At 39.7% G+C, this 72089-nt stretch overlaps 1 non-coding gene across 1 annotated transcript; it reads left to right on the forward strand.

Moving 5' to 3' along the window:
- The first annotated feature begins 40977 nt into the window (after positions 1–40977).
- Positions 40978–41108, forward strand: LOC122447692. The gene has a single exon (XR_006271349.1). It is a non-coding gene; the product is annotated as a small nucleolar RNA SNORA18 (small nucleolar RNA).
- The last annotated feature ends 30981 nt before the right edge of the window (positions 41109–72089 follow it).

A 72089-nucleotide genomic window follows, 5' to 3' on the forward strand; every position in this document is an offset into this window, starting at 1 on the left:
TGAGAGGACCCAAAAGATGTCCATGCTCGAATCCCAGGAACCCGTGAATGTGTTACCACTCAGAGCCGAAGAGATTTTGCAAATGTGATTAAGTGAAAAAACTTTGAGGTGGAGAGATAATCCAAGTGGACCCAATCTTATCTTATCACAGGAGTCTTTAAAATTGGAGATGCTTCCCTAGCTGTGGTTAGAGAGGGATGTCATTATGAAGGAAGAGTCAAAGAAATACAATGTTTCTGGCTCTGAAGATGGGTGAGGGAACAACAGGCCTCTAGAACAGGCATCTCTGGAAAGCAGTGCAGGCCTGCTAACACTCTGATTTTAGCCCAGTGAGACCTGAGTCAGACTTAGGACCTAAAGGACCATAAGCTAATAAATTTGTGTTTTTTAGCCACTAAATTTGTGGCAATTTGTTAATGCTAAGTTGCTTCAGTTGTGTCCGACTCTTTGCGACCCCATTTGTTAATAGGTACGTGCTGAGTTGCTTCTGGAGAAGGCAATGGCAACCCAGTCCAGTACTCTTGCCTGGAAAATCCCATGGGCTGAGGAGCCCGGTAGGCTGCAGTCCATGGGGTTGCGACTCCACTTTCACTTTTCACTTTCATGCATTGGAGAAGGAAATGGCAACCCACTCCAGTACTCTTGCCTAGAGAATCCCAGGGACGGAGAAGCCTGGTGGGCTGCCGTCTATGGGGTCGCACAGAGTTGGACACGACTGAAGTGACTTTGCAGCAGTAGCAGCAAGTCACTTCAGTCGTGTCCAACTCTTGTGACCCTATGAGCTGTAGCCTGCCAGGCTCCTCTGTCCGTGGGATTTCCCAGGGAAGAATACTGGAGTGGGTTGCCATTTCCTTCTCCAGGGGATCTTCTCGAGCCAGGGATCGAACCTGAGTTTCCTGTGGCTTCTGCAAGGCAGGACTCTTCGCTGCTGAGCCACCAGGAAGTCTATTAAGAGGTACAACAGGAAGCATATACACTCACTTTTTAGTTTTTGTTGTTGTTCAGTTGCACAGTTATGTCTGACTCTCTGCAACACCATGGACTAGAGAATACCAGGCTTCTCTGCTCTTCACTGTCCCGGGATTTTGCTCAAACTCAAGTCCACTGAGTTGATGATGTCATCCAACCATCTCATTGTCAGTCACCCCCTTTTCCTCCTGCCCTCAATCTTTCCCAGCATCAGGATCTTTTCCAATAAGTCAGCACTTCACATCAGGTGGCCAAAATTTTGGAGCTTCAGCTTCAGCATCAGTCCTTCCAATGAATATTCAGGATTGATTACCTTTAGGGCTGACTGGTTTGACCTCCTTGCTATCTAAGGGACTCTCAAGAGTCTTTGCTGGTGGTTCAAACCGTAAAGAATCCGCCTATAGTGCAGAATACCTGGATTTGATCCCTGGGTTGGGAAGATCCCCTGGAGAAAGAAATGGCTACCCACTCCAGTATTCTTGCCTGGAGAAAAAATAAAGAAGGCTGGATAGTATAGTCCCCGTAGTTCAGTAGTCTTGTAGTCTGTCAGGATCCTCTGTCCATGGGGTTACAGAGAGTCAGACATGACTAAGGGACTTTCATATGTAGATTTAGTTTTTGAGGACTTTACAAATACTTTGTCTCACATTTAATTTTTTTTCTTGTTTTTGGACTTTTTGTTGGTTTTTGGTGTTTTTCAGAACGGAAACTTGAAGTAAAAATGAGTTCAAAATAATAGAATATGAGAAAATGACAATTTCCAGTATCTAATGGCTTACTGGGCAATCTATGCATAAAAAGGAGCTAAAATTTCTGAATGTGTCTGAGATGAAACAAAGCAAATAAAAACACACCAAGAGAACATCAGTCTCTGATTAGCGGCTGTTCCTCAAGATTGTCAAAGGCAATTTTTCTTAGGATATTTTTAAAGCTTACAATGAGCTCTTTTATAATGTAGCATTACACACAGGCCTCGGCTCCAGAGCCCTGCTCAGACTCTGATCAGCCCAGTGGTCCATGTCCTGTTTCCTTTATTTTACTCTTAGATCCTAGAACAGAGCTCGCTTTCTTCTCTTCTGGGTAACTAACACCATCCAGCCTTCCCGGAAGGTGCTATTTCCCCAACCTGTCTGCAGGGTGGCCCATGTTTCCCGATTCTTGTGCTAAGTCGCTTCAGTTGTGTCCAACTCTTTTCGACCCTATGGACTGTATCCTATGGCTCCTCTGTCCATAGGATTTTTCCAGGCAAGAATACTGGAGTGGGTTGCTATTCCCACTTCTTCACTGCTTCTAAAGATAACACAGGGTCTCAATTCATTCACAGGTTTCTCCCTCTAAATGCTAAAGTGAAACAAACAAGGAGAGACAAAAGCAGCAAATGTGGGAAAGATCTTACAGCCTACAGCTCCTAACTGATTAAAAACATAGCTGCTGAGAAGCAACAGACACACAAATGATATGAAAAATTTAATAACTAGAAAAATAATAAGTGGCTGTGGTGTTTGTGCATGAATATATATTCTATGGGCATACGTGTGTGTGTGTGTGTGTGTGTGTGTGTGTAACATATATAGTAACTCCAGCACTGGACTTCTCTCTTTTTGCTCCATGGTAGGATTGAACAAATTATTCAACGGTAACATTGGAAGAAGCTTCAGGGGTCATTTAATTCAACCCCCACATTTTGCCAAGGGAAGACTGAAAGCCAGACAGAGGGAGATTTGTCTGTCCTTTGACTTCTTTTTCTTTGCTTTTCAATCTTTTCCCATCAGCAGCACATCAGCCGAATGATCAGATGAGATTATTCAGTCTGGGGTCATTCTCTTCCTTATTCTTATTAACCATGACAATCTTTCCTTAATGCCTTTCCCTCCTATCTAATCTTTAACGCTATTAATCCATTTCTTTCCTGATTAGCCTTTGCTTGATTCTTCTTTTATAGATAAACTGAGTCATCAGCAGGCATTTTGCTGGAAGTCAGCCTTGTTCTATGTCCAGTCCATAGAAGTCTGTGACTTTCTATCTTATCCTATCGCCTGCATCAAAGGTTTTTGTTGACCTAACTTTCTTATCATGTCAAGTGTTAATCTTCTTTCAGCAGTAAAGGAATTGCCAAACTAAAGTACTTTGGAAACAGGAATACACTGACCTGTCATTTCAAAGTCATCACACAACCAAAATCCTACCTGACCTATAGACACATCTCTACTGAAAATGTGAAGGCAGAGTCCCACGTCTCCAAAGTATTGGAAATCTGGCAATCCTCAGAAAGAATGCAATGAGAAAATGGCAGGCCCTGCAATTTCACTCTGAGAATTAGCCCAAACTTGGTATGTGTGCATGCTCAGTCATTTCAGTCATGTCCGACTCTTTGCAACCCTATGGACTGCAGCCTGCCAGGCTCCTCTGTCCTTGACATTCTCCAGGCAAGAACACTGGAGTGGATTGCCATGCCTTTCTCCAGGTAATCTTCCTGACCCAGGAATCAAACCGGCGTCTCCTGCATTTCTTGCATTGCAACCGGATTTTTTACTGCAGAGTCAGCAGGGAAGCCCCCAAACTTGGTATAAAAAATAGTAATAGCTAATATTTATCCAGGGCTTATAATATGTTAGTTATTATTCTAGGTGCTTTATGTAGATTATCTGTTTTAATTCTATGAGTTCAGAGAAATTATTTCCTCTATTTCATATATGGGAAAATGTGAGCAGAGAGCAGTTTAGCTATTTGTTCAAACCCCAGAAACAGGAAATGGTGGAGCCAGGATTTAAGAGAGTTGAGTCTAGTCTCCTATAACCTCTCTTATAAGGAGCTAACATGAATCAACCGCCACCCATTCTTTGTATTGGGAAAGAGCATCCTTGAAGGCATGGCCTACATACCAGGGAGATGCCATAGTTTAAGGCTCCAATAAGCATATACAACAGCTTTCAAGGCACCTGAAGTGGCTACATGCTTTTTAGTCTTTTCAAGTCCCAGAGGAAAGTTCCCCAGTGCTCCAGAGATTGCTGGTAAGTCCCATGAGTCAGCAATGCTGTCAGGAAGGACAGCTTCTAAACTACCTTCCCAACCTTAGATGCACTTTCTAGTAAGTTGGTTAGCTCTTGGAAGTTCAGCTCAGAGCTTTAGGTTTAACTTGGATGGGATATAAACTCCTGGATCTGCCCTTGCCTCTCCAGGACTTTGTTGCAGCCTAGAGTCTCATTTTGCAGTGGCTCAGAATTGGAAATCAACCCTGGACACTCACTGGAAGGACTGATACTGAAGCTGAAGCTCCAATACTTTGGCCACCTGATGGGAAGAGCTGACTCACTGGAAAAGACCCTGATGCTGGGAAAGATTGAAGGCAGGAGAAGGGAATGACAGAGGATGAGATGGTTGGATGGCTTCACCGACTCAGTGGACATGAGTTTGAGCAAGCTCTGGGAGATGATGGACAGGGAAACCTGGCATGCTGCAGTTCATGAGGTCACAAAGAGTCAGACATGACTGAGCAACTGAGCAACAGAATTGGAATCAGACCACCTGCCTGAGGTGCTTAGACTGTACACACAGCTTGTAAGGACTGCCAACCAAGAAGTGCAGCTGCAAAGCAAACCTAGTCATCTCCACTGGAAGTCAGTCCCCGAAGGAAACATGAATACTACAGTAGACTCATGCAGACTACCCAAACTACCTTTGGCCAATTAATTTGCTATTTTGGAATGTTCACTAATCAAAGCCAGGGTGGAAGCTTTCGTCCGCTTCTGCACTTCTGAATACCGCCTATTTGGAAATGATTTCTAACCCATTTCTCCAACAGTTGCCTTTCTTACTAGCACCTGATTCATATTTGCAACTTGGACTAAAGCAAAACACATTTTCTTCTTTATCTTACTGAAGAGCACCACTATGCCCCAAGTTATAGAAACCAGAAAGTTGGGAATTAACCTAACTTCTTTGTACCTAACATCAAATCCAGCCATAAGTACAAGCCCTGTAGATTTTCTGAAATGGCCTTTGAATCCATTTCCTGTCCTTCTTTTTCATTGCTCTTACTCTGCTTCAAGCACTGATCCACTCCAACCTCCATGTCTTCTCCATGTCTACCTCCATGTCTTCTGCTTTCAGTTCATCTCCATCACGGCCCTTGACCGTTTTCCCCAGTTTCAGATGTAGCTGGGTCACTGCTCTGTTTAATTACCTTGTGTGTCTTTCTATGACTATAATCCAAAAATTTCATGTGGTGTCCAACTTCTGTCACTATCTAGTTTGACCTACATTTTGGCTCATTTCCTACCACCAGTCTGTATCAGCTCTTCCCACACCCTCTCAGGGAGAGTAATTCTCTCCATCATTAGGTTCTCATCTCACCAGCATTTATGCCATTTATCACATTGCAGTATATCATTTTGTGTGTCTGTTGCTCCCATTTCTAAAGCATACACACTTGAGGAAGGAAGATCTTGTTCAACACCACTTTCCAAATGCTAAGCACAGGACGTGGCATTTACAAAGTACTTAACTAATATTTGCTGAATAAATTACTAATGGCAGTGGTGCCAAAATTTGTGTTGACCATCAGGAAAAATGTTTCTGTGTACATACTCTCATATATCAATTAATCAATAATCAATTGAAAAGAGACAGCAGGTCAAAAAATAATTTCCATGGATGAATAGATAAATGATACACACACACACACACACACACACACACACACTGAATATTATTCAGTCATAAAAAAAGGAAACCCTGCCATTTGCAACGACATGGATGAACCTGGAGGGCATTACACAGAATGAGATAAATCAAAGACAAATACTGTATGGCATCACTTACATGTGGAATTCTTTAAAAAGATGATTTTGCACAGAAGCAGAGTGGAGTGGGAGTTGCCAGAGGTTGAGGGGAGGAGGGGACAGGGAGATATAGGTCAAAGGGTACAAACTTTTGGTTATAAAACAGTAAGTTTTGAGGTTTCAATGTACAGCATAGCAATGATACTAGCTAACGCCTCAGTACTGGACACTTGAAAATTGCTGACAGTAGATCTTAAGCATTCTTAAGTTAACAATGTACAGTGATGGGTGTGCTAATTATCTTGATCTTGGCAATCATGCCACAATGTATACATACATCAGATCATCATGTTGAATACTATAAATATGCACAGTTGTATCTGTCAATTATTCCTCAATACTATTGGGAAGGGTAAATTAATAAATGGATGTAAGAAACATCATGGACTTTAAAGTCAGATACCTGGTTGAAAATCCTGGCATTGAGATGTGTCAGCTAGATGATTATGGATAAGTCCGTTAAGCTCTCCAGTACATTTTTTCATCTGTAGCATTTGAATAATAATATACCTCATGGGGGTGGGGTGGCGATTAAAGGAAAGATACCTGTGATGTGTATGTGTGTGTGTGTGTGTGTGTGTGTGTGTGTGAAGCAATTTGCCTCTGTGACCAACACAAGGTTGCTTTTAACAGATGATGGTGGGCTAACTTGAGTAATTTGCAGCCTTTTTAGTCCTTTTTAATCCTGCTCTTGTGATTTAACTGAATTAAGCACTCTATAGCAAGGCTCTTAATAAGAAAAGAAGCTCATTTATTAGCCAGATGGACAACAAAGTAAAGATTAAAATGGCTGCAATTAACTAGATCCCCATTTCCCTGCTTTTGGCCACAGGATAAAACATTGTCTGAGATCCAAGCATTCCTCCTGCATGGAAATACCTTATGATAGACATGACATTGGGAGATCATGGGGGGCAGATCCTCATATTTTCTGTGTAAAAAGTAGGGTAGTGATTAAGATCTTGGGTTTTGGAGTCAGAGTTCCTGTTTCCAAATACCAACTTAACAACTGCAAGCTTCTTAAACTCTATGCTTCAATTGCATCATCTGTAAAATGAGGCTAAAAGAAGTATCTATTTGGTAAGATTGTCATGAAACCAAAGCAAATAATACATTTGAGAGATTCCTGGCATATGATAGTAAGTGCTGAGTAAATGTTATCTATCATTTATCATCAAATTGGAACAGTTTTGAGTGAAAAGGTGTACTATTAGTAACAATGGCAGGCGCTTCCCTGGTGGTTCAGTGGTAAAGAATCCTCCTGCCAATGCAGGAAACACGGGTTTGACCTCTGGTCTGGGACGATCCCACATGTCGCAGAGCAACTAAACCCCTGTGCCGCAACTACTGAGCCTGAGTGTACAACTACTGAAGTCCTCGCTCCCTGGACCACATGCTCCACAACAAGAGAAGCTACTGCAATGAGAAGCCTGTACCCTGCAAAGAAGAGTAGCTCCCACTCTCTGTGACTAGAGAAAAGCCCAGCAGCAACAAAGACTCAGCAAGGCCAAAAACAAATAAATAAACAAAATTATTTTTGAAAATTGTTTAAAAAAATAATTATGGCAGCATAATAGGCTTAAATTAAGATTGTCTTAGTCAAACCCAGGAGAATGATCACCCTCGCTGTGATAATATTGATGATGATGGTGATGATAATGACGTCATACAGGGCAAGCCAGAGGAGCTTCCCACTACTCTCACTATGTCCGTCTGACCCACCATCGCCAGTCTAACTTCAGAACTGACACACAGTCCTTTCCCCACTGTTTTCCACTAAGAATGCTCAACCCTCAGCTGCTCCACTAAGCTAAAGGGGAATGAAATACATGCTGTTTTTCTCCTGAGACCAAAGCAGAAAAGATAATGTTTAAATATTAGTGTACTGAAGCAATTCATTTTATTCGGAGAGTCCAGTTTAATAAATCACAATATTGCAGCTGAGACCTGCTGATTAGTATAAATTTACCCTTTAGCACACAATACATATTTATTATCTAAGTTTTTGAACCTTAATATAGCCTTGGTTTGTTTTTTTTTTCTCTTTTCCACCTCCCTCCCTCTTCCCCTTTAAAAAAAACAGTTGTGACAGAAAACCAAATATAGAGGGAAATTTGGTACCACAGGCTAAAACCTGCTTATCCAATTTTATCCAATGTACAATGCCAAATAGCCACATCAAGAAAACAAGCGATGTGATGATCATTTTGCAATGTATAGAAATATCGAACTATTGTGTTGTGCGCCAGGAACTAACACAATGTTGGAGGTTAATTGTACTTCTAAAATAAACAAACAAGTAAACAGGCTAAAAGGAAAGGAGATCAGATTTGTGGTAACCAGAGGTAGGGGGTAGGGAAATTAGGTGAAGGTCAAAAGTACAAACTTCCATTTATAAAGTAAATAAGCACTAGGGATGTAATGTACAACATGATTAATATAATTAACATTGTTGTGTGTTATACATGAAAGTTGTTAAGAAAGTAAATCCTAAGAGCCCTCATCACACACAAAACATTGTTTCCTTTTATTTTGTACCTTCATGAGATGATATGTTCACTAAACTTAGCATGGTCATCATTTCATGATATATATAAGTCAACCAATTATGCTGTACACCTTAAACTTATACAGTGCTGTATATCAGTTCTCAATAAAATTGGAAGAAAAAAGAAGAGGCTGTTCATCTTAGCACTACTATTTAGTGAGCATCTATTATATGCCTAGTACTGTGCTATGAAATATTCAAGACATGGTCGCACAGGGAGTTTTCAATATGGTTCAAAAGATAAAAGGAACACTTGTGAAACAACACTGATGTAACACTAAATGTAACAAATACATTTTTGTGATGTAAACATGAAAATGTGTCAAGCTTTTAGGGGAAGTCTGATGGGGGTGGTAGGTTTTGAATGGGCTTAAGGGTGGCTGAAATCTGGATAGATAGGAGAGAGATGGAAGAACCCACCAGGGGGGACTGATTTCAGGATAAGAAAGGGCAGGAGTTACGACTGAGCAAGACCTTGATGCTACAGCATTAATGCTTTTACAGAAAGGGACACTCAGGCAACTAAAAGGGTCAGGCAATAAGAACCCGATGATTCTAGGGCTCCACACTGGGTTTGCTGGACCCCTAGCAAATCTGCCGTTCTAATTGCACAGGATTTGAAAATTTTAAAGTCTGCAACAATGTGAGATTGTTATAATTGCTTATCAATCTTTTCTTTTTTTAGAAGAGAACAGGGAGAAATTATCCACTAGGGAAAAATGCCTTTCAATGTGAAAGTGGAAGTGTTAGTCACTCAGTCGTGTCCAAGTCTTTGCGACCTCATGGACTGTAGCCCGCTAGGCTCCTCTGTCCGTGGGATTCTCCAGGCAAGAATACTGGAGTGGGTGGCCATTCCCTTCTCCAGGAGATCTTTCTGATCCAAGGATCAAACCCACATCTTGTGCACTGCAGGCAGACTTTACCATCTGAGCCACCAGGGAAGCAAAAGCTCTATCTGCAAGGGGATGTCCCAGCAGAAGTCAGGTGGAATCATCCATTTTGAAATGTGGCTAACCTCAGGCTTGATGTCCTTAAAACATAAACAGTATAAAAGGTGCAACTATTAAGTATATGGCCTTCCCAATGAGGAAGAGACATTTTCTTGGAAGAACAGCTTTCAAATCTGGCGAATAACTAAAATTTCTGCAATGTCTTCCCCTGGCAATCATTCATAGAAATTTATGACTTGGCATCTTGATTCAACCACACATTATTGCTTAATTAAAAGTGCTTCTTTTAATAGATCAATAGACTTGCTTTTAGGAGCTGCCGTAATAACACCTACGCTTTTATTCAAAGTGGTAAAAAGTAGCTGGGAGAGATGACACATACGGGCTCAATAAACTTTGAGCTAACACATGCATGACACAACATGCCATTTTGTGTCGAGGTGCACGTAACACAAATTACAGCTCTTTGAAACAGAAAGAAAAATCCAAGCCAATTCAAACTAATGACCTGGCTCTTGTTTCTGAAGTGGGCGGGGGTTTACATGAAACCTTTTCATGCCATTCCTGAGTAGGGTGAATACCCGAGGTTTGGTCCTTCTTGAACTGCAGCCAAAAGGCTTGGCAAAGGCAAATCCAGGGTTATGAGAAGGTAGCACAAAAGAAGGAATAAGTTTGCATGTGTTTGTCTCCACTGAAAACCTCCATCCCATTCTTTCCGCTGTTTTATATACACTGTACTTTCTCCTACTAGATTTTCCATACTTCCCTTTCCTGGAGAATTTGTTGCAAAAGACTGCTTCTTCACTGTCTCTTAGGACACAAACCCCTTTGAAAATCCACTCCAAACTCTGCACTCTGTCTCAGAGAAAAAGGGCATACATTCAAAACCTTGCAGAAAGTTTCAAAAGCTCCACGAATCTTCTGAAACTCATATAGACCTCCAATGAAGATCCCTTCAGACATTCTTCAATGACATTGAACAAGGAAAAAGAACAGGCCTTTAGAGTTGCTCTAGAAATACATTAAGTCTAAAAGGCATTTTGTTTGTGATCCATAGCTTAAAGAGAGTAATGAGTTCATCACTATCGGCTGGTCAGTTTGTCAAGTGTTACTTCACCAGGATTTTATCCTGACTCTGAGGAAGTCCTGTGTATCTGGGAAACTTCTCTGCCTTATCCTTGGGCTGTGGCCATAACAACGTTGATCCTGAGACATGCCTGCTATTGCCCTGCCCCTGATGGCCTTGGTAGATTGTAAAGATTAAAAAAAAAAAAGATCTTGCGTTTCTAGATAGGATTCTGTGTACTCACCGAAAAGAACTTTTTGGAGAGAGTTTTATATGTGTGTGTATATATACATATATACATATACTTTCAATTTTAATGTAACTTTTTCTGGTTGCATCTTAAACCCAAAGTGAAATCTGGGTTCCTAATCCCAACATCCAGTGATGGTCTGGCTTCACAGTATATAAAAACCAGCGTCCTTTCTCGTTATCAATATTCAATATGTAACAAACTTCTTTGCCTAACAGACAAAAGCCTGTCAGGATATGCTGATAGCTATGCTAAGCTGGGATGTTGGGTAGGTTATATATATTAAATGAACTTTGGTTTACAATATTTTTGACATACATGGGTTTATTGGGATGTAACCTCATCATAGGGCATCCCCCAGAGGCTCAGCCGTAAAGAATCTGTCTGCAATGCAGGAGACGCAGGAGACGTGGGTTCGATCCCTGGATTGGGAAGATCCCCTGGAGAAGGAAATAGCAACCCACTCCACTATTCTTGCCTGGAGAATTCCATGAACAAAAGAACCAGCCTGGTGAGCTCCATGGGGTTGCAAAGAGTCAGATACGACTGAGCAGCTGTGAGCATGAGCACGAACTGCATCATAAGTCAAGAAGATCTGTTCTCAATCTACCACCCTCCCTGACAGATAGATTGTATTTTTCTGCCTGCTTAAAGAGGTTAAGTTACTTCCTCGAGGTCTCATCAGTAAGTGAGGTTGTATGACTGGACCAAGCTTAGCCACCACTGTATGCTTTCCCATGCTCTCCTTGGCCGAGGCTTCAAGCCCCAGGAGACAAGCATTTTTAGTGGCTCACACAGGAGCCAAGCAGATTTCCTGTCCTAGCCAGTGGAGAGCCATGAACACCAGGGGTGGGGCAAACCTTTTGGACCTTGTGTCAGTTTTTAATTCCAGTTGATAGAAAATAAAACTAGAATTCCATACTTGTAGTTATGTCTTGGTTGGCCTGTTGAAAGCTTTAATTGGCTATTTGTGCTCTTCACAGGAAATACATTTTAAGTCATCGTAAATATACATTTCATTGATTAAACTATATTTGAGCTGAAAACATATAATTCCAACACTTCTTTTTCCCCTGAAATAAGTAGGCTTCCCTGATGGCTCAGTCAGTAAGGAATTTTCCTGCAATGCAGGAGACCTTAGTTCAATCCCTGGATTGGGAAGATCCCCTGGAGAAGGAAATGGCAACCCACTCCAGTATTCTTGCCTTGGAAGTTCCATGGACAGAGGAGCCTGGTGGGCTACAGTCCATGGGGTCTCAAAGAGTCAGACATGATTGAGCAACTAACACACACACACACACACACACACGTGCAAGGCAATCCAAAAATAGCATAAAGTAACTCAAACAGAAACAAACAAAACATGGTCAAAATTCCAGAAAAAATGAGACTTAATGAAATTCATTCTTATTCTATGTGAGCCTCCAGACTCAATAGTAAAACGTCATGTATCTATAGTAGTTTTATTTCTCACGGTCGGCTACATTACTTCTCTCAAGCCTCTACTCTTCAGAACTACTCTGTGAAAGAAGTGTTTTACAGAAGTGCAGGGCACAATTCTAATTTATCTTCATGTCAAAGAGAAACCAAACTGGAGCAGAAGGACTTCTAAGCAAATTGGTAAATCAGGTAAAGGGTACACTGCTATCCGTGTGTGTGTGTGTGTGTGTGTGTGTGTATGTGTTTGTATCTACAGTGAACTGATGGAGAATGGTTATTATGAAGAATTACTATTTGCTGTTTTAAATAGATCATCTCATAAAGCAAATTAATCAAGCCGGATTAAATATTCATGAGGGATGTAATTTCAAAAAACACATCTGTAAAACCACATTTTAAATCCAACACTTGGCACATGTGCACCTTTTATTAGTATCAAAGTCCAACCACACACACAAATCTGTTTTTTCCAAAATGGGTAGGACTGCTTGCAAAATTGTGTAAGATAAAAGAATTTTTCAAGTTGTTACTTATTCAAATGAACTTTCCTTGAGTTTTTTAAAGTCCATTTATATACAATTGTTATTGTTAAAATGAATGTGAATAATTTTTGCTCATTTCACTGACTTTTTCACTGATTAAGTTCATTTCATATTAACTAGTTTTACCACTACCACTCTCAGCATATATAAAAGTGTTACAAAAATTAGCCCTAGAATTTATTTTCTTCATAATAGGTCTTTCTGCCAGAGTAAAAAAATGCTTTTTTGTTAAATGGATTTAAAGTCTCAGTTAGGCAAGATGAACAAGTTCTAGAGATCTGCTGGGCAACATAGCTCCTAGCGTTAACACATACTATGTACTTAAAAATGTGTTGAGAGGATAGATCTCATGTTATTTGTTCTTACCATTACTTATTCTTACTATAAACAACAAAACAGGAGGACACTTTTGAAGAAGATAGATAGGTTTGTCAGCCTGACTGTAATACACAGATGTATGCCTACGTCCAAACTCCTCACATTACACACATTAAGAATGTATGGTATTTTCCAAGACACATGTATCCCATTGTTCATTGCAGCACTAGTTACAATAGCTAGAAAATGGAAGCAACCTAAATGTTCATCGATAGATGAATGGATAAAGAAATTGTGGCACATATGCACAATGGAATATTACTCAGCCATAAAAGAAGTGCATTTGAGCCCATTCTGATGAGGTGGATGAACCTAGAATCTATTATACAGAGTGAAGTGAGTCAGAAAGAGAAAGATAAATATCGTATTCTAATGAATATATACAGAGTCTAGAAACATGGTACTGAAGAATTTATTTACAGGGCAGCAGTGGAGAAACAGACATAGAGAATAGACTTGTGGACATGGGGAGAGGCTGAGATGTATGGAAGAGTAACATGGAAAGCTACATTACCATATGTAAAATAGATCGCCAACGGGAATTTGCTGTGTGGCTCAGGAAACTCAAACAGGGGCTCTGTATCAGCCTAGAGGGTAGGATGGGGAGGGAGACGGGAGGGAGGTTCAAAAGGAAGGGGATATATTCATGTTGAGGTTTGACAGAAAACAATAAAATTCTGTAAAGCGATTATCCCTCAAAAAAATAAATTAAAAAAAGAATGTATGGCATTTTCCTATATCAATTATACTCCAATAATACTGTTAAAAATATCCTCTTGAATTCCCAACAGCCTTTAATAAGGACAGTGGCCATCAGCTGAGTAAATTATCACATATAAAATAGAAATACAGATACGCATATAAGCACATCCCTCTAATTGCACTAACCAGAATAAGACTGCATGTGTGATGCACTCATACACACATCCACAGAGACACACACACACACACCACTTATTCTTGAAATAATAAGGGAAATTTTACCCCTGGGCTATATCCTTGGTTGGCAAAGGAAAAGCTCAAGGAATCTGTCAAAGAGGTAGCCATGATAACCTTCTTATACTTTTTTAGAAATCTACTTTTCTGTGTTCTGACTTTTTAAATCATCAGCAAGTCCACCTTTTACAAAAAGTGATGCTTCCTAATGTCTTGGTATGCAGCAACTCTCTCAGAGCAAAGAGCCCCTTAAAAGCAGGGTGCTGCCCTGTTTAGGTGTGCCTGATGAGAGGGACGCTTGAGTTCCATGGGCAGCATGGTGGTGTCAGAGTGTGTACACTGGTGTGCACGCACACACCTACACCCATAGGCAGTCTCAGGATTCTTGATGCTGGACAATTTCATCACAATCCCACTTCAGTAACCAGTTGTGCCCTCGGTGTTTCCAAGAAGAAAAGGAAAAAATGGCTGATACAAAAGGTAGTGAAAGTTAACCTTACTGAACAAATAAACCGGCAAGTGTATCTAATAATTGCCTGGGTTCAGCATTTTTCTGCGATAAATGAGTAAACTTTAAATGTATCTCTGAGATGCACTATCACAGGCGTTGCCACGGGCAAGTTTTATCCAATGATGAAACAGCAAGGCCTGGTGAGATAAAGATGATAGAAGGGGTGCTATCAGGTGGCAGCCGGGTAATTACAACTCTCTATTTGGGCTCTGCAGTGATGCCGCATGTGATAAGTGGAGAATAATGAAGAAAAAGGAGTAGTGATAATGCAGGAGCTAAATGGTAGAAAATAGTCTATCATAGCCCACAGCCCTCCGAGTGCCTATGGGGACTTTGAACTATCTTCTTCAGTTTCCATCCGCAGAAAAAATACTCGCTTTCTTCTTCCTTTGCTAAATTTATGTCTGGCGGGACAAAAGGAAACACTGAAAGGGAATCAAGGGTATGTGAAGAGAATATGACCTTTGCAAATAACTCTGAAGGTCACTATGTAATTATTCTAAAATAAAAGTATCCTGTAATCTTGCCTGTACTCACAAAAGATGCAAGAGCAATTTTTAAATGTGATTCCGCACAATTTCGTGGGGGATCGTGGCTTATAAAAGGTCAAGGAAAGTATTTCTAATTATAGCCTGTCAAGTGGAGCCTCAACACTTGAGCCATTTGTTACTATTGAGTCGAACTTTGATTACAGCCAAAGACAGGCCGAAGGCAATCCATTATGGGGAAGGGGAAAGGCTGCTTCAAGCTGATACCTGAAGTCCAGAGTTTAAAACAAAATAGCCTGTGTAAGAGCCGAGGGGTTTTATCCTTGGTTCTTTTGTCATCTAAAGCAGACTGAGTTTGGCCTTTCATATAGGCCTGAACTGGGATTAATTTTGTTTGTATGTTTTTGTTTCACTTGGAATCAGTGTTTCATCACACTGATGATGAATGAAATCAAGCAGGGGAGAGTGTGTGTGTGTGTGTGTGTGTGTGTGTGTGTGTGTACATGTGTAAATGTAAAACATACATTTGTGTGTATACGTGTATGTACATACACTGGTATGTGTACATGTGTTCTTTATGTATTCTGGATACTATAAGACATGTATAAGATATAGAATTTGTAAATATTTTCTTCCATTCTGTGGGTTGTTGTTTCACTTTCTTGATAACATCCTTTGATGCACAAAAGTTTTTGATTTTGATGATGTGCAATATATATATGTATAAACCGTATGTATATATATTATATATATATATACACATATATATGGGTTAGGAAGATCCCCTGGAGTAGAAAATGGCAACCCACTCCAGTATTCTTGCTTAAAGAATATGTGTATATATATACATTTGTTGTATATTGTGGGATGGGGAGGGAGATGGGAGGGAGGTTCAAAAGGAAGGGGATATATTCATGTTGAGGTTTGACAGAAAACAATAAAATTCTGTAAAGCGATTATCCTTCAAAAAAAATAAATTAAATATATTAAATACATAAATTAAATAAAAATAAATTAAATAAATTAAATATATATATATATATAGCTCATGCTTTAGGTGTTTATCCAATCCAAGTTCACAGAGACTTATACCTGTTTTTTTCAAGGAGTTTTACAGTTTTTAAAATTCATTTTAAAAATAAGGCAATTTAAAACTTTTTGAACTTGTCCCCAAATAACTATGTCTAAAATTTGGTCTAAGCATAGAAATCCAATAGACAGTTCCTATCGCTAACCATGGACAGTGCTCTGGGGCAACTATGACTGGGGCTCTTGGGCTGCAGAGGGGACTAGCACCAATAATGTCTCATTTTTCTCCAGGCACATGAAATTTCTTAAAACACATCATAAAATTTACTTTCCTTCTTTCAGAAGCTTCCATTACTTGGTTCACCTGCTCTGAGAACCCCTTTCTCTCCTTTTCCCTTCCTATCGTCATCATTTCCTTGCACCTGATGCCCTGGTTCCATAGTCTGGGTGATTATCTTCTGAGGTCCTATAGTGTGCCATCTGTATTCCTCTCACAGAACTCATCATAAGGTATTCACTGTTGACTTATCTGTCTTCTCTTCAACTAGGTTGGGAATTGCTGAAGGTAGAAATAACATGTACATAAACTGTCATTCTGCAGACTAACTGATAAATAATCTAGAAATACAGAAACATGGAGAATGGATAATTTCCATCCCCCAAAAATCTCCCTGAATTGAATACATATATATTTAGAGAACCTGGGCTTCCTAGGTGACTCTAGCAGTAAAGAACCCGCCTGCCAATTCAGGAGACATAAGAGACTCAGGATCAGTCCCTGGGTTGGGAAGATCCCCTGGAGTAGGAAACAGCCACCCATGCCAGTATTCTTTCCTGAAGAATCCCATGGACAGAGGAGTCTAGTGGGCTACAGTCCATGGGGTCACAAAGAGTCAGACCCTACTGAAGCAACCTAGCACGCATGCACATTTAGAGAATCTAGACTCAAAACCTATACACAAACTGTCAACAGAGTAGATTTTTGCCAAATTATCCTCCTTACAAGGTGGTTGATTTCCATAGAATATGAAAATGTTCTGTCTCAGCGTAGTGATAGAAGGGGCACCAATAAAGAGAGCTTTTCACATTGTTTTGAGTATTACCTTGCATCTTGCTCACAAAATCTGATATGATTCACCCTCCAACGCTGTTGGAGCTATTTTCACCAAGCTCCAATAGTTCAATTGGCTTAAATCCTTAACAGTTTAAAGCTAAATAGATCAAGTAGTATTGACAAAGGAGCTAAGAACTTCAAGATCATCAGCAGAATTATTCATCTTCACAGGTTCCAATAAAACTATAATAACAGCCAGCCATCATAATAATAACAATAATCAAGACTAATAATAATAATAATAATACTCTGTACTTATCTCATGTCTTTCATCCATGGATCTGAAAGCCCCTTTAATAATCATTTCTGCAAATTGAATATTCAGTGTCCAGAATATGAACTGAATCTGTAGATAATGGTGATCATTCCCACAAGTTTAAGATAGAATGGCACAAAAGGGTAAGTGACAAACTTTAGTCCTCCTGCCAAATTCTAACTGTAAACTCTGCCTTCCGCTACATCAAATGGCCTGTAATGTCCAGGATACTACAAGCTGATAGAGATGAGGGCTGGCAGTTTTATGTAATTCAGGAATTGTTAGATGTGATTGCTGAAGAAATTCTTATTGTATGAGTTTCCTATAAAAACAGCTCTGCCAAGAAAATGAAACTTTGTCTTTATTTGCCCAAATTCAACTTGTAATACCCTGAACTTCTAGACAATAAAAATTTGGCCCTGAAAAATAATTTGTGATGTTGGTTTTACTTAAAAAATTGAATTGGGTGTGTTAGTTTGTTTGTTTTTCGGTTTGCACTTGGCATGAAGAGACACACTTGTATTTTCAGAATGAAGTCCTGGGAGTCTTGAATGGAAGAGGTTTCATGTGGTTCATCAAAAGCTTAGCTGAATGGATGGGTTAGAAGCTAGCAGAGAAACAGCAGAGAAGTGCCTGGGTGATCAATTTCATATGATGCTACTTCCAAATCTAAAACACAAAACAAAGACTTCCCTGGCAGTCCAGTGGCTAACACTCCATGCTTCCACTGCTAGGGGTGCATATTCAATCCCTGATTGGGGAACTAAGATCTCACATGCCATGAGGCACGGCCAAAAAATGAAAAATAAGTTTAAATTTAAAATAGGAATAAAGCACAAAACAACCCCCTACAAAAGCACAATGAAAACAAACCAAAAATGAGACAGGAAGGGAGAATATTGGTGTCATGCAATAGGAAAGCATTTATTCACCCAATCTTTTTTGAGTATCTGCCAAAGTAAGGCATTTTGAAAGTTCTATATGCATGTGTTTGTACATAGAAGATTATAAAAATAAGCCCAGCTCCATTTACTAAATGCATTCGTCTTGTCCCATTCTCACTAATTTTAGACTGCAGTTTTTGTTTAGGTCAGATGTTTTGGTTCAAAACGTTAATGCATTTGTCTGTTTCCTTAAGAATGACATTTTTGGACTTCCCCAGTGGTACAGTGCATAAGAATCCATCTGCCAATGCAGGGAACATGGGTTCCATCCCTGACCCGGCAAGATCCCACATGCTGAGGGGCAACTATGCCTCTGAGATACAACCATTAAAGCCTGTGTGCCTAGAGCCCATGTTCCACAACAAGAGAAGCCACCACAATGAGATGACCGTGCGCTGCTGCAGCTAGAGAATAGTATGTATGAAGAACATATGCAACTGTACCCTTTGATCTGGTTCCTATCCTTATCACTGTGCATCCCATAGCAACTTTATCATTCTTGGTCTCTTCATTTGCCTGGAAGGGCTATTTTAGCAGATGCAGTTATTTTTATATATCATAGCTCAGTATTTCTATGAAATAGAAGAGAAAACTGAGAATTGTGGAGATAGGAGTCTTAGTGAAGGCTGCAGGCTTGTTGATGAGAATTTGGATTAGAAACCAGAATTTCAGGTCATTATCCTTTGCTCTTTTGGCTCTAACTGAATGAAAATCATAGCTGACTACCTCAGCCTGGAAACTAGGTTCTTTTTGGCTAAAATTTGACGACAGTCCTTTCCATAGTCTTCTGCAGTGAAGAATAGGATGAGCCAGTTAATAAAAAGCAACACAACCAAAAAGCCTCCGTAGTCAATCCGTCTACTCTGATAAATTTTATTTGTCTGCAATATTTAGTTTAAATACTTAATCCCTATTGCCCAAGAGAGAAAAAGTCCAGGTTACCTTCAATTTCTAGGCTCATTAACCAGGAAACTAGTCTTGGTAAATATGTACTAATCAATATTTTAGTTCAGACAGGTTTTTACACTTTCTTGTTTTTCAATATATTTCTTGAGTGTTTTGTTTTCAGCTCATTTTCCTCCTTTACTGAATGAACTGTTTTAAACACTAGAAATTTTCACTTCCCTGAGCATCAAATCTATGTTTCTAGTCTATCCCTTTAATCCCATTATTTACAGAAATATGTCATTTTATTCCTTTATTTTCTTTTCCACTTATATCAACATTTCTCGACAAGCATCATTGCCATGAAGCTAATGGATGTACATGTGCAGTGAATTTTATTTTTGCAAAGTTTCAATTTTTCATTAATTTAACCACCTGGGAAGTTCTGTTCAGAACATCTTTCCATTCAACTGTGACTTTGTGAAATTAATAGTCCGTTGGAAGACTCCACACAAACTTCTGTAGGAAGGTTTCCAAGAGCTACTGTAATAAATGATCACAAATTGGATGATTTAAAATGACAGAAATTTATTGGCTTACAGTTCTGGAGGCTGGAAGTCTGAAATCAAGGTTTTGGCAGGACCCTCTTTCCCCCCTCCCCGCCCCCAAAGGTTCTAGAATAATCTGTCCTTGCCTCTTCCTAGCTTCTGGTCATCGCCGCAATCCTTGGTGTTCCTTGGCTTATGGATCTCCAATCTCTGTCATCACCTGGCCGTCCTCCCTCTGTGTGTCTCTGAGTCTGCCTAGCCCTCTTGTTTCTCTTATAAAGACTCTAGTCCTTGGGTTTAGGGTCCAGATTAAACCAGTATGCCTTCATCTTAACCAATTATATCTGCGAAGATTCTGTTTCCAAAAAGGTCACATTCTAAAGTTCTGGGTGGACGTGAGTTGGGGAAGGGGCACTATTCAACCTGGTGCAGTTTGCTTCTTTCATTCTATTTTATAATTCTCCTGAGGCCTTTCAGATTGCACAGGGTCCAACATGGCCATTCCAATCTTCTCGGGAAAGGAAACAGTCAATTTAGGAGGAGAAGCAGCACAGAACATAAAGAGTTCACACAACTAGGATTGGATGGCATCTCCATCTGCTCCTGGCTTTGCAACTTTGCCCAGACACATAAATTCACTGGACCTCACATGCCTCATATTCTTTTTTTTGCTTTTCTTTCTCTACATCCCAAAGTTTTTCTTTAATTTATTTATTTTTAATTGGAGGATAATTGTTTTACAATGTTGTGTTGGTTTCTGCCATACATCAACACGAATCAGCCATAGGTGCACATATGTCCCTTCCCTCTTGAATCTCCCTCCCACCTCCCACCCCATACCACTCCTCTAGGTTGTCACAGGGCACCAGGCTGAGCTCCCTGCATCAAACAGCAAATTCCCACTGCAAGCCTCATATTCTAATTGTCAAAGTGTTAGTCACTCATTTGCGTCTGACTCTTTGTGACCCCATGGACTATAGCCCGGTAGGTTCCTCTGTCCATGGAATTCTCCAGGCAAAAACACTGGAGTGGGTAGCCATTCCCTTCTCCAGGGGATCTTCCCAACCCAGGGATCGAGCGTGGGTCTCCTGCATTGCAGGCAGATTCTTCACCGTCTGAGCTACTAAAGAAGGCTAATTCTAATTGCAGTAGCATCTATACCATAACAGCCACAGTGAGGATCAAATGAGGTTATAGAATCAAAGGTTTTACATTTAGCACGTAGTGGTGTTCAATGATTTTTAATACCTATATTCTTTCAAGAATTGATGAGCAGGTAATACATTGGAGAAGGCAGCGGCAACAGCCCTTTCAGGTACCCCGCCTAGGAGTGAGGCAGGTGCTGGAAGGAGAAGTACACACAGCACACCTGAGAAAATTGACTGATGTTTGCCAGTTTTTTCAAATGTGGCTAGAAAAAACAAACTGGATTCCTGGTAGATGCTTATTATGTTGATACAATGTATTTATACATGATATATGGTACCTAACATCTGAGAACCTCAAAGCTTTTAACGAGCATTAACTCTTTACTCCCTCTGGGGCAGGGAGCAAACAGTCATCAAGCCCACTTTACAGCCGAGGAAACTGAGGCACAGGGGAATGAAGTGGCTGATTCAAGGTCAGGACTCAACTAGTTGCTATGGGGACCAGCAACAGCCATGGAGGATTGAGGACAAAGCCCTGCATTCAGTAATTCAGCTATTATCTTTATTTTTTTCCCATCCCATGGATTCAGTGATATAGGCAACATACGTCCAGGAATAATAATAGGATCCTTAGAAAAGAAAATTAAAATAAAGAAGCTACAATAAACAAAATGTAGTATATCCACATACTGGAATATTATTCAACCATAAAGAAGAATGCAGCGCTGATACATGCTATGATGTGGATGAACCTTGGAAACATGGCATGTGAAAGAAGCCAGACACAAAGGACCATATATTATAAGATTTCGTAAATATGAAATATCCAGAACAGGTAAAACCACAGAGACAAAAAGAAGATTTGGTACTGTCAAGAGCGGGGGTGGCCGGGGAGATGGGAAGTAGTTGGTGAATGGGTGTGGGATTTCCTTTTGGGGTGACTAAGATATTCCAGAACTCAATAGAGGTGATGGTTACACAACATTGTGAATGTAATAAATGCCGCTGAATTATACACTTTAAAATGACTCATTTTATGTGAATTTTATCTGAATATAAATATAATGAATCTGAGCACCTGAAAATGACTGTTAGTCACACCACCTGGATAGTAGATTATTGTACCTGAATTTGTAGAGGCCATAGCTTCCTCTGGAGCTTCCCAGCTGGTGCTAATGGTTACGAACCCACCTGCCAAGGTAGGCTACATAAGAGACTCAGGTTCAACCCCTGGGTTGGGAAGATCCCCTGGAGCAAAGCATGGTAACCCACTCCAGCATTCTTGCCTGGAAAATCCCATGGACCGGGGAGCCTGGCAGGCTACAATCCATGAGGTTGCAAAGAGTTGGACACAACTGAGCGACTTAGCATGCACACACACATACCTTCCTCCTAGCTAACTGACTGCAAGAACTTGGGCCAGTTTCTGAGGCTGTTTTCTCCGATGTACAATGGGTTGTTGTTGTTCAGTGGCCAAGTTGTGTCCAACTCTTCGTGACTCCATGGACTGCAGCATGCCTGGCTTCCCTGTCCCTTACCATCTCCCAGAGTGTGAGTGGTTTTCAACCTGCTATTTTTTTTAATGTACTTAATTTTTTAAAAATAAAACCCTATGTTGAATCTTAATATATAAAACAGACCAAAAAAAGCTAAGTGAGGGGTTGGTCCAAACTGCTCCCTGCTCTCACCCCTTGCAGCCCCAAAGCACCCTCCTAACCGTGATGCTTTTGGACAAAGTCAAAAGTCCCCTAAATAGATGATTTCAAAACTTGTGGTCCCATGTCCCCAAGGGAATACCCTCCAGATTAAAAGCAGAATAGCCGGAATGTAAATTAGAACAGCCACTATGGAGAACAGTGTGGAAATTCCTTAAAAAACTGGAAATAGAACTGCCATATGACCCAACAATCCCACTGCTGGGCATCCACACTGAGGAAACCAGAATTGAAAAAGACACGTGTAACCCAATGTTCATCGCAGCACTGTTTACAATAGCCAGGACATGGAAGCAACCTAGATGCCCATCAGCAGATGAATGGGTTAGAAAGCTGTGGTACATATACACAAGGGAATATTACTCAGCTATTAAAAAGAACACATTTGAATCAATTCTAATGAGGTGGATGAAACTGGAGCCTATTATACAGAGTGAAGTAAGTCAGAAAGAAAAACACCAATACAGTATAATAATGCACATATATGGAATTTAGAAAGATGGTAATGATGACCCTATATGCAAGACAGCAAAAGAGACACAGATATAAAGAACAGACTTTTGGACTCTGTGGGAGAAGGAGAGGGTGGGATGATCTGAGAGAATAGCATTGAAACATGTATATTACCATATGTGAAATAGATCGCCAGTCCAGGTTTGATGCATGAAACAGGGCACTCAAAGCCGGTGCACTGGGATGACCCTGAGGGATGGGACGGGGAGGGACGTGGGGGGGGGTTCAGGATGGGGGAACACATGTACACCCATGGCTGATTCATGTCAATGTATAGCAAAAACCACTACAATATTGTAAAGTAATTAGCTTCCAAAATATAAATAAATTAATTAATTTAAAAAAAAAGCAGAATGAGAGATGAGATGTGGATATCAGTATTGTGTATGTGGTTGTTGATAAATGTGTGGCCTAATGAAGATTTAGGAAGGAAAAGTATAAACCGAGTGTGACAGGTGCAGCTAGACATGGGCTGACCAGGGACTTACAGCCACTGGAGATGCTTAGGGGGCCATGAGGAGGCCCACTGCTGCCCTCATCTAAAGTCTGAGATAGCCCAACACACATGATCTGAGGAACCAAGAGCAAGTCACCAGCACTTGCTCAGAGTTCTAGGTTCCCCTGAGCCACCAATAGAAAGAGCAGAAGATTTCCACGTTGGTGTCAATCAAAGAGATTGTGACTAGATATGGGGAAATTTTATGTAAGGATGAAAGAGAACAAAATAAGAAACCAAAGGATATTGATCTGGTCCTGGGGATTTCTCCAATTTCTTATCACTTGTGTCACATAAGGGTTCATTCTAGACTCACCATCCTCCACAAAGACATCAAAACATCTATACACAGAGCCCACAGGTAGACTTTTAGACTCTATAAGAACTCAGCCTGACCTGGATTTCAGTGACCCATCCACTTATCAACATTCCTTCTTGACTTTAAGTGCCAAGGAGATATTCTTCTCCTTACTTTCCCCCCGTTCCCCACCCGCTAAATGATTAAAGATCTGTAGGATCACCGGAGGAGAAGAGGGGAAGGGGAAGGGCAGAGCGTTTTAGCGCAGTGGAGCTGGCTTATCACTTAACAGTAAATAAATAAGGTGTGGACCCAGAAATGAAGATGGCGTTCGTGCGTCCCTGGGTGTAAGGGAGTTGTTTTGGTTCTCACAGTGTCCACATTTTGAAAATCAACACTGGCATGAAGGATTATCAAGGAAGTTGTCTAGGTGCTAGTCTGTACAGCCTTAGATGGAATTATCTTGAGAAGACTTTTGATGAAGTTAGAAATGAGAAAGTTCATGTCCATATCATGTTTGAAACATATTAAAGTCGGAGAATATTGGGTAGGTCAAAATATCCTAGACCAGTGGTTCCGAAAAAGTCATCCTGGATGGGCATGCTTGTGGTGGAAACTTAAAGAAACACAAATTCATCCCCATCCCAGACCTACTGAGTCAGAAAGTCTGGGGTGGGGCTCAGAACGTGTGTTTTATTGAGCTCTCTGGGGATTCTAATATACACAGCAGTTTCAGAACCTCTTTGAGATCTTCTATTCCACTGAATTTCCTAACTTTAGATGAGGATATCAAGGCTGAAAGTAAATAAATGACTTCCCCACTTTCACCCAGCTGAATGTGGGAGCTCGAAAAAAAGATGAAATGTGAAAGTGTTAGAAATTATGTTTTTTAAAAAAGAAGCTACATTTCTTTTTCCCAAAGATTAAGAGAGAACTGATGCTTCTGGTTCAAAACCACCTACTTTTTGATTCATCAGATGTGAATTACCATGCATAATTGTGAGTAAAATCCCATCAGAATTGCCACCTTTGCAGCTGGGTCCTCAGCACTTGTAGATGGTCGGTGCTTTAGTTGCCAAGTCGTGTCCAACCTCTTTGCAACCCCATGTACTGTAGCCCTCCAGGCTCCTCTGTCCATGGTATTTCCCAGGCAAGAATACTGGAGTGGGTCACCATTTCCTTCTTCAGGGGCTCTTTCCAACCCAGGGATCGAACCCAAGTCTTCTGCATTGTAAACAGATTCTTTACCAGTTGAGCCACCCAGAAAGCCACTTATCACTTATAACAGGTTTGGAAAATAACAGACACTCAATAAATATTATAATTTGAATTCGTTCACACAAAGACCTTAATCTATTTTTTTATCCATTTCCCTGAATGATTCCTGGGCCTTGACTCAACTTATAGAAACCTGCCCAAAGTACAGAGGTTCCAAACCATCATATTCTTGCAGGGGATAACTTTGACAAGTAGCTCACTTTCTCCCCATCTCCACCCAAATGCTTCCAATAGTAGGCTGAAGAGGAGAAATCTATTGTGAAACCGAAGAGCTCAAGAAGTCTCTGAAATGCTATCCAAGTAAAATTTCCCCTGACATTTGTCCCATCAATTTTCACATCATCTGGGCAACTTTAACAATTTTATAATAATTTTAAACAGCTAATATTCTGCTTGTGTTTTTACTTCACCAGAAAACAAATTGGAAATGCAAACTTAGCATCTGTGAGAGCTTTTCTTTTTACAAAAAGGAAGAAAAGATTGAAGCTAGGATGAAAGGATTTAAGGAACAAAATGAATTAAAAAAAAAAACTCAAAAACACCTATATAGCATGAATGACATAAAAATTAAACAATTGTAAACAATATATCTCATCCATCTTTTTTTCTCTATAACAAGTGCTTGACTTCTTCACTTGAAATATTTTAATTCATAGCTGTATCTTATTTTTTCTCCAAATTACTCATCCTATAGTAAGGTATTATTTAAATAGCTTTTATTTTTAATTTTTTCCTTAAAATCATTTTTCCTGAAAAACAGGTAACATCTGTACTAGGAGACATTAGGGGCATATTTTATTGGCCCAATAATAGTTAACATTTAATGGTTAAAGCCCTTGGCATCACCACATACTCAAGGCTTACATTACTATTAAAAGTCTTTATTGAAGGGCAATAGCAACCAAATTATATAATACAGAATGTTACAACTATACCTAGTAAAAAATACTATACAATTAAGCCATTTACCTAAGAATCACACAAACTTCATGATCTAGTAATTTACATCAAATTCTTTATGAAGAATTTGGTATAGCTCATTTACTGACAAATTCTTGGACCACATAAGCATTTTAGGAGACCAAGAAAAAAATTGTGTCTGATCTTGTATCTTGTACCTCAGTTGACAGAATAAGCTATTTTAGGACAGGGACACTGCAGATCTAATTTTTTTAGTGATATGTGAATACCTGTAGGGCTTCCCTGGTGGCTCAGCAGTAACGAATCCAACTGCAATGCAGGAGACTTTGGTTCGATCCTTGAGTCGGGAACACCCCCTGGAAAAGGAAATGGCAACCTACTCCAGTATCTTCGCCTGGAGAATCCCATGGACAGAGGAGCCTGGCGGGCTACAGACCCTGGGGATCGCAAAAAGCCAAACACAACTTAGTGACTAAACAACAACAACAAATTATGTAATTGGTTTCCGGACTCTGATCTGGAAACTGCCACAGCAGTTACTTCACTTAGAGGAAAAGTGCGTATCTAGGAAAGCAGCTACGCTGAAAGGTATATTTTCTTAGTGGTCCATTTTTTTCTACCAAGGAATCCTATCCTTGCCGAGAGCAGGGATTCTTCCAGTCTTAAAGAGACAATGATTTCTCTAATGTGCCAATCAAAACAAGCAGTTCACTTTTTGGAGGAAAAAAAAAAAGATCAACCCTCTATCATCAGCAACACAGCAAATTCTCCAGCCAGGCTACAGATATTCAGGTTGCCCAATCCTCAATGACCCTGGCATTCAGGGATCTAGAGCTACCACTATTTGTAAAGCTCTATTAATGAAACAGTGTTCTTGCACCTAAATAGCAAAATACAAAAGTGAATATAAATAAGAAAAGAATGGTCTTAAGGAGAGAAAGCCTCATGAGTGGCAGCTCTAAAACTAGTCTCACCACTGAGCTTGTAATTCTTTAAGAGCCTTCCTGATTCCCACCTTCATGCAATGGGGCTCATAAACATCCCTGTAATCAACTCAATTCTCTGACCTGCATATTTTTCTAGTACTTTTCTGAGCCTTGGGCAAAACTCTCGTCACCATCTTTGAATGCTGTGGTCTTGAAAGAAGCATGAAATCCTGTGTACTAGTGAAAAAATGTGAATGGTGTCACAGTGGAGTTGCAAGTGTACTTACATTATGTAAGTATGAAAGAAAACAATCTCCTCTTTCTTCCCCCATGATAATTCATCTGCTTTTCATTGTTGGCAATACAATTCAGCTCAGCCCGACCCACTAACTGAAGCATATGCTTAGGGTAACTTACTCTCTTTTGGATCAACACTCACTTTTTCAGATGTATTGGCTCTCCCTCTGCTCCATTCCAAAATGGCAGCCCAGTGTGTACATCAAGGTGAGAGGGAAGACTGGGGCCTTGGGGCTATCAGGATAGTTCTTTTGTGACCTTGTGTCTGTTGTTTGTATCAGGTCTTGGGTGGCTCAAGGGTGCCTTCCTGCCTGAACCTTCTCTATCTAGCCAACATTCCCTACCCACATTCTCCTCCTGCAATACCTACACTTTCCCCATTCCCACTTTGGGACTGTAATGGTGAAATCTGACCTATACAGAATTGAATATACCTGGGATGAATATTTTTTAAATTTTGATGACAATATGATTTCCCATCCTAAAGATCCCAAATATCTCTGGAAGTTTACCTTACTTGCCTCTCCACTGCTTTCAAACTGGGCTTCTGCTTGCAAACTTATACCCTTCCCATTCATCCCCAAGGCCAGTGGTTTCTGTCTGATGATTAGCATCAACAAGGAGCCTTTTAAAAATATAGATTCCTAACACATATACAGTGGAATATTGCTCAGCCATTAAAAAGAATGAAATTATGCCATTTGCAGCAACATGGATGAAACTGGAGACTGTCATGCTAAGTGAAGTAAGTCAGACAGAGAAAGACAAATATCATATGATATCACTTATATGCAGAATTTTAAAAAATGATACAAATGAACTTATTTACTAAACAGAAACAGACACAGACTTAGAGAATGAACTATGGTTACTGGGAGTGAAGAGTGGAAGGGAGGGATAGATTGGAAGTTTGGGGTTGACATGTACACATGGCTATACTTTAAGTAAAATGACTTTCTAAAAAATTTTTTAAAAATTAAAAAGTAAAAAATTAAGATTCTTGAGGTTATTCCTTCCAAACGAAATTTAAAAACAAAAAACAGCCAAAATTTCTGCCTTTGGGCTAAAAAAGGTAAGGAAACAAGAATTCATATTCATATTTGCTTGTGTTTATCTAAATACTGGAGAGAAAAATAAAAATAAGTGGGAATAAGCTTTTTTATTGAAGTATCGTTGACGTACTATATTATAATTAGTTTCAAGTGTACAACAAACCGATTGCAAGTTTATATGTATTTGGACCCTTTGATGTTAGTGAGAGTGTGAAGGAGAAAGGGGATAATTTATCTTTTCATATGCTTGATTTTAGTGTTTTAACATTTAAATTTTCTAAGATAAGTAAAATTAAAGGGCTTTGCTTTTGTTTTATGTTTTTTAGTCATTTGGATGAATCAGATCTGGGAAGTCCTCAGCAAAATTAATCTGACACCATTCTAACCTTAAAGCTGACCACATCACATGACTAAAACCCTCCAGGATATATCGTTAGGATAAAAGCTGACATAGTGAGCATGAATCAGGAGCCCATTTTTGATACAAACCGTGCCTTGCTCCCCTGCTTCTGTCCACCCCCACCAGGCATTCCAGCCCTGCTAAGCACTCCAGCCATCTTTTCATTTCTTTGAACCCTCCCCCTTTCTCCCCACTCCGCACAACTTCATTCAATCTTCTCCGCAAGGTGTACACTGCCCTCACGATCTCTATGTTTGCCCTCCCTAGAATCCATGAGAAAAAATGAGATTCTCCTCCAATGTAACACGACACAACAATTTTTTGTAGTAAATTTTCTGCCTCCCCACCCCTCCCTCCCACTATCTCCAGTCCAGGACAATGGCATTCTCAGTGATGTGGTGTTTGTTGAATGAATGAATGAATAATTTGGGGGACTTCCCTGGCCATCCAGTGGTTAATACTTTGCCTTTCCTTGGAGGGGGTGTGGGTTCGATCCCTAGTCGGGGAGCGAAGATCCCACATGCCTCATGGCCAAAAAACCAAAGCATAAAATAAAAGCAATACTATAACAAATTCAGTAAAGACTTTAAAAATGGTCCACATCAAAAAATCTTTAAAAACAATAATTAAATAATCTTAAGTGTTAATGAAAAAATTTTAAAAATAATAGAACACAGAGAAGAAAACTGATTCAGTCACTTAGATCTGTGATTTTAAAAAAAAGTGTGTGTATGTATTTTAATAAGCAAACATAGCAAAATTATGGTCAGGTTAATGGGCCCTAAGTGCAAAAGAGGACTGCTAAGTCTGTTAATAGGTAGATAAGAGTATTTGTAATTGGCATATGCTTTGTATGCCAACAATACTACTAAATGGTTTCTCAGACCCTAGACAATGTTAGACCTCACTCTTAAGAAAGTGTTTCCCTTGCTCAATGAATTTGCTTAAGAAGCTGGTTTCATGGGCAAAACAGTGGTGGTTCTACTCTTCACATCCAAATTAGCACAAATTAGAAATGAATCTAAATGAGGTCATACAGCATTTATAAACATGATATGAATTCATCTTGTGATGAAATGTTACCTTGTGATCTATATGATAGGAAAATAGTTGACTACTTCCCATATTAAGAAAGAAAAGCTTGATAAAAACACATCACTTCTTTATTTGTCTTGCCTTTGAGACAAACTATAAAAACACAATTCTGCTATAATTGAAGAATTATGGTTCTTCTGAAATTTTTATTTTGTTTTTTTAAACAAAAAAATGAAGTATGCAGGTATGAAAATATGAATGTGTCATCTAACTTTTATATAAGGTCATCACATTAATAACTCAGGTAACTTTTGAAATAGACTTATCAAGCTAATTTCATTTCCCAAAGAGGAAATAAACAGTTATTTTTGAACCAGGAAAATGCTAAGCCTGATGGGAGATCAAAAAATAAACCTAGAACAAGATGAATGAATGGTGCTTTAATTCTTCAAAGAACATACATTATTTCATTCCAGACATCACCTATAAGACATGTGCCCCCTCTCTGCAGTCTGTTAATTCTCAAATGCTATATGTAATACTGATCCACAAAAGAGTGGGAAAGAAAAAAAAAGAGGTACCAAGAATTGATTTAGCTTGCTGCCATGGATTAAATATGACTCTAATGAGAGAATTAATTTTTTTTTGCAAGTTACGAATCCTTTGAAATTGAAATCCAGAAAATTACAGTATGTGGGAGACACTTCTTCATTTCCTAATTAAGTGGCAAGCATTGTCTTCACTCCCCAGCTGGTTTCTCAGAAACTGAAGTTGGCCTTCCATATAAATATAATTTCATTTTATGGGAAGTAAATGCTCCTCCACCACATGCCTAAGCTTCTTTAGATATAAGTGGCATGGTCACAAGGCCTGACTCCCCAATTGAAACGTGAAACCAACCTTTCCAAATAGCTTAATATTTGACTATTAACTATTAACACCAACAACTGCCTAAAATAAAAAGTCCTTGGCATAATAACAATTTTCACAAAACTAATTCTCTCAAATAGGCATGTCCTAATGGACCAATAAAACTTGCCTTGTCGTGTCTGACTGCGGCATTACCCCCATTTAGAGTTGGCGGGGATTGGTAATCACTGCTCAGTGAAAGTGGGAGGGAGGGAAGCTTTATATAATAATACTTTATACGGTGCTTCCACGGGACCTTTCATCTGAGGATCTCAAAGCACTTGACAAACACTAATTAATACTCCTGACACTCCAGTGAGAGAGGTAAGTATCATTATCCCCATTTTACGGATGAGGAAACAGTGAGGTTAAGTTGGGTAACCCAGTGAGTCAGGGGCAGAACCAAGAGTTCCTAATTCTTAGCCTTGTGCTCATACAAATTTTCCAAGGGGCTGCCATTGGAAAGATAAAAGGAGACGCACCTCATTTTCAAATACCCCAAGGTGAAAGCATCAATTTTAAATGGGATCATAGTTAAGTCATTTAATTTGAACAACAGGAATACCACCTTGTCATCTTCAAACTTGACTTCAAAATATCAATAGATTTTAAAAATATCAATATATTATTGAAAGGGCTTTCTTAGACTCTAAAGTAGAAAATAAAGCAGATTTGTTCCTAAGAAATTTTAACAGAAAAGTTCATTCTTCCCAGTGAAATTTTAAAAAGTGTTAGTCACTCAGTCATGTCTTACTCTGAGACCCCATGGATTGTAACCCATCAGGCTCCTCTGTCCATGGGATTTTCCAGGCAAGAATATTGGAGTAGGTAGCCATTTCCTTCTCCAGGGGATCTTCCCAACCCAGGGATGGAACCCGGGTTTCCCGCATTGTGGGCGATTTTTTTTTACCATCTGAGCTACCAGAGAAACCCACAACAGGAATACCATCTTGTCACCTTCAAACTTGACTTCAGAATATCAATATATATTTTTAAAATATCAATATATTATTGAAAGGAGTTTCTTAGACTCTGAAGTAGAGAATAAAGATGATTTGTTCTTAAGAAATGTTAACAGTTCAGTCACTAAGTCATGTCCAACTCTTTTTGACCCCATGGACTGCAGCATCCCAGGCTTTCCTGTCCTTCACTACCTCCTGCAGTTTGCTCAAACTCATGTTCATCAAGTCAATGATGCCATCCAACCATCTCATCCTTTGTTGCCCCCCCTCTCCTCCTGCGTTCAATCTTTCCCAGCATCAGGGTCTTTTCCAATGAGTCAGCTCTCATACATTGCAATTATTTCTTATAATAAGTTGATTAGAACTCTTTAAAAATACAGTTATTTGAATTTGGCAGTGTAAAAATGTTTATGTTTTAGTTCTGTGCTCCCAAATCATGCAATCTATCTAAAAAACAAAAATATTTGTCACCAAGGAAAAAGAAATGTTAACAGAAAAGTTCATTCTTCCTGGTGAATTTTTAAAGTCACTCCTAAATTAATTGAAAAAAAAAAATAAAAGATTTTAAATAAAAAAAATAAAATAAAATAAATTAATAGAAGGACCGCAGCCTTCACTCTTCTTTCATTCTTTACACACGGGGCACATAGAGGACCAGGCTCTCGGGATGTGCTCAACAGGTGATTCTGGCGGTCAGGCTAAGATGCTAGTTATGCCACAGTAACCCGGGGCGCCCTGGCAACCATTCTGGAGGGTTTATGAAGAGGAGCTCAGAAGACAGTCATCTAACACACAATTCCTGAACTTCATCCGTGCCTGTGATGGGCACCATCATTGACGGGCGCCATCACTGACTGGCAACCGACACAGTGCTGGGATAGTTCACTACTCATGCGTTCATATTTGTCCTTTTCTCTTCAGATTTTTGCACTGTCAGCAAAACTAGGGAAGGATTGCAAAGACAGGAGGAAGTGGAGAAGTGGTCCTTTTTCATACGGGCTGTTTATCAGCACCTTCCCTGCAGAGCCCTTCCAGCATGGTGGGAGGGTGGGCCATCCAATTTCACAGTGAAATAAACGTAGTTGAAAAACTTTAGCAAGGTGTTACCTTAGCCTTGGGTTAAGTGTAGAAGATTTGCAGTCAGAAAATTTTTCTTTTGAATCTTGTTTCTTTCTCTAAAAAAACCTGTCTTTTCTTTTACTCCCTGAGTATTGGGAGGGAGGAGAAGGCACTGGCAGCCCACTCCAGTACTCTTGCCTGGAGAATCCCATGGATGGAGGAGCCTGGTAGGCTGCGGTCCATGGGGTCGCTAAGAGTCAGACACGACTGAGCGACTTCACTTTCACTTTTCACTTTCAAGCATTGGAGAAGGAAATGGCAACCCACTCCAGTGTTTTTGCCTGGAGAATCCCAGGGACGGGGGAGCCTGGCGGGCTGCCGTCTATGGGGTCGCACAGAGTCGGACACGACTGAAGCGACTTAGCAGCAGTAGTAGTATTGGGAGGGCAGCAGTTACCTCTTTCCTAGTCAGGGCTCAGCTCTTCCCGCGACTACGCTCCAAAAGACAGAGTCTGGACCAGATTTGGTAGGTGTCTCTTTATTTAAAAAAAAACAAACAAACTTTTTAAATAGGGGAATGACATGATTGAAATAAGATCTGGTGAAGATTAATTTGGTGATAGCCTGGCAAACAGAACAGAGAAAAGAAAGACAAGCAGAGAGACTTGGACGCTGTTGCACTAGTTTACACAAGCACCTCCCTGAACATGAACATGAACGTTGGGAGTGGTCCAAGGGAATAGACAGGAGGAAGTGCAAACAGAAGAGACTGTGAAGGAAAAATGGTTGGGGTTTGAAAATTGCTTAATGCTAAAGATAAGGGTAATAAAGGAGGCTACAAGTAGTTTTCATAGAGGGATTGCGACAATAGGACAGGAGCAGAGGCAATGTGTACCCTGTTAAGTATTTTTATTTCTGAACCATATGAATATATTACTTTTTAAAAAACAAGCAAAATTTCTGTGTCACTTTTTACAACTCTAAGAGTAACACCTATTCCTTTAAGAAGGATCACCACAAGGCTAGTTAACATTCGCCATCATACATAGTTACACAAATCTTTTACTTGTGATGAAAATTTTTAAGATTTATTTAAATTTAAATCTTAATTTTTAAAACTTTAAATTTAAACTTAAATTTTTATTTAAATTTTTAAATTAAAAAGACTTTCTCTTTTAGCAACTTTCATTTATGCAATACATCTTATTAACTATAGTCATGTGTATGCTTAGTCGCTAAGTCATGTCTGACTCTTTGCAACCCTATGGACTGTAGCCTGCCAGGCTCCTCTGTTCATGGGGATTCTCCAGGCAAGAATACTGGAGTGGGTTGCCATGCACTCCTCCAGGGGATCTTCCCAACTCAGGGGTCAAACCCAAGTCTCCTGTGTTGGAGGAGGATTCTTTACCGTCTGAGCCACAGGGATTACATTCCAGGACTTGTTTATTTTATAACTGGAACTTTGTATGGGTTGACCCCCTTCACCCATTTCCCTCTACCCCTCCCTGTGGCAATCACCAATCTGCTCTCTGTCTACAAGCCTGGTTTTGGGGGGCTTGTTTTTTTTTTTTCAATTTCACATATGAGTGAGACCACGCAGTATTTGTTTTTCTTTGACTTGAATTTGTCATTTTGATAGATTTTGTCAAATTAACTCCAGTAGTAGTTGTACTATTTTGAACTCTCAATAGGAATGTTTGTGAGATCCTGTTTCTCTACTTGACTAATGGGTATTTTGTCCAACTTTTGTATTTAATTTAATCTAATAAAGTTAAAATGGTATTTAAGTATAGCTTTAATCTATATTTTTCCTATTATGGAGGTGGATGGTATCTTTTCACATATTTAAGGACCATTTATATTTCTTTATCTGATGGTTCCTTTGTTCATTTTTCTAATGGATTCACTGGGTTTTTTCCTTCTCTTCTTTAAAGTAGGGAGGTTAGCCCTTTGTCTTTCCTGGGTTTTTTTCATATAATTTTTAAAAAATTAATATAATTTTACAGAAAGAATGTTCCATGAGCTCATAGAAGGAACTCCTTCAGCTCAACTAATTTGTGGTGCAGAGAAAAATAACTTAAAAAATAAAAATTATTATTACATTTTGCTAATGTAAAGAAAAAAAATAAAGATCACCTAAACTGGGGTATTTCCAGACAACACCTTTGCATGTATCCAGTGTTTTCTTCTGAGTTATATAAATAAATATATTACACATATTCACATACTACATACGTAGTATATATTGCATGTGTATATTCATATATAATTATTTGGAAAAGCAATTTCCCAAGAAGTTTCAATTACTAAAAGAAAGAAGATGTGACAGAGGCTGCTTAATACTCAAATGACAAAGATGGGATTAAAATTATCCTAACACAATGAGAGTGGTTAAAGTCATTAAAATCAATTAAAGCACTGGTGCTCAAAATTATCAAGAATTAGAAACACTTGGAAGGCTTGCAAAGCCACAGTGGCTGCCCCCCAAAACTTCCCTTTCCCTAGGTCTGGGGTGGGTATGTGTGTATGTTAGTTGCTCAGTCATGTCCGACTCTTTGTGACCTCATGGGCTGTAGCTCGCCAGGTTCCTCTGCCCATGAGATCTTCCTAGACAAGATACTGTAGTGGGTTGCCATTTCCTTCTGTAGGTGATCTTCCCAACCCAGGGATCAAACCCTGTTGTCCCACATTAAAGGCAACTCTTCACTGTTTGAGCCACCTGGAAAGTGGGACTCTTCCGAATCTGTAGTTCTCTGGAGCTCCCAGGTGGTGTTAATGGCATTGATCTGGGGGCCACACTGGAGGAGCCACCAAATTAGAGTAAAATCCACCTGAGTGCTTGAAGATTCAGATAAAATGACTATTGAAATTTAGGTGGATTAAAGATCAGCCAGAAATTCCTTATTTGATCCCTGTGGAAATGTTTCGAAATGGTTTTACGTATTTATTTTTAAACTGTTGGCTGCTCTGGGTCATTGCTGCGCATGGGCTTTCTCTAGTTGCAGAGAGGGGGGCTCCTCTTCGCTGCAGCCCCTCACTGCAGTGGCTTCTCTTGTTGGTTGCTTCCCTGGTGGCTCAGATGGTAAAGTGTCTGCCCGCAATGCAGGAGATTGGGGTTCAATCCCTGGGTTGGGAAGATCCTCTGGAGAAGGAAATGGCAACCCATTCCAGTATTCTTGCCTGGAAAATTCCAAGGACGGAGGAGCCTGGTAGGCTACAGTCCATGGGGTCGTGAAGAGTTGGACAGGACTGAGCGACTGCACTTTCACTTTCTCTTGTTTCTGAGCACAGGCTCTAGGCAAACGTGCTTCAGGAGCTGCAGCGTGTGGGCTCAGCAGCTGTGGCAGGCTTTGTTCCTCTGAGGCAGATGGGATCTTCCCGGACCAGGGATCGAACCTGTGTCCACTGTATTTGCAGGAAGATTCTTAACCATTGGAACACAAGGGAAGTCCTCCAAAAGGTTTTAATCCTTTTCCCGCCTAAGGGAGTGCAGTTTGCTAAACCTAGCTGAGGGCCTGTCTGCTGAGTGAAGATGCCCTGCTGCAGGGCAATCCTTCTGAAGGGCATACGTGGCTCACCCAATTGCAGATGAGACCATGCCTGAACAGGGAGGGCTTTGGTTTAGAGTCTTGAAGCTACCAGGGAAGTTCATTTTAAATCCTATGTTCATGATGTCCACTTAACTTGCTCAAAAAAAAAAAAAAAGTGTTCCGATGACAGTTACCTTTCAGTGCAGCACAGGAAAACAGACAAGAAGCCTATAAACCATTTTGATAAAATGGATAAATCATAATCATTTTGATCATGATACATTGAATGTTAACTAGGGTTTTCATGGGAAGCATATCTGAGCAGGTGACATTAGTCAGATAGACCTGCAGAGGCTCTGATGGACTCCCGGGAAAGCTTCCACCTGGGTCATGGAACCACATGTGTAAAGGGGCGAGATGGGGAGGAAGGACAGAGGGGCAGCTGTGGCAACGAATATGGGCAAAAAAGCGATACCATCTGGACCAGAGTAGAAGCAGTGGGCAAAGATGTAAAGCAATTGCAATCTGTTTTGAAGGGCAGAATTGCTGGATCAGAAAGATGAAAAACAAGGCCATAGGTGGCCATATCCAAACAGAGTCTGATTTAAAAAAAAAAAAAAAAAGATAAACGGCTTCTGTGCTTTCAAAAAAAAATTGGAAATTCCTTCTACATAGACTTTGGAGATGTGGTAGTCCCCAAACGGCCCTCCCTAAAGATATCTATGCAAATTCCTGGGACCTGAGAAGTGACCTTATTTGGGAAAAGGGTCTTTGATAATAATCTTGAGATCATCCTGATCTCATTGACAGTGGGCCCTAAATCCAGGGACGAGTGTCCTTGTGCGAGAGAAGGGGAGCAGGCAATGTGACCACCGAGATAAGAGACTGGAGTGCTGGGTCCCCCAGGCACCCTGGGAGCCCCCAGAAGCCTCAAGAGGCAGAAGAGGATCCCCCCAGAGCCTCCAGAGTTAGGGAGGCCCCACCAGCACCTCGATTCAGACTTCAAGCCTCCAGAACACTGAAATAATAAATTTATGTTGTTTTTTGAGTTACCCAAAATATTTAGAAATTGTTTACAGCAATCATGGAAACAAATACAGGAAAGAGGCAAATGTTTCATGAATATTATTGCATTCAATTATTCATGGGATGTCTCTTCACCCTCCCCTCACTAACATATACTCCACAAAGACAAGGATTCCTGTCTGTTGTATCATCACTGTAGAATAACTCTATCATTGTAGAGTCTAGAAAAGTTCCAGGTACATTGGAGGCAGTCCATATGTATTTGCTGAACAAATTAACAGCAGAGGATGTGATTTGAGATGTATTTGCTACATGAGACATAAAGGCTGGGGTGAGGAGAGGAGATTTAGGGACAGATCTTGAAAAAGAGACAGAGGACAAGAGCCCTGAGCAGGGCGATTCTCAGTGGGGGAAATGGCAGGTGGTATGGGGTCACACAGAGTCGGACACGCCTGAAGTGACTTAGCAGCAGCAGCAGAGGAAGCAGGACAGAAGATTCAGAACAGATACCCTGAGGGTGGGTTCACTGAGCAGTGGGCAGACGGGAGCACTGAGCGTTTTCACCAGGAGACCTACCTGGTAAGAATGGTGTTAAGCATTTTACCTGTGCCCTCTAATTGCCACAGATATTGTTCTTTGGATTTTATTTGCTGATGGGCTCTCCTTTTTCTAAGTCTTCCTGAATTGGGCTATAATTGTTCTTTATAAGTAGTCCTTATTTAATGCTAGCATAACTCCAAGGAGGAAGTCTGTTGTTTTCCAATTCTTTTGATCTAGCATTTATTCTACTTTCTCAACATTTTCATGCCATCCATGATATCCCTGTATTTTTGCCTCAACCACCCTAAATACCAGTCTCCTTCCATCTACTTATTTAATTTTTGGCAATTAATAAATGCTCTTTCCCCCAACTCCCTTTATCCAGTGCTGAGTTGGTCGTTTTGCCTTTGTCAGTTCTTTCAGTTACAAAACATGTGGCTTTGTCATGGTTGATTATAACTGACTAGCAATATTTATATAACATTTCATCTCCAGGGCTTTTCTACATTTCTTTAAGACCTCTTTTGTGGGCTTCTTTTTTACCCTTTTGCATGCATCATATTCAAGTATCAATTATTTCTCACTTCAAACATATTTCCTATCATCTTTTTTTTCTTCTTAAATATTCCCTATTAGCTCTTCTTGAATTCCAGTTCTTCCTCTTTCCACTGTGTTTCAGCTCTTACTGAAACATCTCCCCAATTATGCAGGCTTCCCTGCCTACTTGGTCAGGAATCAGCCTTTAGGATCTTACAAAGGACAGGACGCTTAAATACTGTCCTCACTTGACACTTCATATTTATGCCCATAGCACAGTTCAAGGTTAATCTGTTTTTAATTTCTAAAATATTTATTTATTTATGTGGGTACACCAGGTCTTAGTTGCAGCACTCAGGATCTTCCATCTTCACTGAGGCATAAGAGGTCTTTTAGTTGCAGCATGTGAAATCTAGTTCCCTGACCAGGGATTGAACCAGGGCCTCCTGCATTGGGAGTACAGAATCTTAGCCACTAGACCACTAGGGAAATCCCTCTCATTTTTTAAATTTAGTTTTCACCTTTCATGTTTTTCTCCGAAGCTCTTGTTTTGAGGGGAGAATGAAGTTGAGAATGACACAAAGGCCAAATCCTTAAGTATTAAAAGAAGATTTGAAAATGCCTTCCCAGGTGGCACTAGTGGTAAAGAACTTGCCTTTCAATGAGGAGACATAAGAGACTCGGGTTCAATTCCTGGGTCGGGAAAATCCCCTGGAGGAGGGCATGGCAACCCACTCCAGTATTCTTGCCTGGAGGATCCCACGCATAGAAGAGTCTGGTGGGTTATGGTCCATAAGGTCACAAAGAGTTGGACACTGAAGTGACTTAGCACACAAGAATGATGAAATGTCATGATTCAAGACCACCTCAGAAAAGTTTGGTGGTTTTATCAATAACTGTATAAGAATTAATAAAATTCAAACAAACATTTGCACGACTTCTCAGAACCAACAAATTTAAAAACAGAAACAGAACTTCAAGGGTCATTAAAACTGCTCCTTCTGAAGAAAGCCAGTCCTCCTGAAACAAATGCACGAGCCTAGTATTTTACATTTCACTTTGAAAGTATACATGAATTTTAGAAAACTGTACACCTTTGGTTAACAATCTCTAAAAGAAAAGAAAAAAGAGGTAACAGAATAATTTCTACATTATCATTCTATCTGGCTTCCAGTTTTGAAGATTTTTTTTTAAGTGCAAAAGCATTCAGATGCACACACTTTTTTTCAAGCCCAGGTTTCTGCCTTGCTATATCTGAAAACAAGCTGAAAACATGAATTTCTGGTAGGAAACCAAGCCCCTAAATGTTATGACCAAGCAACTGGACAAATGGCTTGGGAACCAAATCAAGCATTTTGTAATACTGCTAATTGTAAAAAGTAAAAACCTAAGAATATACAGGAGAACTCTTTGGGTAGCTCTGTAAAGACTATAGGTTTCCATGGTGGCTCAAGCAGCAAAGAATCTACCTGCAATGCAGGAGACGTAGGACACTGCAGGTTCGATCCCTGAGTTGGGAAGATCCACTAGAGGAGAGCAAGGCAACCCACTCCAGTATTCTTGCCTGGAGAATCCCCATGGACAGAGGAGCCTGGTGGGCTACAGTCCATGGGGTCAAAAAGAGTCAGACAAGACTGAGCACGCACGCAAGTAAAGACTATGTCTTTTTAGAACGTAAGATTGAATTCAAATGATAACTTTGACACTAAGACGGTGTAAAGAGCCATTTAACAATGATTCAGCAACTTCCTTTTTGTCAGAAATAGAGGGAAGATGGCTCTATTTTCTTCCTTGAACCTGGACAGTACCAGTTAAGTGTGTGCTTGCCCAATAGGGAATTTTAATGCCAAGGTCACGCCTCCCGTTGTTAGGAACACAGGACTACTATCTTGGTGACTCTGCTGTTAAGTAAAAAAATCTCTACTCCCCAGGGTATAGCAGGGCAGTGGTGGTTCACCAGAAAGCCAGATGCTCTCTCCTCCCACCAGTGGAGAAACCCTAGACCACATCTCCTTTCATAACAACAAAGAGCGTTCTTACAATAAAGAGCGTTCTTAAGCAGAGCAAGACAGTCTTCTCTGCTGACAAAAAAGACCAGAGGTTTAGTAAACCCTACAATGGATTCACTCCTTATGATCATTTGTGGAGAGTACAAGATGGTAGAGTATAATAGAGTACAATTGGCACTTTCATCACCTAAGGGCTGGAGCATTCCTTCATCCTTCAAACCAAGACAGTTTTGTGACACTAAACAATTAATTCTCAACTAGTAACTAACAGAATCTTAGTAATAAGAATAGCTCTAAAAAAAAAAAAAAAAGAATAGCTCTAACTTTTTACACATTTTCACTGTATGAGGCCTACACAAAGTGTTTTTCCTGGTGTTATCCAATTTCATTGTCACAATCACTCTATAAAATCAATATCCGCTTTATGGATAAATAGCTAGTAATCTCTGGGACTTCCCTGGTGATCCAGTGGTTAAGGCTTTAGCTCTCAATTCAGGGGGTGCAGGTCTGATCCCTTGTCTGGGAGCTAAGATTCCACATGCCTTTTGGTCAAAACACAAAATATAAGAGAGAAGCATACTGTAACAAATTCCATAAAGACTTTAAAAATGGTCCACATGAAAAAAGAAGTCTTGAGGTCTATCCTGATGGGGCTTTTTCTATAAACCTACGTCGTTGGAAACGCCTCATAGAGTAACTATGTAGTTTCCTTTACTCATAGAACTACCTGTTAGATCTGTGGGAAAGAACTACAAGACATAGCTGCCTATTAAACTATGAAAAACCTAACAATTTTTTTTTATCTTAGGTATTGGCATATCCCAATGATATCTGTCAAGTTCTAGGGTGTGATAACATAGGAATTAATATGATTTGAACTTGATAAGCTTTTAGAGAACTAGACATCCCATCTCCTGACCCTAAACAGGATCCTATAGTGAACTGCTTGAGGAAATTGGATCTTAAAGATTACAGGTGGCAAACTTTGAAGTGCACTCCACTGAAGATCAGAGAGGCCCAACTAAAACAGCTATGGCATCACAGCTGTGGATTGAGCAGAACTTTTTGTAGGGCTGCCTTGAAGATGACAACTTTGGAGGAACTATGGTGACTGGCAGTGGAAAGAATCAGGACATGTGAAAATCCTTAAAAATTTATTGACTTAAATAACTTTGCCTATGTTATGAATAAAAAGAAACCTTTGTGCAGAAAGTCAAAAAAAAAAATTCATAATCTGAGAGGTTGAAAACATTCTCCAGTTGTCTTATTCCAAAACCTCTGCTCTGGTCTACTATGGTGTACTCACTCCAGCTTGAATTGCTGTGCAAATAGTCATGGTTTCTGGGATATTTGTATCAAATATTGCTTGAAAGGATATTTGGATCAAACATTGCAATTGGCTGAGACTCATTTTTTCAATTCAGATTTTCTGGTGTGGTCTTTGTCACAATTGCATTGATGCCCCATTTCTACTCATTGCCTTGGACCCAGCCCTCTACACAGTCAACATATGCACATTCTCAAGGGACATATAAATTAAGCCCAATATTGGTTATACATTTTATCCTCTACAAGGAAGGTTATGAAAGAATTTTAAAATTTAAATGACTATAGTCATTTTGTAATCATAAACATTAATTTGTAGCATACACTGAAAGCAAAAAGTGCTATATAAATGCTAAATAATAACATTGTAAAGCACCTATATTTTGTGATAATGAGTACTATATAAATGCTAAGTAGAATAAAATAGAAAATGCAGTGTTTTGAATTGGCTCATGAATGTATCAGGCTTCTTGTGTTCCATACATAAAAAAATTATATCTAAGCCTTGAAGGAAAAAGTCAAAATCAAATACTTATCTTTAAAAAAAATTTTAGAGCTGTGCTAGTCATTACAATATCGCAATTCTCTAAATCATGGTGTATCTAGGGAAAAGGGACAATTTCAAGTTATCTATTATTGGGTAACAAATCATCCCAAACTTTGATGGCTTAAATCAACAAGCGTTTTATTATGCTCATGACTCTATGGATTGCCAGGGCTCAGTTAGGCAATTCTTCTGCTCGACATGGTTCAAATTGGACTCTAGTCATTTGGAGGCTCAGCAGGCTTGGAATACCCAAGGTGGCTCACTTGCATGTCTTCTGGTTTGTACAAGCTGTTGACTGATTGTTCAGCTAAAGGTCAACTGGAGTGTCTCTGTTCTCTTTCAGTGGTCTCTCTATGAGACTAGGCTTCTCAGACCATGATGGCTGGGCATGTTCCAAGCAGACAAGCCCCAGTGTACAGGCAGCTTATTGAACCTCTGCATGCACCAAGCCTGCTAATGTGTCATTGGCCAACACAAGTCAGGAGACCAAGCCTAGAGTCAAAATGGAAAAGGTCTACACACAGCATGAATACCAATGGGGTGGTTAAACAGAAGCAACCATTGTATCAGTCCACCACAGACAGACCTATCATCAGCTCTGCAAGTACTCTCATATCCCAGAATGGCACCAAAACAAATGACATCCTTGCCACCACCACCAGCACCATCATGGTAAAGAACCAGAATACAAACTTGCAGAGTGTAAAACAACCATTAGCCAGGTACAAGGGACCTCAATTATGGCCTGTGTTAAATGACAATGCCAGGCTAGATGAGGTGTTAGTGCCTGAAGAATGACAGCACTGATGTGCTATCGATGAAGGACTTTTGCATCTATAGCACTCCATAACCCTCCTGTATTACTTAGGAATACTACATTCACCTGTAAGAAGCATAAAAGACAATTCCAGTGGCTTTAAAAAAATAGTCACTTATTTTTCTTACATAATAGGAAGTCCAAAGACAGATGATTACTCAAATTGGTTCTTTAGGGCCTTTTCTGCATGGCCACAACATTGCTACCCCTGCTCCAGGTATTACATCTGAGATCAAAGCAGAAAGGAGAGAGGGAGGAGCCAGCATCAACCCTCGTGTACGCAAAAGCTACCCTAGAAGTTCCAGCTGGCTTTCTCTCACGTCTCCTTGGCCAGAATTGGTTAAGCTAGCCGCAAATGAGGCAGAGAAATGGAGTAGTAAGCTGGACACTTTGCTTACTTATTAAAGTATATCAATATATAATATTAATTATATTTTATTAAAATTAAATATATTAAAGTATAATATTAATATTCTACTTATTAAAGTATATCAGCATGCTGTTAACAACACAGTTGAGGGAGTTACATTGGTTGCAAAATTGGGACTTCCCTGGTGGTCCAGTGGTTAAGACTCTGCTCTTCCACTCTAGGAGCTACAGGTTCAACCCCTGGTTGGGGAACTAAGATCCCATGTGCTCTATGGTGTAGCCAAAAACTAGAAAGTAAATTAAAAAAAAAAAAACCAGTGTCTTTCACAACCGTGATTTTTAGAAATGACCCCAGAAAACAGGAAACCCTGACGTATCCGAGATAAAGCATGACAATCTTAATAGAATGAAGGCTTGAAATCTAAATTAAGTTATTCTAAAGAAAAACAAACTTACATGCAACTACTATGATTAGATAATGTCTCTAAAGGGTTAGTCCCTGGCAAAGAGCAAGTAAGTGTTAGCTGTTGTGGTAAAGATGATGTAATAGTGGCAGAGATGAAGACATTAATTATTATTACAACTGGCATGAGATAAATTAAGGTTTCCCCATTCATCCAACAAAAACTTACTGAGTTTTTTCTTTAAACAAGAACCTTTCCAATTCAAATTCCAGGAAACAAAAAGTTTAATGGGTGATTCATATGATTAGGGAAAAATATAAGGTTGGACACAGCATTGAGAGAAAAGGATAAGTACTTTGGAAAGACAGCCTTAATAATTCAGAATGCAATTCATTCTCTTCAGGAATAAAACCATGGGCATAGAAAACATCATGATGGAAACAGAAAGCTTTTTTGCTGCATTAATAATTTCCATAAAAATAATGGTAAACTTTTGACTGGAAATACAGACACAAATGTAGAATTGAGGCAAGCGGGACTATTACTGTTTAAAAACTTGTCAGTGTTTGGTTGTTTGGTGGTCTTGTTTGCTTTGTTTTGGTTTTCAGAGTCAGCAAAAAACTAAAGCTGGTATGGAAAACCACACACACAAAAATTGCTTTCCCAGAATGTCTTTGCTGTGGAGCTATGTATGCTCTTTGTAATAAAAAAGGGCACAGGTTTTCTGTTAAGCTCAGGCAGGTCTCCCCTGTGCCAGCTCTAAGGGCCCAGAATGAACATGGAAACCAAAACAGGAAGCGGAAGTCCTGCAAAGGGCATGGAAGTTCTCTGGGTGTAAGAGGAGGACACGGGTTGAAGAGAATAGGGCTGGAGTGGTGGGGAAGGTTACTAAAACAGAGTTCATGAAGGGACATGGGAGAAAATGAAACACAAGTGATCGTTTGGAAACTAGTCAGGAAAACCACAGAGAGAAGGTAGCTAAGTGTTACTGAGAGCAAGATGAAAAACCCTACCTTAGCCTGGAGAGCTTTGTCTGAAGTCTCCCAAAAGAGAAACGGAAGGAAGGAAAAGGAAAAGAGGCAAAGGTGGGGGGTGGTAGAGGAAACCATCAATAAAGGGAAAGACCGCAGCCCATGAGAAGCAAGTCTAGCAGAGTCTGAGTCCCAGGGGAAGGAGGAATACTGGAAAGAGCACACTGCTAGGCAGGGAGAAGAGATGCAATGCCCAGGTGATTTTAAGAAGAGGAAGGCAAAAAAAAAAAAAAAAATAAGAAGAGGAAGGCAAAAAGAAATTTAGAGAGCTCTTTGAAATCATGAAATATGGGAAATGAATAATTTTTACTAATTAAAGATGCACACCATTGTAATGTTAATATTTGATGAAAATATTCTGTCTAAAAGCTAATACTAAGTCTGCCATTCTAGAAGAGAAACAATGCAAGCTTCAGTACAGAGAATAAAGTTGTTCGTAAGTAGTTGTTCAAAATACATAAGATGAGGTAAAGAAGATTATGGGATCATTCATAAGAACTACGGAAAAGAAAAGAATCTGATTTCAAATTCAACAACTCTTACTTCAGTACCAACTATAACTCAGGTCTCTCACACACAGGGAAAGGAATTGCATATGTGCCTGGGAAAATGATGATGAGTTGAAAGTAACCTAAAAGTAACCCTTGAACCATCAAATCTTGAGAGTCAGTTTGAAAGAGAATGGAATTAGTTATATATGGCAAATAGATGGGGAAACAGCAGTAACAGTGAGAGACTTTAGTTTGGGGGGCTCCAAAATCACTGCAGATGGTGATTGCAGCAATGAAATTAAAAGACACTTATTCCTTGGAAGGAAAGTTATGACCAACCTAGACAGCATATTAAAAAGCAGAGACATTACTTTGCCAACAAAGGTCCATCTAGTTAAGGCTATGGTTTTTCCAATGGTCATGTATGGATGTGAGAGTTGGACTATAAAGAAAGCTGAGCACCGAAGAATTGATGCTTTTGAACTGTGGTATTGGAGAAGACTCTTGAGAGTCCCTTGGACTGCAAGGAGATCCAACCAGTCCATCCTAAAGGAGATCAGTCCTGGGTGTGCATCGGTGGGACTGATGTTGAAGCTGAAACTCCAATACTTTGGCCACCTGATGCGAAGAGCTAACTCATTTGAAAAGACCCTGATGCTGGGTAAGATTGGGGGCAGGAGGAGAAGGGGACGACAGAGGATGAGATGGTTGGATGGCATCACTGACTCAATGGACATGAGTTTGGGTGAACTCCAGGAGTTGATGTTGGACAGGGAGGCCTGGTGTGCTGCAGCTCATGAGGTCGCAAAGATCTGGACATGACTGAGCGACTGAAATAAACGTCTTAATAGCCTGGAACACAAGTATATAAAAGTAGGCCTACAGAATTTGTAAAATGTGTTGACAAATACTAATTAAGGTTGAAAAATGGGACTTACCCTACCTTTTCTAGTTATACTATTCATTGAGAGTGTATTCATTCTTTCAGTTGTTCAAGCATCAACTAGGTATTTGAGGTCAATTCTGTACCAAGCCCTGGCCTAGGGGCTGGAGTTTAACAGTCAGGTAAAAAAGCATCTCTGCCAATGAGAAAATAGTCTCATGGGAAGGAATAGATACCTCTTAATACAGGAAAGGTAGGAAGGAAACACATTTTTGAGGTGTCTGCTACGTGACAAGTGCTGCACAAGTGTTAAGTACCAGCACGTATGACTTCATACATGATAACAGCTAAAGTCAGTTTCTTAAAAAGTGGAAAATTTGTCAAGGGCTCAGAACATTGTTCACTCTCAATATTTAACATGTTGAAAAATTCTCAGATGATTTTATCTTTAGTTATCTGTTTGGAAGAGGTTTCACTGGGCAAAGGAGGAAAGTGGTCTGGCAGGATCTAACCTGTCTAACCAAACTCCTGGAGGAGTTTTTTAACCTTGAAATTATGGAAATAACAGAAGGAATCACGCAAACAATTCAAGCTAAAGTGTATAAGGACAAAGGGTGTTTTATTACATACATAATATTGTCATAGCTATACGTCTACTTGGGTGTCCCAGGTGGTGCTAGAGGTGAAGAACCTGACTGCCAAAGCAGGTGACATAAGAGACATGGGTTCAGTCCCTGGGTTGGGAAGATTCCACGGAGGAGGGCATGGCAACCCCCTCCAGGATTTTTGCCTGGAGGATCCCATAGACAGAGGAGCCTGGTGGGCTATAGTCCATGGGGTTGCAAAGGGTCAGACATGACTGAAGCGACTGAGCCCATAAATAAATAAAACAGATCACTTGCAAGACTGTAGAATGGGGCAATTGGTCCTATTGAATTCCAGTTTGTTTCTGAACTTATGGGTGCCCAAGGGAAGATGGAGGGAGGAGAGAGTTAAGGAGTTTGGGATAGACATATACACATTGCTATATTTAAAATGGATAACCATTGAGGTCCTAATGTATATCACAGTGAATTCTGCTCAACGGTATGTGGCAGCCCAGATGGGAGGAAAGTTTGGGGGAGAATGGATACATGTATACTTATGGCTGAGTTCCTTTTGCTGTCCATCTGAAACTATCACGCGTTGTTAATCTACTAAGTTTTTGTTGGTGTTGGTGTTGGTATTGTTGTTGTTCAGTCTCTAAGTCATGTCTTACTCTTTGTGAAACCCTGGACTGCAGCACGCCAGGCTTCCCTGTCCTTCACTGTCTCCTGGAGTTTACTCAAACTCATGTCCATTGAGTTGGTGATGCTATCTAACCATGTCATTGTCATAATCATTTATACGCCAATAAAAATAAATAAATTATAGCTTGTCCCAGAATCCATGTATGCATATATCTTTCCCCCACATCAGGAATAAGACATTTATAAAAAGTACCGGCATAGACGTCTTTTAAAGGTGACTGAAGATTTAGGCATGAGGTCAGTCCTCCAGGTGCTTGCCAAATATTAAGGACAATAAATCCTGCAAATACTGCTTGGTACTCCCTAGGATCCAGTTTTCATGAGTTGCTGTAGTCTGAAGTCCTCACTACATGGTGATGTGTATGGTCTGGTTAACACCATTCCAGGCATGGTTCCCTCTCCAGATGTAACTGCCTGGTGGGCTGAAGTCCACTTGTCCTCTATGCAGTTTGGTAAACATGGGCTTGCCTGTCACCCTTCACTGTGCTTCTTCAAAGGATGGTTGCCACTTTACCTGGCAACCTCAGCTTTCTTTCTGAGAGCTACTCAGGTAAAATAATCTTTCACCACCAAGGCTGCTATTTCCTTCATGCAAGAAGACACATTTATCTTGCCACTAATGGATAATTAATTTTAAAAATGTATATTATGACACAATTAGAAAAAAAAAAGGCAAGCTGGACAATGGGCCTAAATGTCCCTTCTTCAAATTGACTCCTATTTAGCTCTTCCAATGTCATCCCAAACACAGATAACTTTTCTTTCATGAATTGTTCTCCTGAATGATTTATATGTGTCGTGTTATCTGAGGCTCTCTCCAGTCCCCCGGTGGATTTAGCCAGCCATCAGCTGCATAATTGTTAATTTTACCACTATAAAAGGTTCTGATGCAGAAGAGATAAGGTATTGGTGGAAGAATTAATTGAAATGTATCTCCCAATCACACTAGTCTCCCACTACTGGTTTCTCACACAAAAATTATACGTTAGGTTTAAGGTTAAAATAAATTTACATCTTTGCCACTCAGAAAGCTTTGGGTCTAGTTGTAAATGGAAATGTTAATTGTTTCTAACACTCATGAAGGTTTTTTACCCTGAGAACAATTCCAGGGACTATACAGGCCACGGTCCAATGCACATTTTCATAGGTTGGGAAGCTCCTACAGGCAGAAGAGGACAAGAGATAAGGTGGGAAGAGGAGTAATGGGAAAGGAAATGAAAGAGAGAGGAGAAAGGAAGAAGACTGAGAAGACATCAAATAATATGAGTGATCTGTGACTAAGTCTGCAACCCTCTTTTTACACCTCTCAGTACTCATTAGGATTTTCCAGACTTTCTATGCAGCCAAGGCAAAGGAGTATAAGCTAATTATACAGGCAACTTTTTGATCCCTACATTCCCTTTCTAAGACTGTGCAAGTGTACCCAGGGGATGAGCTGAAAGGCCTTTGGGGCAATTATATTAAGATACTTGAAGACATATTAATAGAAAGAAAAAGCATGTTAAATGTAAGTAAGTTATTGGTGACTTTTGGTTTCCCATCTACAAATCTGAATGCTCCTCTCAAGTCTATCAAGCAACAAACCTCTGAGTATTTGTGATGTGGGCTTCCCAGGTGATGCAGTGGTAAAGAATCTGCCTGCCAGTGCAGGAGGAGCAAGAGACTCAGGTTCTATCCCTGGGTGGGGAAGATCCCCTGAAGTAGGAAATGGCAACCTGCTCTAGTAATCTTGACTGGAAAATTCCATGGACAGAGGAGCCTGGGGGGAGCTACAGTCCATGGGGTCTCAAAGAGTCAGATGTAACTGAGTGACTAAGCATGCATACACACACATATATGCCCAATGGAGGGTTTGGTCCATGGAGCTCATAGACAGGAGTATAAGAATATCTCAAGAGAAGCTCGTTGTATTTACTCACTCACTCATTTCATTCTACATACATTTCACAAACAGCTACTAAGTGCCTGCCACTGAGCCAGCCACTGTGACTAGGCTACTACTTAGATAAACCGTGTCCTTGCCCCGAAGGAGCTCATAGAACAACTGTGCAGAGGGACAATAAGGAAACCATCACAGAGAGTAATGTGGCTCAGCTGGCAAAGAATCTGCCTGCAATGTGGGAGACCTGGGTTCGATCCCTGGGCTGGGAAGATCCCCTGGAGAAGGGAAAGGCTACCCACTCCAGTATTCTGGCCTGGAGAATTCCACGGGCTGTATAGTCCATGGGGTCGCAAAGAGTCAGACATGACTGAGTGACTTTCACTTTCACTTTCACAGAGAGTACGAAGCCCTGGCCACCATGGGAAGCTCAGGGGAAGGACAACAGGAACAGTTTCAACTCTTACTCTCCTTGTTTTCAAATGAAAATGACCCTGGATTTTACAAATCAGGCCAATTTCCAGGCACATTTTCCTACATACCCAAACCTTCACCACTGCCCATTTCTGCCCAGCTTGCATTTCTAAATTGGCATACCCGTTTTTGGTAGACTATATAGCCAGATCCCCAAAACCGTAAGGAAGCGCTTTCAAAGCCCCCTTGCCTTTAGCTGGATTTAACCAGTCCATCTAGTCTGTTTTTCTTAAACATGAAAGCTGGAAACTGCTAAGTGGTGAAGGGTATTATCACTTGAATGACATTTTATCGCTTAGTAAAATACAAAACATCTCACTTTCATATTGCATATTGAGTCTTCAGCAAACAAAAAGAGCATGCTCAAGTCTTTTTCTTTTTTTTGGCCACACAGCAGATTCACGGATTATGTGCCTATAATTTTAGGACACAAAGGCTCAGCTTCTTAAAGCCCAAAGAAATGCCAAGTGATCTGTGAACATACTTATATATTACGTATTGTATTAAGACATGAGTGTCATCCAAGTCTTCCTATAATGAGGCTCAAAGATGGCCTATCTGGGGTCAGGAATGGGGAAATTTTACTCATTACTGTTGGTAGAATATAATTCCTCCTTCACAGCAATCTGTGTCTCTAATTGCATTTTCTTTTTAAAGCTCAATGTAGGTAGGTAGATCTATAGACAGAATTACAATACAGGGATTGAGAACCAATGATTTTCTAAGCCAGAAATATTAGGTATTTAATTTTGCTTTTTAAATCCATGCTATGGTGGGCTCTTATGAATACAATAGAGAAGAGTTATGTCCTAATCAGTTTATAAGATAGTACGGAGAAAATGGATAATAGACCAACCAGATGTGTAAATACTATAATACAAAGAAACCTAATCTACTGCAAAGCTGTAATTTAATCCTTCTATAACACAAGAGTATTGAAAATGGGCTTATGAATAGCTCAAGAATGCATAAACTGAACTTTATAGCTTTGGCTAAGTTAAAAATGTTCAATCTTAACTTACAGCTTTTACAAATTAGTATTTAATTTTACATAAAGAGAAATCATGGATTATACTGAAAGAAGAGATTATTTATAAATAGTAACCTAAATATCTAAAAATATTAACCTAAATATCTAAAAATATCTTAATGCCAGCAAGGGTGAAAATGATTTGTCCAGGCATTAGGATCTGGGTACATATGTATATTTGTCTAACAAAGGGTAAAAATGAATGACTATAATGTGAAATAGCAAAATGTCACCTTTTAGTATTTTGCCTTGTTATTTTATGTGAATTACAATAATGGTTAGCCAAGGTTATATTTATTAAATAATATCTACAAAAGAAGGTAACCTTGCAACCAATGAAAATACTAATTGACTTTCTTCTTTTTAAGAGTAATGAAAAGCTGAGCTATGAACATAATGAAACTTTAGAATAGGAGAATAAAATAAAGAGAAGTCTGTTATGATTTAGAAAAGATTATCTTTTAATCAAGCCCAAAGTTTGCAATTTATGCAAACTTTTGTTAGTGAGTTTTGAGTTACTTGCTCTAAAATTCCATTCCACACTAAAGGTACTTTATTTTCTTCATGTTTCTAGTCTCCATTGGTTTTCTCATTGTCTACCCACAGTCTCTCTTTACTCTCTTCTTTTTAGCCTTCCCTTATTCTTCTTCATCCTTTAACCTCCCTTCCACCCCATAACTGAATGAAGTTGTAACAAACACCATCTCATCAGCTTCCAATAGCACTGGGCTTCCTAGTATGCAGATTAAATTCCTGTGTCCAAACATACTGGAAACATATGAAAAGTAGATAGGGAGACGGTTGCCAAAGAGAAAGTCTGAATTGCACTTGCTGGCTTTCCTATGATCTCTCTCTTTCAACTCCCTCTAAATAAGGAGATTCGGGTATGTTTTGCTTTACCTGTGTATTCCCAGTAGCATGTATATATATATACATTACACATTATAGTTCTTTGATCAATCATGATGTACCTATGGAAGCCAATCGAGTGAAAATAAAACATCTCAGCTATTGCATTGGTTTCCAAACTTGCTGGATAATATAATAGAAGGAAGAGTTCATGGTCCAAAAACTTCTCATAAATGCTAACTGCATCAGAAATAGAACCTGGCTATAAAAGTGGGGTAAATACATGCAGTACACATTAGAATAAAACATTTATATGTTTATGATGGTGATAAAGGAGGCAATAGATAAGAGTTTTGGTCACTGCAGATCAGTCATGTTCTATGTTCAGTACATAAGTGACTCCTGACATATCAAATCTAAATATGCTATCACTTTAGCAGGAGATCCATTTGATATTTCTATATATGTATGTGTTTCAGAGACCATCTACCTTGTATTCTTATTTGCTTACATATTTTTCTGAGCAATCTAAAGAGGGACTTCAATGTCGTCAAAATATAACACAGTGACAATTGATATACCAAAATGATTTGGTAAAATTTGGATTACTAAAGGGTAGCATGGTTAAACATTATCATCTGTGGATTTTTTAAAAGTCTGAATATCCTCATGGAAATTGAAGAAAAAGGGGAGGTTATAAACTCAACGTGTGGCAATGTTTTGCAGAATATAAAAATACCTTTCAAGCTGCTGTAATTGGGTCTCAAAAATAATACAATACTAACTGAAGTCTAATTAAAGTGGCTATATGATGGCAAGTGGCTTCCCTGGTGGCTCAGCAGTAAAGAATCTGCCTGCCAATGAAGGAGACATGGGTTGGATCCCTGGGTCGGGAAGATCCCCTCAAAAAGGAAATGGCAACCCGTTTCAGTATTCTTCCCTGGGAAAGCCCATGGACAGAGGAGTCTGGAGGGCTACAGTCCATGGGGTCACAAAAAGTCAAATACGGCTTAAGGACTAAACAACAACAATATGATGGCAAAGTGCATGATATTTGGGATGCAAATAGGAAAAATAATTTTATTTATCAGACATTTAAAGATATAAAATTAAAAATAGGATAAGAACGTGGTTATTTCAGCAGATTGTCAGTTCCACTTCCTCTCCAAACAAACCAAGAAATAAGCAGCATGAAAAAATAAACAAGCAACATGAAAACAAAAGGGAAGAAAACCGTTTAGATTAAAAGACATTAAAGAGACAGCAATCATATGTAATATGCAGGACTCATTGGGGTTCTGATTTGAGTTAAATCAGCAATTAAAAAAAAAATTTAGTGGAAAATGCATATAGGACTTCCCTGGTGGTGCAGTAGATAAGAATCCACCTGCCAATGCAGAGGACATGGGTTTGACTCCTGGTCTGGGGAGATTCCACATGCCTCAGAGCAGCTAAGCTGGAGCACCACAATGGCTGAAGCCCATACTCTAGAGCTTGTGCCCTGCAGCAAGAGAAGCCATTCCAACAAGAAGCCCCTGCACTGCAATGAAGAGCAGCCCCTGCTTGCCGAAGCTAAAGAAAAGCCTGTGTGTAGCAATGAACACTCAGTCCAACATAAATAAACTAAATCAATCAATTAAATTAAATATATATATATATATCATAAACACAACTTCAAGGTGCCATTTCAACCAACACATTTAACACTTTGTTGCTCTGCTTGCTAATATGCAAACGTGTATACATATACACAAAATTGCTCACCTTTTATGCAATAGTCCCTGTTAACAGGCTTCAAGGGGAGGCAGTTCTCATCGGGGTTAGAGGTACAGACTTTTAATACAGACTCACAGCCTCCCAGTGCCGGCTCCATCCATGCTGACCATATGGCTCCGGAGTATGCGGGGCTTATTCATTTCATCCCTCTGGGTCTGTTTTCTCATCTGTGAAATGAGAATAATACTATTCAACCTTATTGAGGTGCTGAGTGAATTTAATGCAACTGGTGCTTGTACAGGTTTTAGCCCAGGGTCGAAGACTCAGCTGTAGCCACGCAGTAGACGGTCAGTGTACTAGTTTTCTATCTCTGCTGTAACAAACTACCACAAACTTTGCTAAAACAACACAGATGGGGAAGTCAGAAGTCTGAAATGAGTCTTATGGGGCTTGGGCTCAATCGAGGTGTCAGAAGGGCTGCTTTCCTTCTGGAAGCGATAGGAAGGCTCTTGCTTTTTCCAGTTTCTAGAAGCCACCTGCACTTCTCGACTCCTGTCCCTACAGCTCCCCAACTTCTGCCTCCATGGCCTCCTTCTCTGACTCTGATCCCCCTACTTCCTCCTTATGACAGTATGATTACACTTGAACCAGTTTTAGTCACTCAGTCATGTCCAACTCTTTGAGACCCCATGGACCATAGCCTACCAGGCTCCTCTGTCCATGGGATTCTCCAAGCAAGAATACTGGAGTGGGTAGCCATTCCCTTCTCCAGGGGATCTTCCTGACCCAAGGATCAAACTTGGGTCTCAATGCACTGCAGGTAGATTCTTTACTGTCTGAGCCATCAGCGAAGACCTGGTGGACTCCAGGGGAGACACTGGGCCCACCCAGATAATCCAGAACAACCCCTGTATCTCAAAGGCCTTAACTTAATCACATCTACAAAGCCTTTTTCCAACATAAGGTAACATATCCACAGGTTCCTGGGAATAAGCTTTGGATGTCATCGAGGGCGAGTGTGAATGTGATCACCACAGTCAGAACTGTGGACATCATCGGCTTCTTGGCTTTATTACAGAAGGTGACATCTTTGTTCTTATTTTCTTCTCTATATAAGGACAGAACGCAAACATTTACCATCACTCCCCAGGAGATCTGTCCTCAAGGAAGGGAGAATTGGTCTTTTGGTTGTTAATGATTCAGGCTCCAGTTCTCATGGACCAGGAACATTTACTGCAGATGATTGCAAGAAAGGACAGAACTGCAGCAGGATTTGAGAGATTGTGAAAAGCCAGTGGCAGAAAGGAGTCCCCTCAGGTTGGGGGAGAGGATGAGAGGCAGGAAGGAGAAGGATCCATGAGTCCTGGGACAGCAAGGTTGCCAGGAACATGGTCCCCTATAGGCCTGTTATTTACCTGATGATCTCAGTTCCAAATCACCCTTCTATATTTTGACCTATGATGCAAGAACTAGGACCCTAAAATTTTGTTTCCCCTTTGTCATCTGGCATCCTTGCTATGCTCTGCCACAGGACGACTCTAGGGGAAGATTAAAAGACGGAAGGAGAGGGTGAAAAATCCACTCTTTTTTGGGGTCTTGTCTGCATGACCCCAACAACAGCAGTTGGCCTCTGCCTCCACATTCTTTTTATGTAACCAGCATCAGCCTCATCATTCCAAGGTTCCACCATCATTCCAAGGTTCACATTCCAAGGTACGTTGTTACCTCCTACTTAGAAATCTAAGAACAGATTCTGCCGGACCCCTTCCAGGCTTCTAGATCCTGGTACACCCAATTCTCCTTTTATTATTCTATTGCTAGGGGTGGTGGTGACTTCCTGTATTATCTCTGGTTACTCTGTGATTCCTATTTACTCTTTCAGTCTATCATCACCTATGAAACAAATTCCATATCAAGTCCCTTCTATTTAAACAACCTAGTGTGGCTTCTGTTTACCTAATGAGACCTAACTGATATCCAAGTCCCATACTTGACTCAGACCCCTGAATCCCAGACACTGCATGGAAGTCACAGAGGGATCCAAAGGATTGAATGGCACTGCAGGAATTTGATGAGACCCCCAGAGCAACTGATGTTCATGTTCTGCCACCCTGTCCTCAAAGCCAAGATCAAATTCATTCACAGAAGATAAAGAGAAGCAGCAGATCTTTCACACCTAAGCATGCACACTGAAATGAAAACCACTATTCCATTATTACGGAGAAGGCAATGGCAACCCACTCCAGTACTCTTGCCTGGGAGATCCCATGGATGGAGGAGCCTGATGGACTACAGTCCATGATGTCGCTCAGAGTCGGACACGACTGAGCAGCTTCACTTTTACTTTTCCCTTTCATGCACTGGAGAAGGAAATGGCAACCCACTCCAGTGTTCTTGCCTGGAGAATCCCAGGGACGGGGGAGCCTGGTGGGCTGCTGTTTGTGGGGTCGCACAGAGTCAGACACGACTGCAGCGACTTAGCAGCAGCAGCAGCATTCCATTATTAAAGACCATCTCCTCAGGCAACACTATTCTTGCCTGGGAAATTCCATGGACAGAGGAGCTTGGCAGGCTACAGTCCATGGGGTTACAAATAGTCAGACATGGCTTAGTGACTTGAGCACACATTCATGAAGGCAAATACATTTTCTTGCTTCTCAGTTCTTGAGATAATCATAAATATGCCCAAACTTCCCACATTTGACATTCATTTCTTTTTTTTTTTAATAGAAGTTTAGGGCTTTTATTTCAAGGACTAATTTTCCTGGCTGCTATATTTTAAATTCTTATTTTCCCTAGTCCTCATTTTAGATATCATGTAAATATATATTACCTGTCTAAGTTGTAAACATCTTCATAAGGTATATTAAATCATTTTAGGCAAGAAGTAAAGTTCTAATTTATTAGTTATTTAATTAGCTTCCCCATTCAATCAGCAAATATTTTCCACTTAATTTTCTGTATATCTTTCAAATCATTCACTTCATTCCATCCTCACACACACCCAAGTACAGATCATCTACATACTTCATAGACCTCCAGTTTTCCCTCTGCTCCATAGCCAGAGTCATCTTTTTAAAGACAAATTCAGTTCAGCTTAGATATCCTGCTATTGTCCATGGATGAAGTAGCTACCTCTTTAAGCAGCTGACATAAGGCTCTCTGTGAGATATCCCTTCTTCCCATCCAGCCTCATTTCTCTCATTTAGGCCTTGAATTCTGGCCATGTTGGATTTTTATAAGTTTCTCAAACCCCTTTTAAGCTATCTTTTGTCCCTGAGCTTCAAACATGTTTTCAGCACTTTCTAGCACTTTCTTCCCTCTATTCAACAGTCTTTTTTCAGTTAACACTTACTCATCCTTCAAGTTGTAGGATCAAGTTCACTTCCTCAGGGAAACCTTCTTTGAAAGATCCCCTATTCCACCAGGGTTGGTTGGAAATTCTGACTTATATTCCTACAACATTGTATGCTTTCTCTTTCATGAAAGACATCACTCTTGTTGTTATTTGTTTAAATGTATGCTACTTTCATGAAAGCAGGAATTACATCTACCAGGGTCACTGTTTCTAAAACAATGCTTCACACCTAGAGATAATCAAGAAATATTTGCTGAATTAATGAGGGAATGATCACTTTAAATGTGCCTTTTAGAATCAGATTTTAGGGCAGGAAAAATATCCTGAGAGATTACCAAATCTAATCCTTTTATTTTATGAATAAGAAGTTAAATAGTTTATCTAAGAAAAGTCATATAGTTCCTTATAGATACAAAGTGTTTTAAGCATAGTGAATAAAAAATTGAGTGAGAAAATAATGGCAGAGGCAGATCTAGAATTTACCTCTAATTTTGAAATATTATCCTTGGAGATTCCATATAATTCCACGGACACTGATAAATTACACCAGCATTAAGAAAATAATTACATCTACTAATAATTTGAGTTTTGTAGCTTTGTATAAATTATATGTCAGCTTTTCACAGACAAATATTCCTTCTTAAGTTAATTCTCAATGCATTTAACCATAATATTTTTAACTTTTAAGCAGAATTTCCTATCTCATATAATAAGGTCTGTATTTCCTCTCTGCATTCTTTCATGGCATGGGAACAGTACTCTCTCTTATGTATTATTAATCTGATAATATCTTCCTTTGTGTTGATAAAAAGTATCTGAATAATTCACACAGTAGTGGAAATAGATTTACACATATATCCTCACTTAGCCCCATCCCAATGTGCAACTAATTTAAGGAATTAAAATGCTAAACTAGAAAACAGCCACACAGTGCACAAGAAAGCAGTTAAGAAAATAGAAACAAAAAAAAAGAGACATATAGAAGAAAGTAAGCTGATAGACATAAATTCAAGTATATCAATAATAACATTAAGTTCTAATTGGTTATCATCTAATCAAATGGCAGAGATTGTCAGACTAGATTTTTTTAAAAAGACCCAAATATATAATGTATTTAGGTCACACATGTCAGAACCAAAGATTCAAACAAATAAAGAGTTAAAAGGATTGAAAAAGATACACTTGGCAAATAGCAACTATAAGAAAATTGGAAAGACTATATTCATATCAGACAAAACATACCTTACAATGTTGATAGAAATATAAATTGTGATATTATATAATGATAACAGTGTCAATAAATCAGAAGATATAACAATTATAAACATGTATGTATGTAACAACAAACCCCAAAATACATAAAGCAAAAACTGACAGAATTGAAGGGAAAGAGAAACAATTCAGCAATATTTGGAGACTTTGATTCCCCACTTTGGATCCTAGATAGAACAACTAAAAGATCAAACAAACTAGACAAAGCAGACATCTATAGAACACCCTACCCAATAACAGTAGAGTATACATTCTTTTCAAGTATAAATGGAATATTCTCCAGGATACCATATGATAGGCCATGAAACAATCCAAAACAAATCTTAAAGGTTTGAAATTATACAAAGTATGCAAATCAAATCAAAACTATAATGACAAACCATTTTACACCAACTAGCAGAACTGCAATCAAAAAGAAAGGTAATAATAAGTGTTGACCAGAATGTGGAAAACTTGGAACCCTCATACATTGCTAAGAGGAATTTACAATGATATAACTGCTTTGGAAATTAGACAGTTAGTTAAGACAGTTATTATTATTATCATTCTCCAGATGAGGAGTTCATCAAAAGGTTAAACACAGAGTTACCATATGACCAGCAAGTTTATTGCTAGGTGTACATACAAGAAAAATTAAGATGGATATTCACACAAAAGCTTCTCCATAAATGTTCATGGCAGCATTATTCATAATAGCCAAACTGTAGAAACAACCAAAATGTCTGTCAAGTGACTGAATGATAAATAAAATGCAGTATATTTACGCACGTTCAGTCGCTTCAGTTGTGTCCGACTCTTTGCAACCCTATGGACTATAGCCCTTCAGGCTCCTCTGTCAATGGAATTCTCCAGATGAAAATACTGGAGTGGGTTGCCATAGAATATATTCAACAATAAAACTGAATAAACCATTCTTACATGCTACAACATGGATAAACCTTGAAAAAAATTCTGGTGCGTGAAAGAAGCCTCTCAAAAATGCCCACTTATTAAGTTATCATATTTATATGAAATGTCCAAAATAGGCAAAGCATGAACTCCTTATTGACAAATTCAGACTTGAAGAAAGTAGGGAAAACCACTAGACCATTCAGGTATGACCTAAATCAAATCCCTTATGATTATACAAGGGAAGTGGGAAATAGACTTAAGGGACTAGATCTGATAGAGTGCCTCATGAACTATGGATGGAGGTTCATTACATTGTATAGGAGACAGGGATCAAGACCATCCCCAAGAAAAAGAAATGCAAAAAAGCAAAATGGCTGTCTGAGGGGCCCTTACAAATAGCTGTGAAAAGAAGAGAAGCGAAAAGCAAAGGAGAAAAGGAAAGATATACCCATTTGAATGCAGAGTTCCAGAGAATAGCAAGGAGAGATAAGAAAGCCTTCCTCAGGGATCAGTGCAAAGGAATAGAGGAAAAGAATAGAATGGGAAAGACTGGAGATCTCTTCAAGAAAATTAGAGATACCAAGGGAACATTTCATGCAGATGGGCTCAATAAAGGACAGAAATGGTATGGACCTAACAAGCAGAAGATATTAAGTAGAGGTGGCAAGAATACACAGAAGAACTGTATAAAAATTATCTTCACGATGCAGATAATCACAATGGTGTGATCATTCACCTACAGCCAGATATCCTGGAATATGAAGTCAAGTGGGCCTTAGGAAGCATCACTACAAAGCCAGTGGAGGTATGGAGTTCCAGTTGAGCTATTTGAAATCCTAAAAGATGATGCTGTGAAAGTGCTGCACTCAATATGCCAGCAAATTTGGAAAACTCAGCAGTGGCCACAGGACTGGAAAAGGTCAGTTTTCATTCCAATCCCAAAGAAAGGCAATGCCAAAGAATGCTCAAACTACCACACAATTGCACTCATCTCACATGCTAGTAAAGTAATGCTCAAGATTCTCCAAGCCAGTCTTCAGCAACACACCAACCATGAACTTCCAGATATTCAAACTGGTTTTAGAAAATGCAGAGGAACCAGAGATCAAAGTGCCAATAACCGCTGGATCATCGAAAAAGCAAGAGAGTTCCAGAAAAACATCTATTTCTGCTTTATTGACTATACCAAAGCCTTTGACTGTGTGGATCACAATAAGTTCTGGAAAATTCTGAAAGAGATGGGCATACCAGACCACCTGACCGACCTCTTGAGAAATCTGTGTGCAGGCCAGGAAGCAACAGTTAGAACTGGACATGGAACAATAGACTGGCTCCAAGTAGGAAAAGGAGTATGTCAAGTCTGTATATTGTCACCCTGCTTATTTAACTCATATGCAGAGTACATCATGAGAAACGCTGGGCTGGAGGAAGCACAAGCTGGAATCAAGATTGCCAGGAGAAATATCAATAACCTCAGATATGCAGATGACACCACGCTTATGGCAGAAAGTGAAGAAGAACTAAACAGCCTCTTGATGAAAGTGAAAGAGGAGAGTGAAAAAGTTGGCTTAAAGCTCAACATTCAGAAAACGAAGATCACGGCACCTGGTCCCATCATTTCATGGCAAATGGATGGGGAAACTGGAAACAGTGGCTGACTTTATTTTCTTGGGCTCCAAAAGCACTGCAGATGGTGACTGCAGCCATGAAATTAAAAGATGCTTACTCCTTGGAAGAAAAGTTATGACTAACCTGGACAGCATATTAAAAAGCAGAGACATTACTTTGCCAACAAAGGTCCATCTAGTCAAGGCTGTGGTTTTTCCAGTAGTCATAGTATGGATATGAGAGTTCAGCTATAAAGAAAGCTGAGCACGGAAGAATTTATGTTTTTGAACTGTGGTGTTGGACAAGACTCTTGAGAGTCCCTTGGACTTCAAGGAGACCCAACCAGTCCATCCTAAAGGAGATCAGTCCTGGGTGTTCATTGGAAGGACTGATGTTGAAGCTGAAACTCCAATATTTTGGCCACCTGCTGTGACGAGCTGACTCATTTGAAAAGACCCTGATGCTGGAAAGATTGAAGGTGGGAGGAGAAGGTGACAACAGAGGATGAGATGGTTGGATGGCATCACTGACTCAAGGGACATGAATTTGCGTAAACTCCAGGAGTTGGTGATGGACAGGGAGGCCTGGTGTGCTGTGGTCCATGGGGTCACAAAGAGTCGGACACGACTGAGCAACTGAACTGAACTGATACAGACAGAAAAGAGATTAGTGGTTGCCTAGAGCTGAGTGGAGGTGAGGCAGCTAGAGAATAATGGGATTGATTCCTAATAAATATATGCTTTCTTTTTGTAGTGATATTTTATCTGAAAATAACAATTTACTCTTTATTTGCATTGCCTCATTTCATTCTAACCTCACAACAACCTTATGAGTTAGCTAACACAGGTATTATTACTCTCATTTTACAGATAATAAGATAGAGGCTCCAAAAGTTATGCTAGCAAGCAGTACAAAGTCAACATGGAACCCAAACACGAATGAATGTTGGATTCCCAGTTCAGTGTTCCTTATATTGTGTTGCTCCTACCTGCCTTTTAAACACATATTGTTTATCCTCTATGACAGTGTCCTATTCAGAGTGTTTATAATTAAAAATTCATTAATTGCAGTATGCATTTTAATTGATGGGCTCTGCTGATGTCAGAAACCACAAAAACCACTGATTCATCAGATTGAGTAGGAGTTCAATCAGCTATGGAATTTATTAATCCATCTCTGTAGACATTACTAATATTTTCCTTAAGCAACATATCTCCAAAAAGAGATGAAAGCAAAAGGTCATGGCTAAAGCAACAAGAGTAGAAGTAGAACCTCACCAAAGAAATATCATTGAAGTGTACTATTACATGCTGATTTTTTAGTAACATTTTTGTGTCCTATAGCAACATTTTCTGCTTCTACTTAAAAAAAAAAAAAATCACTGTTAGCTGTGTAAGTGACTCTCATTAAATAATATTATTTTCTCAATCCAATGAAGAGAATTTATTCACACATATTTCAAAATAAAATAAAACTAGAAATTAAGAGCTTGAAAAGAAAAAGAAATGTAATTCTGAATATAACCTAAAACTGGAGTTACGTTTAGAGACTCTAGAATCTTCCTGATACTAGAAAAATATTACCATGGAATATAAAATATTCAAAGTCTGTATGTTCAACTTTTTAATTAAGATATTCTAATACTCTAGATTTCCTGTAAACTATACACATACAAATGAAAAGTGACATATGGGTCATAGAAAGTTGGTCTCTCTCCTTTATGCCTGACTGGAAGAGAAAACTTAACTTGATCTAGGCAGTGACTAAGAAAAGGCTAATTTTTTTTCAGGATTAAAAATTAAGATTCATACTGGGAACATCTGTTGGATCATAAAAAAAGCTAGTGAATTTCAGAAAAACATCTACTTCTGCTTCACTGATTATGCAAAAGCCTTTGACTATGTGGATCACAACAAAATGTGGAAAATTCTCAAAGAGATGGGAATACCAGACCACCTTACCTATCTCCTGAGAAATCTGTATACAGGTCAAGAAGCAACAGTCAGAACCGGACATGGAAAAATGGACTAGTTCAAAATTGGGAAAGGAGTAGGTCAAGGCTGTATATTGCCACCTTGATTTAACTTACCTTATAAGCAGAGTGCATCACGTGAAATGCTGGGCTGGATGAAGTACAAGCTGGAATCAAGATTTCTGGGAGAAATATCAATAACCTCAGATATGCAGATGACATCACCCTTATCGCAGAAATCCAAGAGGAACTAAAGAACTTCTTGCAGAAAGTAAAAGAAGAGAGTGAAAAAGCTGGCTTGAAACTCAGCATTCAAAAAACTAAGATCATGGCATCTGACCCCATCACTTCATAGCAAATAGATGGGGAAACAATGTAAACAGTGACAGAGTTTATTTTCTAGGGCTCCAAAATCACTGCAGGTGGTGACTGCAGCCATAAAATTAAAAGATGCTTGCTCCTTGGAAGAAAAGCTATGACCAACCTAGAGAGCGTATTAAAAAGCAGAGACATTAACGACAAAGGTCCGTATAGTCAAAGCTATGTTTTTTCCCAGTAGTCATGCATGGATGTGAGAGTTGGACCATAAAGAAAGCTGAGCTCTGAAGAATTGGTACTTTTGAACTGTGGTGTTGGAGAAGACTCTTGAGAGTCCCTTGGACAGCAAGGAGATCAAACCAGTCAGTCCTAAAGGAAATCAGTCCTGAATATTCATTGTAAGGATTGATGCTGAAGCTGAAGCTCCAATACTTTGGTCACCTGATATGAAGAACTGATTTATTGGAAAAGACCCTGATGCTGGAAAAGACTGAAGGCAGGAGGAGAAGGGGATGGCAGAGGATGAGATGGTTGGATGGCATCACTGACTCGATGGACATGAGTTTGAGCAAGCTCTGGGAGTTTGTGATGGACAGGGAAGTCTGGCATGTGGTCCATGGAGTCGCAAAGAACTGGACAGGACGGAGTGACTGAACTGAACTTACTGAACTGGGAACCAGAAGAAATTACAGCAGAGAAGACCCAGCTATTCACAGGGGTTGCTAGCTTCTCCCTCCTCCTCCCCCCAGATCTGTCTTTAATTTCATCAAGGTAGAGGCATGGGCTGCCAACTACAGTATTTCTCCAGCATTAAGCCATTCCCTTTGCAGCAAGAAAAAGTCTTCTCCTGCAGCCTTCCTCCTTTAATTATTATTGATTTATTAAATCTGGCTTATCTGGGTTAAAGGAAACCAAGAAATCTTCAACAGAATCAACTTGTAAAGTAGTACATTGGTTGGTTTATTTATGTCCCTCTAGACATTGATGATCAGACGAAGGCTATTCTAGTTATTCATTAATGCATACAAGCTATCTCAAAACTTAGTGCCTTAGTACAAGCATTTTCTTAAATCTCATGATATTGTCGGTCACATATGTGGGCAGGGCTCAGCTGGGTGATTCTTCTGTTCCACATGGCATAAAATGGTTATCTGGTGGTATTCTGCTGGTGGATAAGCTGCTCTGCAGAATCCGAGACAGAATTACTCATTAGAGTATTGGGCACATTGGCAGGGATAACCAGAAAGTTTGAATCTACAGGTGCTGACAATCACAAAATATCTCCACACAAGCCGTCTCAAAGCAATGGGAACTGAGACAGCCCAGGGTTTCCAAAGATCAAGCGATCCGAGTGGAAGCTGCAAGACTTTTTACAACCAAGACTTAGAAGTCACAGGATGAAAATTTTGCTGTGTCCTGTTGACCAAGCAAATTATTAAGGTAAGCCTATGTTCATAGGGTAAGTTATCAGACTTCATGTCTTAATGAAGAAGTAACAAAGAATTTGCCTCAATCTTTAATCTACCATAAAGTCTGTAGCCATTGAGCACAGGTTGTTAGAAACAAAATTAAGTTTCTACGGTAATACAAAAGTAAATATTCACATACTTAATCCTCAGCCTACCATCCCAACTCCAGGTAGACTTAATTGCAAGAGTTCTTAAAAGTAGTGAAATGTGAATGCTCATAGTAGCTTTTTTCAGCCAGCCCCACACAAACAAATTTTACCTCTCTGGTCATTATCCAAAGCATGGCAGACTCACTCAAACATAATCCTGTCTCAAAGACTCTGCCTTGTACTCCAAGATAGAAGCCCTGAGTCCAAGCTCAAAATCCCAGAGCCCTACTTATCTAAGAAAAAAGATCGAAAACTTACCAGTTCTCACAGATAACATCACTGAGCCATTCTGTACTTATAAACAGAATCAGCATAATCTGAGGGTAACAAAAGACTTTATCCACCCCATAATGAAAACCTTAATTTCTGGGGTGAGGTGAAGCAAAGTTGTCAGTGGGTGAGAGTTTCATTTATTTTGTGTATGTATGATAAAACTAATACAAAAATAAATTTTTGCTGTAAAATATCAAACATTACAGAAGCGTATATATAGAACCTGGGTTGGTTCAATTTGCCATGACAAAATACCTCAGGCTAGATGGCTTAAACAACAGAAAAATTTTTTCCCAGTTCTGAAGGCTGAGAAATCTAAAATCAATGTTACATCAGGGTTCTCTCTTTCCGGTTTACAGATGGTCACTTTGGCCTCACAAGGCCTTTCTTCCAAGTGCACTCAGAGGGCATGAGCAAGCTCTCTGATGTCTCTTCTTACAAGAACTCTAATCCTATGGGACCAGGATCCCACCTTTATGACCTTTTTTAATTTTAATAACTTCCTTAGAGGCCCCATCTCCAAATACAGCCATTCTGGAAGCTGGGGCTTCAACCTATGGATTTGGGGTGGATACAGCTCAATTCAGTCAATAGCAGAGTTCAGAACAACATCTTTAAGTCACCCTTCATCTGCCCTCTTCCCATCCCCTGCTTTGTGACTCAAAGATGGTTTTGAAAATCGATTATTCTTGGCACATCTGAGAGTCTGACATATTTGAGAGCTCCTTGAGGATTCACTGCTTCAGATCTAAATGCATTAAAAACCTTTTTTTTTTTTAGGGACCTCCCTGGTGGTCCAATGGTTAAGAATCCACCATCTAATGCAGGGGATGTGGGTTCAATCTCTGGCTGGGGAACTAAGATCCCACATGGTGTGGGGCGATTAAGCCCATGTGCCACAAAGAAGACCCAGTGCAGCCAAAAGTAAAGTAAAATAAAATAAATCTTCCCAATAAAACATCAAAAAATTTCTGTTAGCAAATCTAGTGCATTACATCAAAATACAACCACCAGGTCTTTAAATAGTTCATTCGTTTTGTAAAAATATGAGTATATGTTGATTTAATTCAACTATAAATTTTCATTTTATAACAAGGAGCTTTCAAAAAAAGAGGTGAATCAATTTTTGGAGTTGAAGTTTAAAAGCTGTTATCTTTGTTACAGACATATCCTCAAGAGCAATTTAAGATTAAGGACTCATATAATGACCAAATTATTTGGGGGTGGGACGGAGTAGATTATACTTGAAATATCCTGATGATAGAGGGTAAGCACATGGGAGTTTCACTAGGGATATCAAAAACACGACTTAGTATCTCACTTCCAGTACTACTCTAGACTTCATTAAGATTAATTAATTAAATAATTAATTAAGATTAGCTTAAAATCTTGTACCTGAATCATGCAGTTAAACCCTCCACCTCTCCTTGGCTGTCCACACACAGACCATGTGGCTGATTCACTTATTCAACAACTTATTGAGCACCTATTCAATGCCAAGAACCTCTCCAGGTACTTAGGTATCAAGATCAAATAAGATATGGTCTCTGCCCTTAGGATGTTTAAAGTTAGTTAATGAAAGACATAATGAGTTAATAGTTGCAAACAAGCAAGTACTTACACTAGAATAACAGTTGGTTCAGGGTATAGAGAAGCATAAAGACGAATGTAGTCGGCCAGCCTCTTGGAGGTATGTTTACAGACAAAGCAACTTCAGATTACTATTAATGAATCAGTCGGATAATATTTTCTTGTCAGGTTGTTGCCAGCCTCTTAACTCACTCCCACATGCCCCAATAATAGACACAGAATTGTATTAAAAAGCAAGCCTTGTGACACCATGAAAGCCCCCTTTTGCCTCAAGTAAATAAACAAAGACAAATTTTTATCAAACACAAGGCTTTGTCTGACAGCAATGGATGTATTTGCTAGCAGACAATGTACATGCATAAACGTCAAATACTGTTTTCAAAGTGCATTGAAAAGCAGCGCTGCAGGCATGCCCGTGACCAAAGCGTCTGGCCACTCCTGACAACGGCCTGGAATGTGAAATTGGAGGCTGATAATGAACAAAAGGACACGTCAACTAGGAAGTTAGTGTATGGAAACACTTTAGTGCACAAACAAAGCATTAAAATACAATTCGGCTCTACAAATACCAGGGGGGCCATAAGTCCACTGAGGTCATGAGTCACCTTTTCAGGCGGCTGGAACGATTAGATGCCGATTGCTATCAGCCAAACCACCATCCTTTAGTGCTTCTGATTCCTGCCTTGTGCCCTCTTACCACATGCAAGTCACAAAAATTAGAAGGCATTATGGCATTTGCTTGCTCATGGGTTATTTCACCCTGCCTCTAGAGAAAGGGATTGTTATGTGCTGAGTACAGCAAATGCCCTCATTGAGGCATGGACTGTGGAGTGATGGGGGGCTGGGCCTGTCCTAGACACACTGGACCAAGCAGGCGCTCTCCCCAAAGGTGGTGCAAGAAGCCACAGGAAACTGGCCCCTCAGCCCCTAATGGTGCAGATAGAAAGGCCGTGGTTCCTAATGCGAGGAATGCAAGATAGTGCAATAGCATAAAAACAAGTTGGGGCAAAAAGGCCAGCATAGTAACCAGGTAGGTGGTGAGCAGCGGTATTTGGCAAAACCTCTGCTAGTCTGATGGAGGAATGGAGGACAGAGAAATTTATACCAATAGAGTTACACCCCTAGTATGCAGGGTTCATGGACCCAAACACGTGGCTTTCTTGTTTTGGAGAAAGACAGGACGGTTTGGTTGGTCAAGTAACTAAGAAAAGCATAACCAAGCAGAATTCCAGGAAAAATGTGTAGATGTGTATGATTGGGCGACAGTGGGACCAGAACAGAACTAGATTGCTAAAAGCCTCAAGCCCTGGAAAAAATGTGGAGATCCTCCCTCCCATGATGCCATACATTTGTCAGGAAAAAGATAAGAGCATCTACTATCACGACTTCTTGTTCAATAATGAACCAAAGGGTCTAGACGGTGCAGAAAGGTAAGAAAAAGAAGTAGAATGTATCAGAATTGGAAAGGAAGAAAGAACACTCTCAATATTCACAGATGACATAATTTGTATGTATAAAATCCAAAATAAACCACAAATAAAAATTACTTGAATTAAAAATGGTTTCACAAGGTTGCCACTTGCAAAGTCAGCAGACAAAAATCAATTGTATTTCTATAGACCAGCAGCAAACAGAAAATAAAATTATTTTTAATTATTAAATTAATTTTAATTAAGATTATTTAAACGATACTATCTTTTAAAATATATATGTCATCATAAAACACAGTATTTCTCTAGTATCAAAAGATAAATTTTAAAACCTGGTAATAACAGATAAGTAATAATTCTACCAGAAAACTGTAAGATATTACTCAGAGAAATTAAAAAACAACAAAATTAACCGAAGAATGCTAAGCTTATGGATTAGAAGTGCTAAAATTGTAAACATGTCAATGCTCCCTAAGTCAACCCAGAGATTCATAACAATCTTAACTAAAAGGCTTTTAAAAAAATTTGGGTTTTAGTAAATCTTAAAAGTTCTCATCACAAGAAAAAATGTATAACTATATATTGTGACAAATGTTACCTAGAATTATTATGGTGATCATTTGGCAATATATACAAATATCAAATAAGTATGTTTTTTTCTTGAAACTAATATAATTATACCTCAATTTAAGCTTTTAAATTAAAAATACTTGGGTTTTTGAAGAATATTTGGAATCTGACAATCTGTTCTAAAGTGTACATAGGAGGGTGGCACGGAGGTTCTAGAGGGAGGGGATATATGTATACATGTAGCTGGTTCACTTCATTGTACAGCAGAAGCTAACACAATATTGCAAAGCAACTATACTCCAATAAAAAATAAATCAAATGTATATCGACATGCAAAGGTCAAGAGTAGCCATGATACTTTTCAATAAAAAGAAATGAAAGTACTTGCTCAGCCAGAATTAGGATAGTGCAACACTAGTGCAAAAACTGAAAAACTGAAAACTATGAAGCAAAATAGAGAGTTCAGAAACCAACTCACATCCTACGGCAAAGGGAGCAATAGTGAGCAGTATAGAAAGCCACCTTTACAATGACTGGTTCTAAAAAATTGAATGTCCATATGGAAAGAAATCAAGTCTTATACCATACACATAAATCAACTTCAGATAGATTCTGGAAATGGAGAAATAGCTCCTAGAAGACCAACTCTCGCTTAGATAATAATCATAAGCTTCAGACAAAATATTAAAAAAAAAAAAAAACTCTCTAAATGCCTGCAGAAAAGTCAAAAGCAAACAGAAACACAAGGGGACACACTTGAAAAAAGGGTACAGTACTAGATGAATTTCCCATTTTTACAGTTTTTTGCTTATAAAATACCTCACATATATACAGTCGTAGACATGAACAAGATGTCTATAGCAGACAGTGTGTGTGTGTGTGTGCTCAGTCACTCATTTATGTCGAACTCTTTGCCACCCTATGGACTGTAGCCTACCATGCTGCTCTGTCCATGGCATTTTCCAGGCAAGAATACTGGAGTAGGTTGCCATTTCATCCTCCAGGGAATCTTCCCAACCCAGGGATTGAACCCATGTCTCCTGCTTGGCAAGTAGATTCTTTACCACTGAGCCACCTGGGAAACCCATAGCAACAAGTGCACATCGTTAGAAACTGGAAACAGCCCACATGCTCATTAACAGGAGAGTATAAGCAAATACATTGTGGTTTATATGCACAATTAAATATTAGGCAGCATATGAATCAACTCAGTAACATGCATTAACATTGAATCCAAACACAATTAAAAGAAAAAAGTTCATCACTAAAGATTACATAGAAAAGTTTTAACTTATAATAACACTTAAAGTTAAAATATAAAGAAAAACATACTTAAAAAGGATAAACATAGATGTAGTGTGAAGTTTCCTGGGGAGAAGATTTGGTTTTGTACAGGTATGAAAGTGAAAGTTGCTCTTGTCCTGTCCGACTCTTTGCAACCCCATGGACTATACAATCCATGGAATTCTCCAGGCCAGAATATTGGAGTGGGTAGCCATTCCCTTCTCCAGGGGATCTTCCCAACTCAGAAATCGAACCAGGGTCTCCTGCATTGCAGGCGGATTCTTTACCAGCTGAGCAACCAGGGAAGCCCTTGTATAGGTATACCAGCAGATTCTGTTTTGGATGGTGGATTCATAGGCATTTATTACATGACGAAAGAAGGAAAGAGAGACAGGGAGAAAGAAAGAAAGGAAGGAAGGAAGAAAAGAGGGAAGGAAGGAAGAAGAAAAGACAGTCACTGATGGAGCAATTATGAGAGTGTATCAAGCACTGGGAATTGTGATTAAACCAGTTTCATGTACTTGGATTTCATAAAAGAAAGAGAGGGATGAAGGAAGGACAGAAAGAGGGAAGGAGAGAGAGTGGTTTGGACAAGTAGGGTTGGGGAAATATACAGACTGAGATTAGATATCATTGTTAAAGGCTTCCCTTTTAGCAGTCCTTGGCTATCAGAGAAAGGGTAGAGATTGGGTTCTGTTTGGCACTGGCAATCAGTCAGAGTTTGCAGTGGGAAGCCTGGGGAGTGAGGGATATTGAGTGGCAGCTGAGACCAAGCCCGTGCTGACAACCACAGGAGAAGCTGGGGAGCTGACTGCTGGGCACCAGGACTGGACCTTGGGCACCAGGTTGCTGTAGGCATGGGACACCTTACTGGAGGGATTCCCTTCGGCCACTCCCTCTCAGAGGAAGCATGGCACTGAGTGAGTCACAAGGAGGCTTGAGGAAGTAGGTGGGATTGAGAATCTGAGCCAGGAAGCAGCTGCGTCTTCAGCTCAGAGTGGTGCTGGTGAAGAGCATCAGCTTAGTTCACACCCCACTTCTTTCACTTGTGTCTGTGTGACTTTGGGTGAGTTACTCAAACATCAGTTCTAAGGCTCCGTTTCCCAACTGCAAATTGAGATAACTCTTACCTCATAGAGCTTTCCTAAAAATTAAATAAGATAGTGAATGCAAAAGGGATGGTGTCTTAAGAACGCAATAAGTGATAGTTAAAATCAAACTGCTTATCAAAGCAGACCCATCCTCAGATAGGAAACTGAACCTAAGAGGGAGTAACACACAGGTCAAGGAGGTCTGGAAGCTGGAAAGAACAACCAGACAGAGGGACTCTGTAAAATCAAAAACATGGCTTATCCAACACCCTGCTGGAAGACTTAAGCAGTATTCCTATCTTTCTCAAAATCAACCGGGGCACACATGGTGGTGAAATTTACAAGTAAGCCTACCACACCAGAATCCAGTCTTCTCATTTGAAAACTATGAGTTGGAAGGACTCTTCATTATATGACATGCTGACTGTTCAACCCTCCTCAATCATTTCTGGTTTTGTTCAATGTTAGCTCTCTTCCACTTAAAAAAAAAAAAAGCACTTATCCTAGAGAAAAGTCAATTGCTTTCACAGTATTCTCAGGAACTGAAATCGTACTTTGTGAAGTTGTCTGTCTTGGATTATTTGTATTGGCTTTTTTCCCTTAGCTGTTTTATTTGGTGGAGGCGGTGGGGGGGGGGGGGAGTGGAGGGGGACAATGGGCTTTTAAATTTTGTATTTCTTGCTCTGCCATCTAGGTAAACTTCATTTAGAAAATGCCAGCCTGAGTTGAGTACTGCTAAGGAGGAATGAAGAAAGGCATTCTCATAATTGATTTGTATAGTCCCAGTATGGCAGGAGCAGTAAGAATAAAGGGACAGAAATCTCAAAAGAATGAAAATTTAGCAGTAACCAGTCAAAGGTCGCTCTTGCAGCCATTCACTCTAACCATGACTACCTGACTTAATTTCTCATCTCTCAGGTTTTATGTGGACCATGTGTTTGGGGTTTTCTTCCCCCCTTATGGGGGCAGGTCGGGGTGGGGATGATAGGAACACAACTAGGGAACTAAAGGAGTAGGATTAGAGAACTGTAACAAAAGCCTGAGACTGGCTTTTGTCAGTTTGCTCATTTCCTCCTTAACAGGACAAACAGGCTGTATTACTTTTCTATGCAGGTTGAAAGCTTATGAATTCTTTCCTTGCACTTGCTTAAGACCAGAAGCCCAAAGTTCCCTTAACTCCAGTGTCTGCTCCCAGTGCTCCAGGTGTCATGACTTGGCTTCTGCATTTGAAGGCATCACCTTTCCCACCGTCACTTCCACCTGGGCACCTCTCAGTACCCTGCCAGTTTGCTTTCTTTGCTGGGGTTTCACCTCCATGGTTCTAGAAAAATGTAACAATGAGCCATCTGGGTGAAAATCCAGT

The sequence above is a fragment of the Cervus canadensis genome, chromosome 9 (genome assembly GCF_019320065.1).
Source record: "Cervus canadensis isolate Bull #8, Minnesota chromosome 9, ASM1932006v1, whole genome shotgun sequence".
Classification (NCBI taxonomy): domain Eukaryota; kingdom Metazoa; phylum Chordata; class Mammalia; order Artiodactyla; family Cervidae; genus Cervus; species Cervus canadensis.